At 41.2% G+C, this 72,089-nt stretch overlaps 3 protein-coding genes and 1 non-coding gene across 4 annotated transcripts in view; 2 read left to right on the top strand and 2 right to left on the bottom strand.

The window, feature by feature from the left end:
- The first annotated feature begins 14,548 nt into the window (after positions 1 to 14,548).
- Nanos1 (nanos C2HC-type zinc finger 1) lies at positions 14,549 to 18,496 on the top strand. The gene has a single exon (XM_032892218.1). The coding sequence runs from the start codon at positions 14,835 to 14,837 to the stop codon at positions 15,624 to 15,626; it is 792 nt and encodes a 263-aa protein (XP_032748109.1). The 5' UTR covers positions 14,549 to 14,834; the 3' UTR covers positions 15,627 to 18,496.
- Positions 18,497 to 19,566: 1,070 nt separating this feature from the next.
- Eif3a (eukaryotic translation initiation factor 3 subunit A) lies at positions 19,567 to 43,499 on the bottom strand. Its single transcript, XM_032892217.1, has 21 exons — positions 43,303 to 43,499; positions 43,015 to 43,151; positions 42,508 to 42,671; positions 40,507 to 40,706; positions 38,579 to 38,787; positions 36,190 to 36,361; positions 35,296 to 35,400; positions 34,859 to 34,957; positions 33,416 to 33,532; positions 33,045 to 33,230; positions 32,228 to 32,575; positions 31,403 to 31,507; positions 30,948 to 31,061; positions 30,025 to 30,147; positions 29,008 to 29,161; positions 27,834 to 28,018; positions 26,665 to 26,753; positions 25,354 to 26,045; positions 22,957 to 23,158; positions 21,845 to 22,044; positions 19,567 to 20,766 (listed from the first exon to the last, which is right to left on the bottom strand). The coding sequence occupies exons 1-21, from the start codon at positions 43,459 to 43,461 to the stop codon at positions 20,543 to 20,545; spliced, it is 3,984 nt and encodes a 1,327-aa protein (XP_032748108.1). The 5' UTR covers positions 43,462 to 43,499; the 3' UTR covers positions 19,567 to 20,542.
- On the bottom strand, positions 33,843 to 33,974 carry LOC116894986. Its single transcript, XR_004387177.1, has one exon. It is a non-coding gene; the product is annotated as a small nucleolar RNA SNORA19 (small nucleolar RNA).
- A 25,986-nt stretch (positions 43,500 to 69,485) lies between the features above and the next one.
- The window catches only part of Dennd10 (DENN domain containing 10), a 23,535-nt gene continuing 20,931 nt past the window's right edge, over positions 69,486 to 72,089 (top strand). The window contains 2 exon segments of the mRNA XM_032892216.1: positions 69,486 to 69,528; positions 69,531 to 69,600. Coding sequence (XP_032748107.1) covers positions 69,486 to 69,528; positions 69,531 to 69,600 — 113 coding nt within the window.

Here is a 72,089-nt window from a genome sequence, read left to right as displayed (position 1 = left end):
CTTTCTGTCATTTATAGCCATGAGTCCTGGATAAGCCTCCCAGATTCCCTCAGATTTATCCTTCTTGGCCATAATCCACTCTGGACATGAGGAGAGGGGTGACTTTGCTTGGGGTTATAAAGCAGCTTCAGAAGGGGATGAAACTTAGGTTACTGGGCATTCTCCCCCGTCTGGGGTTCAGCACTAGAACAGACTCGAAGCCACTAGAGTGACATGCTCACTCAGCAACGTCCTCCCATGACAGGATCTGGGCCACAGAGGCACAAAGGGAACCCTTCCAAAACAGTCAGTGCATAGACTGAATCAACTCAAAGGGAGTTTTCTATCCTGACTGATATTCAGAGTCAGTGGGGGAAAGTAGAGGAAAAGCTAAAGGTAAGCAGCTCGAGGTATCATCTCTACCTTGTCCCTCCTCTCTACCCTGTGGCTGCTGCTGTTGGAATCAGCCTCACGTTGTAACACTCCATTTAAGTGCCTCTGAGCTGGTTACCATAGTCCATGCTCCCAGTGCACCCGAGAGCCTAGGATGCTCACCCCAGCCTGGAAGGGGTGATTTGCCTCAGGAATGGTATCTGTCTTAGTTAGGACCAAAAGCAACTTGAGTAGGGCCTGGTTTATTTGGCTTACACTTCCACATCTACGGTCCATCATGGAAGGAAGGCAGGACAGGAACTCAAACGAGTGAGAGAACCTAGAGACAGGAGCTGATGCAGAGGCTATGGAGGGGTGCTGCTTACTGGCTTGCTACCATGGCTTGCTTATCCAGATCTCTTACAGAACCTTGGACTACTAGGGTCTGGGCCCTCCTCACATCAATTATTAAATTAAGAAAATGCCCTATCGGTTTGCCTATAGCCCAATATTATGGAGGCATTTTCTTAAATGGGATTTACTCCCCTCAGAAGACACTAGCCTGTATAAAGTTGACATAAAATTAGCCATCACAGTAACTGGGTACTGTGGGACCTAGGACCTGTATTTAGGGTGCTGACTATTGTTGAGCAACCCTAGGAACAATCTCCTTCAGTTTGGAGCTAACTTTTCCCAAAGTATTAGTTTGTAATTTTACTGTACTGATGCTTGTAAATCTATCTGGTCTGTACATGTCAGTTCTGTATTCCTTAATAAGTATAGTAGGTACTTTTGTGTTGCTGTGACCAAACTATTTGATATAATCAATTTAAGACAGGGAACGCCTCTTAGGACTCACCATCTCCATTCATCACAGCGGGGAGAGCATGATGAAGCAGCATCACAGCAGCAAGGCCATGTGACTGAGGGCCCTCAAAGCATGGTGGACTAGGAAACAGACAGTAGTAACATAAACCAGGTCTGGACCATAACTTTCAAAGGCCCAGCCTCACTGATCTACTTCAGCCAGCCAAGCTTTGCTTCCTATAGATGTCACAGCCCTGACAACAGCCACCATCTGGGGACAACACATTCAAAATACAAACCTAAGGAAGATGTTTACTGGCTTGCTACATCTGAACTGTGGTATTGGGCTAGTAAGTGATCCATTTTTATAAATACCCATGTAACAGTTGAAAAGTATTCAGTTAGCAGCACTGGGAAAACAGGCCCTACACGTCTCCTGGGCAGCACAGTAGTCAAGGGAACATAGGTGAACCAGTCCTAAGGAAGAGAGTGAGGATGACCTCCCCACTCACCACCACCTGCAGCAGTAAGGAGAGCTGGTCCTGTGGTCATAAGAGTAGGTGACTTGGCCCTATCCCTCACTAGCTGCAACACTCAAGTAGGGTGAGCTAGAACCAAAGATGTGACAGCCAGAGTGCTAGCCTAGCCCCTCATAGGCTGTAGCATTTGGGAGAACGAGGTCTGTACCTTGACCGGGCAGCACAATGAAGCTAGAGCTGGAAGTGTGCATGTGGGGTGAGCTGGCCCTGATAGTGTGAGACCAGGAGAGCTGACTCTGCTTCCTTCCTACCGGTGGCAGCATTGGGTGGCCTTGCCAGAGCAGTGCTGGAGAGGGGCTGACCAGCTTTGCTATCAGCCAGGCCCAGATACAGCACTCTGAGATGGCCCACCCCAAGATCTATATTATCTGCTTGTTATGGAAAAGCCAGTCCTGCTATTCCAGAATTGCAGAATCTCCATGACACGGGGCAATAACAGAATAGCTGGGAGGAGTCCAGATGAGGATCCGTGTTGATGGTGTCATAAGCAAGAGATCTTGAACCAGACCGATGACTTATTAGAGTGAACATTTGCAAGTGAAAATGTATGGACAGAAGGATATGCTATGGGAAACACTGTGACATACTACGGTTCCATGAGGAGGAGATGTTTTCTATGCTTGTTGTTGGTGGTGGTGGGTGGTGGGGTGTGTGTGTGTGTGTGTGTGTGTGTGTGTGTGTGTGTGTGTGTGTGTGTGTGTGTTTTATTTTGGGCAGAGGTTGCAAGAGTGAGGGGCAGATGTGAGGGGGATGGGGAGAAGTTCCAGACTGGGGTGTGTGATGTGACACTCACAAGAAATCAATAAAAAGCTTTCAAAAATGCAGTTAAATGACAAGCAGCATAGGGCTTCTCTAGATAACCACTTAATTGAGCTTTTACCCTCTAAGCAATCTTGCTAGCCTTTCTTTTCTATATATTCTATAAAAAGCTGTACATCCCTGGTGCCTTGGAGCAAATTGTTTGTTTGTTTGTTTATTTGCTTGTTTGCTTTTCTCCATGAATTCCAGGTCAGCCTGCTCTACATTGTGGGACACTGTCTTAAATAAATAAGTAAGTAAGTAAAGTTCTTACCCTTGTGCTGCTTGTGTCTCACGGGTCACCACTGGAGAAGGAATGGCCCAAGATGGGCAGGACCAGAAGAAAAATAATAATGCTATCTGCATTTTTAATTTTTTAATAACATGAGGGAACCTAGTATTTGAATAATTTAAAGGGTTTTTTTTTAAGTTTTCATTAAAAAATACCTTTGGGGCTGGAGAGATGATTCAACAGTTAAGAGCATATGCTGCTCTAGCAGAGGACCCCACTCTGGTTCTCAGTTCCCACACCAGGAGGTTTACAACTACCCATGGCTCCAGTTCCTGGGTAGCTGATGCTCCTGGTCTCCATGGGCACCTACATACATATGAACACGCAGACACACACACACTTAAAAATAAATCTTTAAAAAGGAAAAAAGATACCTTTGTCTTTGAGGTATTGATCTCCTACCAAACCATTGTTTATTTTTAATAGTTTTAAATGCAAATGTGCTAAGCCCTAGAAGGAACTTGAATGTTTCCACTGTACAGAAATGATAGATGTTTGGCAGGACAGACAGGTTTTATATAATATCCCTGATTTATATACTGTGTGCATATGAACATAAGCATTATGTCCCATAAATATGCATAATCTTTATGTTTTATGTATCAATACAAAAGATCAAATTAAATTCTTTAAAAAAAAATACAGACACCATGGAGGGAACCTTACTACATTCTATCACCAGATCTTCACAACTGTGCCAAAAGGTAAGAACTTTTAACTGTTAGAGATTGGTACTCGTTCAGGGGTGACTTCCCCTCCAAGGGACAAGAGGCAAAGACTGAGAGAAAGCCACCACCCCTGATAAACAGCCTAGAGATGCTGTCAGAGTTCTACAATGTGGGGAACAGTTGGACTAAAAGACAACCAAGAACTGCCCACCTTCAACATCCAAGTACTGAGGGAGTGAAAAGCTTGTGGCAGATGAAGAAACTACCTGCCAAGGTCCCCTAGACAGTTTGGAAGGCAAAAGAATAGCCATCCAACGTGCAAGTACATGGTCTTCCATGGCAAAGGAAAAGAAGTCTAGTTAGAAATAGAATTAAGGTTCCTAGTCCACTGGCCCTAAAGTAGGGAGCTGAGCCAGGAGTAGCCAGGTAAACCCAGTCTGATCACTAGGTTCCTCATGAATAAGAAGGGTAGGAGGGTCTGTGTCATAACACTACTGGGGATGGTCAAGACCTATTGTTGACTTCCAAGGTGACAGAATGCATTGACTCCAAAATCTAGCTCAGGACCACTGCACTAGAAGAGCGGGGAGTCTAGTCAGTCCAGGGAAAATCACTGGTAATGTGTTAGAATTGTACCTATGGTGTTTGAATAAAAATCTCCCCTCTAGGCCCATAGAGAGTGGCTCTATTCAGAGGTGTGGCCTTGTTGGAGGAAGTGTGTCACTGGGGTGTGGGCTTTGAGGTTTCAGATGCCCAAGCCAGGCCATGTCATTCTCTCTTCCTGCTGCCTGTCAATCCAAATGTAGAATTCTCAGGTACCATTCCAGCACCATGTCTGCCTGCATGCCACCATGCTTCCCTCCATGGCATGAATGACTAAACCTCTGAACGGTATGCTAGCCCCAGTTATAAGAGTTGCTATGGTCACGATCTCTCTCCACACAAATAAAACTCTAAGACACCCAGCGTTTTTTTTTTTTTTTTTTCTTTTTTTTTTCGGGGCTGGGGATCGAACCCAGGACCTTGCGCTTCCTAGGCAAGCGCTCTACCACTGAGCCAAATCCCCAACCCCTGACACCCAGCGTTTTTGTTTTGTTTTTGTTGTTGTTGTGAAGTGTGTGTGTGTGTGTGTGTGTGTGTGTGTGTTTTAATGTGGGTTCTGAGGATACAACTCAGGTCCTGTGCTCTCAAGGCCATCACTCTACTGTTCTACTAACTGAGTTATCTCCTCAAACCACCCCTTGATTCTTCTCTAGAGTTACACCATATGTGTTTGTCATCCTTAAGTGCACTTTGTTTTGTGTTTTACTGTTGAAAGAAAAAATTACCCTGAGCATGGTGGCACACATCCTTAATCCCAGTACTTGGGAGACAGAGACAAACATAAGTTCAAGGCTAGCCTGGTATACATAGTGAGTTCCAGGCCCACCAAGACTACATCATAAGACCCTATAAAAAGAAAGAAAAGAAAAGAAGAACAAGAGAAAGAAAGAAAGAGAAAGAAAGAAAGAAAGAAAGAAAGAAAGAAAGAAAGAAAGGAAGGAAGAAAGAGAGGAAGGAGGGAAGGAAATTTTCTTAGACCAATTATATTGAGTAGTTTGTGTTTAAGCAAAATCAGAAGTAATTCTTAGACTATCAACCAACATCAGACAGCTCTCAGAAAAAGAACAGAACTGAGACATAGAAAACAAATAAATTGGCTATGACCTCCTCAGTCAGTGCGGCAGTTTGTTACAGATTAACTAGTTGTTTACAACTTAGTTAATTGGTTACTAGAGCTCCTGCAATCACCCAAACCAATTCCTACCATTAAACTTCTTTATTGGTTTGGTATGCTCAGTCCAGAGACAATATCAGGGCATATTGTAGCCCACTTACAAAGTATCTTGGCAAAATGGAAATGGCACACAATTCACTCTTTTCCAATTGTATTTCTGTCACTAACCTTATGCTCCTAGTGCCATGTTTTCTCGTGTTGCTATAATTGACTCATTAATACTATTCAACATGATCCACAGAAAAAAACATATCAGATTTTATCCATTCTACTGCTTATGAACATTTGAGCTGTTTACTGTTTGGGGCAATTAAAAACAATGCTGTCAAAAAAAAAAACCAATGCTGTTGTGAACAGTTGTAACAACTTTATTGGGGTGTGATGCATCTCACCATAAAATTCAACCATCATAAAGAGATTATTAATTCATACAGCTGTACAAACCTCACCACTACTGAGTTTAGGAACACTTCCATCACTACCAGGAGGTTCTTCATGCCTATTGGCAACCAATCCCACCTGCCATAAACCACCAGTGGGCTGCTCTCTGGTACACTGTCTTTTCCAGAAATTTCATGTAAGTTGCAGACAATAGCAGTGGTTTGCATCTGACTCCTTTCCTGGTGTATAATGTTTTGAGGCTGAGCCACCTTACCCCATGTTTGATTCTGTGTCTTTGCTTATTATTGCCCAGTAACTATAAACTTGGTTGAATTTCAGGTTCTGGCTGAGAGATGCTCTAAGAATATTTGCATGCAAAGCTTTGTGGAGACCTGTATTTTCATTTCTCCAGTATAATTAACCGGACACAAAGTAATTTTATGTTTGCTTTTTTTTTTTTTTTAATTTGAGACACACTGTTCCCAGGCTGGCCTCAAATTTGTAATTTTCTGCCTCAGCCTCTCCAGTGATGGGGAAGCAGATGTGTACCATCAGGTCTGGCTATATGATTGACTTTTTTCTCATTTTTTTTGAAGTGCTGAACTATACACTCAAGCTATGTTTAACCTTTTAAAAAACCTATGCACCTGGCAGACAGTTCTTCAGATACTACCCTGCGCAGTCTTCATTCCAAGGTGACTGGGCCATTTTGCATTCACCACTTCTGTCAGAGCAGAACTGAAGATGAGTGGGAAGATGAAGATGGTCCCTCAGCAGGGTGCACAAGTGGAGTGGTGAGGCCAGAGCTAGGGAATTCGAAACAAATCATCCACAGCTCATCCATGGCTAGGGATAGTCAGAGATATGAGGGTTTGGAGAAACCCCACCACCACCCAGCTGTAAGGTGCTGGGTATGTTTTCAGCCTACCTAAACCTCTCGTTGATGTCTATGAAACAGGTACAGCAGCAGATAGGTCCAAAGCACGAGGTTACTCAAAGCATCTGGGCTCATGGGCCAGGGCAAGTGAAGTTCCAGGTGATCGTGGTGGTGAAATCATTACTCAGCTGGGAGACTGTACCCAAGGCAGGACTTCATTCTCCCAATTCCCTTCCAGCCCTAGTCCACATACACAGACTTGTGCTACAGTACAAGGCAAGGTGACCCACCCTTGACTCCAGCACTTAAATGGTGGAGGCAGGAGGATCCCGAGTTAGAGACCAGCCTGGGCTACATATACATCAAGTTCCAGGCCAACCAGCTGCATACTTAGACTTTAGCTCAAACATGGAAAAAGGAAGAAGGTAGCGCGGAAAGGTAAAAACAGTCTGACACAGGTATCACTTCTGCCTGTCCAGAACAACGCAGAGTTTTTCTGACAGGTGACAAATACATTTTCAAATGACCACAAAGTTCCAAAAGAGAAATAAAGTCAGCTCCAAGTAAGAGAACCCATCTCCACATGCTCCAATCACAAAGACACCTAATTGTGTGTCTTGTAACAAGTCACCAACAAAAATGTCACCACAGCTTTTTAAAAATAAGTATTCCTGTAACCCACCACTGTGCCAGCTTATCATGAAGCCTTGTTACCTCAGGTCTACTCCAGCTCCATTACCTGAGCTGAGGAAGGGGCCTCTGAGTTATTAACTTTATTATTATTATTATTATTATTATTATTATTATTATTAGTTAGTAGTAGTAGTAGTAGTAGTAGTAGTAATCATTTTATTCACCATCCCCCTTCCCGGTAACCCCTCCACAGACCCCCTCATCCTATCCCCGCTCTCCCCCTCCCTTTGCCTCTTTGACAGTGCTTCTTTTTAAATTTTTCTATTTATTTTTACACTCCAGCTTTTATTTCCCTCTCAGTACACCCCCTGACTATTCCACATCCCATACCTCCTCCCTGCCTCCCCTCCCCCCAGTCTTCACAAGTATGTCCCCACCCCACCAGACCTCCAAACTTCCTGGGGCCTCCAGTCTCTTGAGAACTAGGTGCTTCTTCTCTGACTAAACCCAAATCCTGGAGTCCTCTGCTGCATATGTGTTGGGGACCTCATCCCAGCTGCCTGGTTGGTGATCCAGTGTCTGAGAGACCTCTGGGGTCCAGGTTAATTGAGACTGCTGTGTATCACCTGAGGTTTTGATCTTAGCCACTCTGACTGGTGTAAGGTGGAATCTCGGGGTTCTTTTGATTTGCATTTCTCTGATCACTAAGAACTTTGAACATTCCTTTAGGTACTTCTCAGCCATTCAAGATTCCTCTGTTGTGAATTCATCGTTTAGTTCTATACCCTATTTTTTGACTGGGTTGTTTGGTTTTTTGGTGGTAAATTTCTTGAGTTCTTTATATATTTTGGATAATAGGCCTCTATCAGATGTGGGGTTAGTGACGATTTTTTCCCAATCTGTAGGATGCTAATTTGTCTTAATGACCATGTCCTTTGCCTTACAGGAGTTTTCTAGTTTCATGAGGTCCCATTTATCAATTCTTGATCCTAGAGCATAAGACATTGCAGTTCTGTTTAGGAAATTTCTGCTGTGCCAATGAGTTCAAGGCCCTTTCCCACTTTCTTTTTGTTATATGAACTTTTTTCGAGAATTTCACATGTGAATGCTGTGTTTATATCATTTCCTATCTTCCTCTCCTTCCTACAATTCCTGTATCCTTCCACTAGTAATCCTTTCTTTTTTCCTTCCTCTCCTCCTGCTCCTCCTTCTTTAGATAGGGTCTCATTATGTATATCAGGCTAGCCTCAAAATCAGAGATCTACCTGTCTCTGCCTCCAAAGTGCTAGGATCAAAGGCATGTGCCACCTTCCCAGCTTACTCATTAATTATTATTGTTTTTTTAAGATTTATTTATTATATATAAGTACACTGTAGTTGTCCTCAGACACACCAGAAGGGGGCATCAGATCTCATTACAGATGGTTGTGAACCACCATGTGGTTGCTGGAATTTGAACTCAGGACCTCTGGAAGAGCAATCAGTGCTCTTAACCACCGAGCCATCTCTCCAGCCCCTAGTTATTATTATTACATATATACCTATAAATTTATAAACTTAACCTCCTGACTCCTTTTAATGTTGCTCCTGTTTGTGTTAGAGCTGACACCTGGGATTGGATACACTATTGGGCTCACGCCTGCAGAACACTTCCTCTCTCAACAACCATTAATCACCTGTAGTTCTTCATCTAGGGATGTGACCTTGTGAAATTTTCCCCATTCATATAGGCACGCCAACTGGTGTTGTCGTTTTTCAGGTCTTATTTAAGCAGCCACGCTGTTGAGATTTCATGAATGCAGCTTCCTGTCATATACAAAAGGAGAAAATTCCTAACAGATACCTACTTACATCTCAAGTTCAAGGGCTAGGACTGGATCACTAACCTTCGCCTCACTCAGTGGAAACCACAGAACTAAGATATCTCTGCTTGCCTTAAACCTATTACAAGTTATGAGGTGAAGGCAGAATACAGAATTAGAAAAGCAAGGCAGGGTGTCTGCCATTTTCCCCGAGGAGCTCCTTCAAGGTTCACAGAAAGGGACTGGGGCCCAGAGACCTTAATCCATCTCTAATCTCTCATCCAAAGCCACAGATCTCTTCAACGACCCCACCAGGGCCCAGTAAAGCCACGTCACCCAGGAATGTCTCCACTATGTCCGACTCTAAGATTCCATAGAGTCACAGAGGGCAAGGCCGGAAACTTGGCCAGAGTTATGGCATGGACAAGGTCAAGGCCCTTCAAACAGATTCCTCCAGTATCTCTGACTTGGGCCTGCCTACAAAGCCTACAGCAGGGAAGTTGATAGGGAAAAGCACTTTGAAGTACTCCTCAGAGCCTGGCAGAAAGGCTAGTGAGAACCCACTACCCAACAGACAGTACCTCTAGCTTTCTAGTGCCTGGATAAACTGCATTACCCAGGGCTGACCACACACTTTTAGAGATCCCCAGTTCATCTATAGTCTGTGTGTAGCCTCTCATGGCTCAGTTCTGCTATCAGCAAACGAGACAGTCAGGCTAGGGGTGTGTGGAGAGAGGATCATAGCACAAACAGCCCCACCCCTGTCCACTAGAGCCTTCTGTCTAGTCAGCCAAGCACACTTTAGAAAGGAGCTGAGATCAGGTCCGTGTCCGCCTGTCTTCCTTCCTCCAACGGATGAGTGTATTGTTTTATGAAAAACAAAACAGAAACCTTCACACTCTAGCTATTTCTGTCTACTGCATTCTAGACTCTTGGAAAGTGAAGAACAGGCAGTTCAACTCCGTGAGAGATACTGGAAGATATCTGTTATCTGCTCTGCCTTAGAGCTGGAAAATTCATGGCCACGCTGAGGCCTATGTGACAAAAAGTTAATGTTTATTTAGCCCAGATGTGGAACAGTCACCCACTCTGGGGTTTTCAAAGTCACTAACAGCAAAATCTCCCTTTGTGTAGAAGCCATATGGTGCATCTAAGGCCTTCATTGTAGTGGAATTTTCCCCTAATTGATTAAATAATACAGACAACAAGAAGCTAATCATTTGGTGAGGAGAGGAAGAAGAAAAGCAGGAGGAAGGCACTCCCTTTTGGACAGGGGGGCAAGAGCGAAGCGGACAAGATGTAGGCCAGGACTGATAGTTCTGATGGTGGAATCCACCAGGATCGCTACAGGGAAATTTCTAACATAGAATAGTTGGTGAATTTAGGGTGATAGATTCTGTGCTCAGTGATCGTGTTGTCTGTTGATTCTAAACTAAGATTGTCTGGTATTTTCCTTCTGCTGGGCCTCAGGTGGGCCAAAGGGAATGAACATAGCAGAGGGAGAATTCGGCCAGGCTTTGGGACCGGAAGATTGGGTAAGGACTGAGCTGAAGGGGAAAGGTAGCGAGCGAGCGGAGCGCAGTCCGGCGAGAATTTGCCCCCAGCTAGCCACGGAAATTTGGGATTGTTGAGTGGGTTTGGCAGCAACCAGCTGCGGGGAATAGATGACTGGGAATAATGCGAGCAGGTTCTGCGGCAAGCAAACCGCAAGAAGTTGGGCAGATGCTGCATGGGGTTAGCCTCGGGAGCAGGGAGACCACGGGGCCAGAGAGTAGCCGGCGATAGCATGGATTGATTCTTTTAATAGTTATACAAAATACTTCATGATCTTTTTCTCCATGTTTAGATTTCCTTTCTGGGTCAAACTCCTACATAACGCTTGAGAATGAGTAAGGGTGGCAGTGGAAAGCAGTTGTGTCCCAGGATATTCATACTTCTACATCCTTCCAGGACCTCTCTCTACCGTCACCCGTGCCTTGAGGCTGCAGGTACTAGACAAGGAAAGCATTTGATCTTACTCATATAAACATTTTAAACTTGGGCTGTCAAGCAGGTAAAAGCACTTTCAATGCAAGCTTCACAGTCTAAGCTCAATCCCTGGAGCCCACTCAAAGGTGGAAGCAAACCCTACTCCTGAAAGTTGTCCTCTGACATCCACACTCCTCATGCTGCGATCTCTCTCTCTCTCTCTCTCTCTCTCTCTCTCTCTCTCTCTCTCTCTCTCTCACACACACACACACACACACACACACACACACACACACACACACACACACACACACACACACATGCGGTGAGCACACAAAAACACAATAATAGTCTTTTGTAAGCTTTATTCTCGCCCAACCCAGGGACTAAGAAACATTTGGAGGAGTACAAAAGTCCTGTTTCTTGTTTCCTCTAGCCTGTCTGAGAGGAAGCAGACATAGTAACCATAAGGCTTAAACTTTTTTTGTTGAAGTTTTTCTCAGAATAGAACTCCCCTTCTCCAGAGCTTGAAAACTTTGCACACATTGAAAGTATACAGGCAGCATAGGCAGATGTACAGAGTGGAATTTTCCTTTTATAGAATAATAATCTTCATACTACTCTGGGGGCCACCATGCTTGTGATAAGAGCTCAAGTTCAGTGTCAGCAAACCTGCCAGGCTTCTGTGGGAGACTGTTTTTGGTGTTGGTGATGGGTGGGGATAAAGGGTGATTTTGAACTTGAGTTCAGCACAAACTTTAAAAAGAAACTACATTGCCTGGCTTCAGGTCTCTACCAAACTGTGGAAACTAGGACATAAGAAAGAACATGAAACCCGTATCTTCAAGCCGTAGCTTAACGGTTGATGAAAACAGAAGTCCTTTTCTTGCTTCAGGTTCTCCAGTGGGCTCTTTAGAGTTCCCTGCAGGCAGGAGCTCATGTAGAATCTCTTGCACAATGTATGGAAGCATCATCTGTCGATTTAAAAAACCTATGACCAATCAGTTGAGTTAGGAAATAGAGGTGGGGGGTTGGGGGTTTAGCTCAGTGGTAGAGCGCTTGCCTAGCAAACGCAAGGCCCTGGGTTCAGTCCCCAGCTCCGAAAAAAAGAAAAAGAAAAAAAAAAAAAAAGGAAATAGGAGGTGGGAGTTGGGGGAGGGGGCTGTGGATTATGGGAAAGAATTAGGCACAGGAGATTTCTCCCAAACTCAGAGGAGACAGATACAGGAAACTGAGAAGTAAGCAGCCATGTGGCATTCATAGAATAAAATAAACGAGGAGAACCACCCCAGAACACTGAAGGAGACAGTCACACGAAACTGAGGAGTTAGACTACAATGAACGGGTAATTAAGCTATAAGCTAGTCAGGAAATAAGCCAAAGTTATTGGCGTAGGCATTTATTCTTATAGAGTCATTATTTCAGGGAACAAAGAGGCTGAGTGGAAAAAGCACAAGGCTACAGGCTCAAGCAAAGCCACACCATTCCAACTCACTTTCCAGCTAACAACTGATGCAAATACCAACTTAGCCTAAAAAATCCTTCTGTGCTGTGGTGTTCCAGGAGGTCACCTGGCCCGAGTCCTGATTCTGACTGTCACATAGTCACTGTTTGACCTTCAAGAACTCCATCTCAGGCTGGAGAGATGGCTCAGCAGTGAAGAGCACTGACTGCTCCTCCAGAGGTCTTGAGTTCAAATCCCAGCCACCATGTGGTGGCTCACAACCATCTGTAATGGGATCTGATGCCCTCTTCTGGTGTGTCTGAAGATAGCTACAGTGTACTCATATAAATAAAATAAAAAAAAAAAAAAAAAGAACTCCATCTCTTCTTGGGGTCTCATTTTCTTCACCGATCCCAAAAATTCCTCTTACAAATTACGTGTTTCACCCATACATTCACTCTAACACTAATCCAAACCAGAACCAAGTTCTGAGCATCCTTTGCTGGGTACAGCAAGACATGTGTGAAGTTGGAATTTCTGGTTTTGTTGGAGACTCAGTTGTGTCATGTGATGTTTTTCTGAAAACTGTCTATGAGAGGATGTTTTGCTGAAGCAGACACACGAGAGGATGTTTTGCGAACAGACGTGGTGTTTCTCTGGAAGCTGCCTGGTAAAGGGCATGTGATGTTTGGAAAGTGTATGAAGTATAATCCAACAGACCGTGGATCAGGCTGTGGCGTTGCTTTGCCTTACTGGTCTTCACTGGGCTTTGCTGACTGACACTGGTCTTCACTGACAAGGCTCTGGCATTGGTGCTCCTTGCTTTCCCTTTCTTTGCTGATCTTCACTTTTTGTGACTTCATAGAGACTAACTTGCCACAAAAATCTTCTCATATTTTGGTGGCCACTTCTGTGGACTGGTTTCTTCTGGGTCGATCTGCTGCTACTGATTCATGTTTGGTGACACTACTGAACTGGACTGCTGATATCCCAAAGATTGGAATCACCCCCAAAGAATTACTTCTGAACAGGCCCATGACCCTCTTTGTCCTATTAACCTTTCTTCCTCCCTTACCTTTGGTCGGCTATAAGGGAGCTTGATGTGTTAAAGGACCCTTATTAAAAGTAGGTTTGTAAAAAAAATCTAAGCCAAAACATGTGAATGTGGTTTACCACCTAAAGAAAGCTGATAGCATCAGAGGTCCTATCACCTTGCGCAAAATCAGCTCTCTCCTCTGGGGAGCAAACAAAGAGAAGGCATTTTCTGTTCCTCATTCTAGGTCACATTCCAGAAGAGCCCTCAACGCCTTTTCCTAGTTTCAAATTGCTTTTTGAGGTTGTTGGTGCTTATCATTTAAGTTGCCTCTTTTCTAGAAAGGACAAGACTACCTCTTATTCTCCTAATAAGTCCTTTATTTTCCAGGGTTTTACCAAAAAGAGAAAATTTTACCTGTTTCAAAGCACTGAATATGCTGTTTTTCAAGTTCCACAGACACTGGATTTCCATATAAGCACCCGGAAGAGGAACTTCACACAAACTGACACATAGTAAGAATTTCTGGTCCAAGTTGTCACCTCTACGGCCCCGGTTTCTGAACACCTACCTGTTGGACTTGCTGTGATCCTCCACTACTCGCTACCATATAAACAATAAAAATCATGAGCTTCCTCCCTGAGCCTCAAGGTTTATGGGAGGACTTCACCCTGTGGAAAGAGCGCCAGAGCGCTATGCCAACTGAAGTCACTGGGTCTCTAGCTGGGCTAGCGTTGGGAATTAGCGCCTAGCCTTGCCTCTCACAGCTTTTCTTGCTGATGATGATAAAAAGCAAGGGGAAAGTGGTGGCTTCAGACCATAAACCCAGTCCAGCCAAAGCTGCAAGTGGATGCACGCATCCCAGTGGCCTCATCGCGATCTGTGCCATCCGCATCCTCAATATCCCGCAGGAAAAAAACAAAAACAAAAACAAACAAACAAGCTGGGTCACCGGTTGAGGTCTCCACGCTCGTGCAAAATCAAGCACCAGCCACCGCCTCATCCAGCCCCTTTCTGCACAGCCATCCCCTCCCCGCAAGCACCGCCCGCCCCTTCCCGGGTAGCCACCAATCAGCGTCCCGACCGGCGCCCGCGGAGTCAGGTCGGCAGCCATTGAGCGCCAAGGCCCGAGGCGGCGCCTCACCCGCCCCCTCGCAGGATGCCAGGCGCCCCGCAGCTGGTGAGGTGGGCGCAGCGCGCGGGGCGCAGGAAGCGCGCGGGGCTGGAGAAGAGCGCGCGCCCGCCTCCGCTCCGCCTCCGTCCGGGGGCGCGGGCGCAGTGGCCCGGGCGGAGGATCGCAGGGGGCAGGGCCGAGACAGCGAGGAGGGGCACGGGAGAAAGCGGGAGCGATAAAAGGAAGCAAGGGTGCCCCACCCCGCGGCAGGCCGGCGGGCAGGCTCCTGCGTCCCTTCCGTCCGGCCCTTGCCGGCGGCGGCGGGGAGGCGCGCGGCCCGCTGCCGGCCCATGGAGGCTTTCCCTTGGGCGCCACGCTCGCCCCGCCGCGCCCGCGCCCCCGCGCCTATGGCGCTCGTGCCCAGCGCCCGCTACGTGAGCGCCTCGGGCCCGGTGCACCCGCAGCCCTTCAGCTACTGGAACGACTACCTGGGGCTAGCCACGCTCATCACCAGGGCTAGCGACCGCGGCTCCCCGCACGAGGGGCCCGGGCCCACGCCGGCGGGGCCCACACTGGGGCCGCCCGAGGACGATGAAGATGACGACGGCGATGAGCCAGAGGCCGGGGGCCGCTACCTGGGCGGCGCGTTGGAACTGCGCGCGCTAGAGCTGTGCGCCGGCCCCGCCGAGGCCGGGCTGCTGGAGGAGCGCTTCGCTGAGCTGAACCCATTTGCAGGGCGCGCCGCCGCGGTGCTGCTGGGCTGCGCGCCCTCCGCCTCCGCCGCCTCCACGGCCGAAGTGACGCCGCGCGAAGAGCCGAGCCCTGCGTGGGCAGCCGAGCCTCGTCTGCACGCGACCTCCGGGGCGACCGCCGCGCGTCTGCTGAAACCGGAGCTTCAGGTGTGTGTGTTCTGCCGGAACAACAAGGAGGCGGTGGCGCTCTACACCACACACATCCTGAAGGGCCCGGACGGCCGGGTGCTGTGCCCGGTCCTGCGCCGCTACACGTGCCCCCTGTGCGGCGCCAGTGGCGACAACGCACACACCATCAAGTATTGCCCACTCTCCAAAGTGCCACCGCCCACCGTCCGCCCGCCGCCGCGCAGCACCAGAGACAACCTGCCAAGCAAGAAGCTGCGCTAGAAGCAGGCTGCATCGAGCTGCGTACACCTGAAACCTGGACTCTTCTCCCGTGGCTCAACTTGGGAAGTCCTCTTGGTTTTATGGAAGCCGCAGGGGCATAGCACTTTCTTGTGGAGTGATAGGTCTCTGACGTTGAAATATTGGATTTTGTCCCTAGTTTCTAAAACGCGCATCCAGAGTGGTGAGGGCTGAGCGGTTGTTCCACCGGCTGAAGTGCGGTGAATGAGGCGCTGTTTACTGTATACGTCAGCCTATTTTAGGTGCGCATCCGTATGAATTGTCTCTGATCTTGGATGTTTTCGTTTTATGAATGGAGGCACTTTATTAGGTCTAGAGTATTTTTAATAGCCTCTGAACTGAGTGTAAAACAATTGTATGGAATGTCGGCAAAATGACTATTTTATTGTTTGATGCAATTAATTTATTTTAGTTTCTCATTCTAATTGCAGGTAAAGCAACTTAGTACACTTCCCAATATTGAGAGGATGTTCCTCCTCGTGGCTTGTTTCTGTCCTAGATGGGAGGCTTAAAGGCACAATCTGTAGCAGGTAGAATACAGTTCCTTATCATTTTATGTATCAGATATTCTACTGAATTAGCAAGTAGTCCTTCCAACCCTTAACATTAACTGTGCCAAGGCTTAATCATATCGTGTACATATTTGGAAATGGTGCTGTTTAAGAGACGTGTATTTATACAGTGACAGTATTATGAATCCATTAATTTCCCCTGTAACTCCTACTTAGCATTTTCTCTATGCACCACCCCAAAGGTCCAATTCTGATGCTAAGGCGTGCCCTCCTCAGAAAGGAGGAAACCTTTTAGGGCAGTGTTAACCCACCTTGATTGCTCAAGTTCAGGGTTCCTAAATAGAAAATGGGGAACTATAATGCAATAACTCGAGTTCTAGAAAGTTCTACTCTGGGCTGTTTGCCTTCCAATTTACAGAGGGTGTACCAGAATAAATACTTCGATGCTGTAACAATTGCAGTTGGATACAAGTATCATAATCTCCCCTCTTGGTGGTTCCACTATTACTGAGAGATCCTAGTCTGCTTTCAGAATACTAAAAGATCTTCATGCAAAAGTTCCTAACCCTTTGTTCTCCTGTAAATCTATCATCCCGAGTGCTGGGATGTGGCACAAAGCCACTTACCATCTAGACAAAAAGGTGAGGGTGAGTTAACATAAATTCAGACATGCACCAACACCACTCTGCAAATACCAGTCAAAAGATTAAAGCTTGCAATAGTCAGATTTAGCTAGGAATACGAGTCAGGCTAGACTGCCTTTCATATTAAGCAGCAACTTCACAGCAAACTTACTTTCTGTATAAAATAAGTCATGTGAAAATACTACCTACTGGTAAAAGGGAGGACATTCTTAGCAAGGAAGAAATCTATCCCTGTTATAGCCCCACAGTCAATGGACCTGGGCCTAAATTTAATAAAACCATGTTCCTTGTTTTGCTAGAAAATATACACTTTGTTTTGGGGTGAAGTTTTTCAAGTCAACATAAATTCACATCCTCTAACTGATCTGCCTGTTCAAAAAGGTATTCTCGATGTCAAAAGCAGTAGTTATCAAGCCAGGATTGCTGTAATCCCACCAGATGTTTCCCAAGATGTGTGTGTGTGTGGTGCCAGTATATAAGTACATGAGCTGAGCCACTATCGTGTACCTAATAGCAACTTTGAATTTTTGGCATTTTGCTGGAACTAAAGGATGCTGACACTGGCCCTCCTGCCCTGTGGAATATATTGAGGGATCTGAGAAATATCCTCAGGTAGCTGTTAACAGGGAGACGCTATCAGAAAAGTGCTTCTAAACACAAGGAGCCTAGTTCTACCCCAGCACCTACATGAAAGTAAGGGAATAGTCGTGCGCCTATAACCCCAGTGCTCATGAGGCAGAGGCCAGCCTTGCTACATGGTCTGAGTAAAAACATCATCTCATAAACTATATGGTCATCTGAAGTTGGACCTCCACATTCATCTGCTGATTTGGGATAATTTAAGCCAAAGGTAGCTGTGGCATCACTGGAGAGGAAGGGCGCTCTGCCTGGACTCACTAGCAAGGCAGTCTAGCTCCAGGTATGAAAACTCCAGATTCAAAGAAACACCTTGTTGAAACTCAAGTAGAATATGATTGGGTAGGGTAACCTTTGACCTCTGACCTTTATGTACTTGCACACAGTGTATCCCATATCGTGTTCTCCAACCCATGCCAAGTCTGTTTCCCAGCTAACAGATACTGAAGTGTACAATATAAGCAAAAAAAAAAAAAAAAAAAAAGTCCTTGTTTTTCTAGTGTTCTAGAGAAAACTTACCCCTAAAAATAATCTTTTAATCCTGACACTCAGGAGGCAGAGGAAGGCTAAGCAAGCCTTGCAATGTTATAAAGGTTTTGCAAAAATGTTTACAATAGATATCCAAGTTTAGGGCCAGGGGTTTTGTTCAATGATAGAGCACTTACCTAGAATGCACAGAACCCTAGGATCAATACCCATTATTAAAGGGACAAAAATGAAACGTAAAACCCAAAGTTTCATGCAACACTTTGATAAAGTTGGCTTCTGCCCTTAGTAAGAATGCACTGTGGATCTGGCTACACCACAAAAAGGCACAGCATTGTAACAGCTTCACCATGGGCAGAGGCACAGTTTGTGCTGTGCTTTAGCCTGCATTTGTCTGTCCAAACTTGTTGATTTTAACAGCTTTTTACTTTTTTGTACTTTATTTTTCCTATATAAGTCCTTTTCAGAAGTTAAATGGCTTTGATTAGAACTTGTCAGATATATTAAACCAAAACCATGTATTTCAAAACTAAAACCATGTATTTCAAAACTATAAGAAATGTGTTTATTTCAAGATTGTTGTCTTGAGTTTTCTTAATAATATTCCCTGTAGTGTCTCATAGTTCTATTATTAACTTTGTCAAAGTGTCTTTGGGGAAAACATTAAGACTAAGTTTCACCAGCCAGAACTGACCTGGAAAATTCTGGTATTACAAGCCATGTGACACTGGTGGTTCTTAACTAACATACCCGTTTGATCCCCCTCCTGGATGGCAATCTATAGATAAGCTTAATGTAGATCTAAGGGGTCTCTCTACCTTCAAGCACAGCTGTAGATGCTTTAAAGCTCCATTTGTTTACAACTGCAGAAGCCACAGGGCTCACCTGACACATCCAGATTAGTCAGCTTTCCTTTAACCTGTTTAATGCTGTTGGGTTGGTGGCAGAAGAACTGTGGTAGTAGGAACCCATGAGCTAGACCACAAAGCAAAAGCATCAGATACTTCTGCCTCCACCCTTTTCTCTGGGTTCTGTCCCAAAACAAAAAGCAGAAAACATCTGGAAACCCCAAATGAGCTGCAAGGCTGAGTCTGCAGGAAAACCTGCTCCCCAAACTCTGCATTCATCTAAATGTAGCTGATCAGATATGGCATCAGCATCTGGGGCTCACTAGTGAAAACATACATAGGCAGGTTACGGCCACAAATAAAACCAGTGGTCTTTAAAACAAGCACACCCACAATAACCAAAAACAAACAAAAAAAAAGTAGTCTGTAAGTACTTTTACTTGTTTTGACTGAGTAAGCCCTCTAGCCACAAGAAAACTTCCACGTTTGAAATTTCAGGCCTTGGTACCAAAGTAGAACTATCTACTCTTCTGGCCTGACCGCTTTTAACAGTATAGTATTTTAAACCACTACTTAATAAAAATTATAGGCTTAAAGAGACTGTAAGTTTGTTGCAAAAATCCTCTGTAACTATTTATTGGCTTTTTCCCCCTAATTCCTGATGAAACCCAAGGAAATGTTTCTGAACAAGAACTTGCTAGCTGCTACTATTTGCTTCCGTTGATAACAGCACTGATAAAAATTTACAGAAACTTAATATATGGAACATAGCACCATCGACAAATCAACACTAACACCAATTATGTAAGTATTTTATTTATCACCAAAGAAATAAAACACAGCAGCAAGTTCTGTGTTGGCTTCAATAAGACCAAATGGTTACTTTTTTTTTTTTTTAAAACACAGCTACACACTCAAAATTGAAGTCAACACAGTCATCACTACAAATTACTTGTTGAAATAATCTATCCTGAAGAAAATTAGGAAAAAGAATTTAAACAATTCCTCCAAACCACACATTTATAAATATTGTCATATTTAAAATGCTTGAAAGGCATGAATTAGTGGAAAAGCAGTTTTCTTTTGGCAACAGAAAAAAAGAAACCCACAACAGTTTACCAAATGCTCTAGGGACCCAAAGCTGTACTGTTCTGGACCTGCACTTGAGCAGCATCGTCATGATGATGACTAAAAAATGCTTTTATACTCACCTCTCTCAAGTAAGTCTATAGAAAACCCCATTACAGCCAGTGTTTGTAATGTCTACCACACTGATCAGAAGCTATAAACTGCCTAAATATATTTAACAGTAAATACCTAAGAAGGTATATTCCCACTACTACTGATGGGAAAGCTGACAGATCAGTTGTCTTAAAGGGTTTTCAAATGTTTCAAGAGAACCTTACCTTATTCCAAATTAATATCTGATACTTCAAAATCAAAACAAAACAAAAAAGATCAATTGTATACCAAGATAAGGTGTTTACACCTGAAGGGTTCACATTTTTTATTTTTTAGTTTTTTTTTTTAACAAATGATTGATGAAATAATGCAACACCTTAAGTTCCAGAAAATGGCATGGTTTTACAACCTCCTGTGAATACAGTGCATGATCAATCTATTATATATGATTAATACAAGTTCATGCTTTTTGTGTTATGGTGAGACAACATTAAAGAATTCAATTTAGACTGGTTGAAGCACAAGTATAATAATCCTTGAATGTGAGCAAACCTATGCGAACCACAAGTTTGACTCCATCGTCTTGGGATTTAACGTCGTACTGTGGTCCATCCATCTTCATCAGTTTCATTCTTAGTACGACGAAGGGACTCCCTATCTTTCTCAGCTCTCCAAGATGCTTTCTCTTTCTCACCTTCTCGTTCTCTCTCTCTTTCTCTCTCTCTTGAAAGAGTTGGGGGAGGAACACGACGAGGTGGATCCCTTTCTTCAGTCCGGTCATCTTTCCTGTCATCAGTGCGTCTCCAAGAGCTTGCTAGAAAAGTTCAAACACCTTTAAGTGTAGGCTTGAACTATTTTTATTGGTTCAAAATGAACAGAAATGAAACTTAAGAAATGCCTGCCTGAAACTATTTAGAAAACCAACAATTCAGAATCACACTAATAGCCCCCACACTTTAATTATCTGTGTCATTTCTGACCAAAGTCTTGAACTTGCAGACATAATTGAAAACTGGAAGGGCTCAGTGGTTAAGAGCACAGGCTGTTCTACCAAAGGTCCTGAGCACCCACATGGTGGCTCACAACCATCTGTAGTTGGATCTGATGCCCCCTGGTGTGTCTGAAGACAGCTACAGAGTATTCATATACATAAAATAAAGAAATAATTTTTTTAAAAGGAAACAAAATATTTGAATGGTCATAAACCTGACAGGGTAAGAAAAAAAAAATCTAAATTTGTTAAATCAAAATATTTTTGGCTCTTGAAGAATTTTTCAAGTAAGTTATAAAATGTAAGATTTTGGGGTTGGGGATTTAGCTCAGTGATAGAGCGCTTGCCTATCAAGTGCAAGGCCCTGGGTTCGGTCCTCAGCTCCAGGAAAGAAAAAAAAAATGTGAGATTTTAAATTAGTTTTAATACTCTTCTGATTCTACTGAGCAAACTTAAAAGCGTGTGAAGAAAATAAGTACACTTTAATATCACTACAAGTACTTATGGATATGAATTTGTAGATTTCAGAAGAAAACTTTCAGGGAGTGCAGTCTTTTGCTACCATGTGGATCTCCCAAATTGAAGTCAAGTTGTTAGGAGAGAGAAAACACAAAGCCCCTCTTCACTGAGCCATATCACCAGCCCTAATGTCTCCACATTTATACTCTTGTGCTTATCCACAAGGATCTTTAATGCTGTCTCCATTTTATTAATATCAATTTCTGCTGCCTCTCATTTAAGTCTACTGCTACACTCACCTTAGAGATGAGATTACATCACAACCTGACAAGTACACTGAATTTACTCATCATCAGGGTTCATATTAATTTAAGACAATTATAAAAGCCCCCATCGTGCCATAAGCAGTTTTTTAATATTCCAACAGCCAAAATATCTCTACCTTCTTCTCGCTCTGATCTAAGGGGAGGGCCTCTCCGATCTCTATCATCTCTTAAATCCCTTCTGTCTCTCAGGTCTCTCAGATCACGACGATCATCTCTGTCCCGCCGTCGGTCATCCCTGTCCCTATCATCACGGCGACTTGAATCTCTCCAGCTTGAAGATTCTTCTGCTGGTCCTCTTCTCCAGCCACCTTCATCCCTGTGGCCATTTAAAGTGACAAGCTCAGTTCTTCACAGAACATATGGATAATAATAAACAACACGCCATCTAGGTGGTGTTACTGCTTATCTTTAATCCCAGCACTTCAGACGCTGAGGCAGGCAGATTTCTGAGTTCCAGACTAGCCTGGTATATAGTGAGTTCAAGGATAGACACATTCCCCCAAACCAACCCCCCAAAAGAGAGGGGGATAAAAAGCAACACACTAAATTCAGTTTATTAATCTGAGTTTATCAATCTGAGTTTTAACTAACACGTTAATATGGTTTGGTTATCTGAGGCATAGAAAGCAAACATACGTCACCTGTAGCTATTTACCTAAAGATCCTACAGTGGCACAACCACAACCCATATTCCAAGAGTTAATGCACTAGCCACAAAAAAGTTGCTGGCTGCCATGCTAAATAAATAATACAGAGCTTTTTCTACTAGATTTGTTAGTGGCAAAGCCATTAAGACAGAGAGAACAAACTAGGACTTTCACTACTAGTAAAAATTGAGTGTGTTGTCAACTGACTATAGATCTCAACATAGGTGGATTAGATAAAAACTGGATTTCAGGTCAACCTGAGCTGCACAGAAAGATGCCATCTTCACAAAAAAAAAAAAAAAAAAACAACAACAAAAAAAAAAACTAAACTGAGTCATTGTTCTAAGAAGTAGGAATGGTAGATGTCTGGACTGGTTCCTTTACCAGTTATGTAACCTGCAAGCAGCCAACAGGTTAAACCCAATATTGTCATTTTCTACATGGGGGAAGGGAGTGTTAATCACTCATACTCTATGTGCACCTAAGTGGTAAGTGAAACCAGAGCAGTATTTCTCAGAAGTGATCTGGAATGCACAGCAGAGTTTGAGAGAAACCTGTTACCACAGTAGGTCATTACTAACCTGGGTCTTCTGAAACGATCCTCCCGGTCCCCATCTCTCTCTCTGTCCCTATCACGTTCAAGGTCCTTGTCGTTCTCCTCTCGATCTTGATTATCTCTGTCCTTCTCTTTGTCTCTATCCCATTCACGTTCTTCTGGTGGTCTTGATTCTCGAGGTGGACCCCAACTCTCTTCTCTAGCCTTTTCTTTCTCTCTCCATCCACCTAGTTTATAAAAAGAAGCAATTGTAGGTTTATGTGGTGCTGCTGGGGGGTTTAACAGAAGGCCTTATGTATTCTAAGAAAATGCTCTATCATCTGAGCTCATCCCCACCCTTTACAAAGGTATCCTAGCATTAATTCATCAACCTAAACATAAATTGAAGATACTCTGAATTCCCCCCTTTAACAAAAACCATGTGTATCCACGAATGGTTGGTCATTTACATTGAGTTATGTATCTATAAGGTAACTTAAACAGTCTGGATGTAATGTTTCATAAAATAGATACTATCAAATTTTTCCTGCTGTGTATGTTGACTGCCAGTATCTAATTTTACTAGACTACTCAGTTAAGCAGGTAACTTGCTTGAGTTTACTGGAGTGACCACCCAATTATGAATTTAAACCCTATAACACTATCAAAGACTCTTCCTTAGTCCTGTCCTCTGGGACATTTGACCATCCAGTCATAAAACAAGAATAAATGCTTTGATTCAGCCCAGTGTTATGCATGAAGCAAGTGGTCAAAGCGAGGTATGTTCTCACTGTTAATGCATCAAAGCTACAAAGCTAATCATCACCATTGTACCTGACTTTCATATCAACGAGTGCAAAAATACAGACTAAATCCCACTTATATTAACTTGTTTATTCCTTAAGTCAATCATCATCACTGCCAAATTCTTGGGGGTTTTTTGGTTTTTGTTGTTGTTGTTTTAAAGATGGGGTTTCTGTATGTATACCTGGCTGTCCTGGAACTTGCCATGTAAACTAGGCTAACTTTGAACTTACAAAGATCCTCTCCCTCTAGAGTGCTGAGATCAAAGGCATGTGCCATTATGCACAGACTACATCCAAAATATTTATAATTGCATAATACTTATGGCAATTTTACAATCATTCAGTTCAGGGAAAAAGTTGTCTCCTGACACATGTGATACCAGCTCAAGTTGGTAGCACTCTGCCTCCCAGAATCAGCCTTTTACTATTAAAAAAAAAAAAGTCCTTTTAATGGCCTACTTATTTAGTACTATGATTTTTCCTGGTTACTTCACTGTTCAAATAACCTTCAAAGCAAAGGTTAAAAGTACAATCTCCAACTTTAAAAGCAAAAGGGTATCAGACAGACTGTTCAGGTTACCAGGACGGCTGGCCATAGACTGACTACTATAAATCAGTACTACATCTAATAAAGCGATTCAAACAGAAACACATCAACAAATTATGTATTGATAGATAGCAGAATATATAAAGATACCTAACCTTGTATTTCTTCTAGGATTCCTCAATACTTGGTAACTTTTTATAGGACACAACTACAATTTACTAAGTATCTATCATACTGTCAATCCCATTTTACAAAAGACATGGAAGCCACTTACTCTAAGATCACATAGTTGACAGTGAAATATGACCAAAGGCAAGAAAAGACAAAAAGGTTTGCCCAGATTATCACAACTGGTAAAGGCAAAAAAGTACTAATTACTGCAGAAAGAACTGGCAGTAGGGGGAAAAATGGCAGAAACCAATAGTAGGGCAACAGTTCAAAGGAACAGAATGAGGGCTGGAGAGGTGGGTCAGTATATCTCCTTGCAGCCTATCTTCTTGCAGATCAATTCTCTATACCCATGTCAGATAGCTAATAGCTAAGTAACTGCCTTCATTCCATTTCCAGGAAATTTGATGCTCTGGCCTCCATGGACACCTGCATTCACATGTGCATATCCATACGTAGGTATGTATTCACATGTAATTTAAAAATAATACATCTTTTTTTTAAAAAGAGCTGAGATAAATGACAGACTTAACACAAACGATGAAACAGAAAACAGAGAACTCCTAATTTACACATTTAAGACAGTGGTTCACAAGAGCAGGTGTGTATTTAGAGAATAGAGAAAAGCATAAGTTTAAGTATGGGTGAACATGCCCAGAGTTGACTAGAAAAACAAAAATGAGCTCCTCAGTATGACCCCATGGGTGGACAGTTGTGTGGATAAATATTTAAAAAGGGTAATTTTTATGTAAAAGCTACTGCATGGGCATAGGGAAAAAGACATGTATATGCATGTGTATACACACACACACACAAATGAATATGGTACAACTCCCATTTAGGCCTATAATTTCATTTACATGTTAATAAATATGTATCAAACATTCCACAAAGCATCTTAATTTTAATACTAGACTCTTACCTGGTTTGACAAATGGTCTCCAGGGACCAGGTCTTGCATCATCACCCCGTCTAGGAACCCGATCATCATCCATATTTCTCCAAGGCCCCCGGTCATCATCTGCACCTCTCCTGGAAATCCTATCTTCAGCAGCATTCCTCCAAGGTCCTCGATCATCATCCAACCCTCGCCTGGGACCCCTATCGTCATCCATCCCCCTCCTGGGACCCCTATCGTCATCAGCATTCCGCCAGGATGACCGCTCATCATCAGCACCTCCTCGTCTTGGCCCCCGGTCATCATCCATCCCACGTCTAGGTCCTCTGTCCTCTTCTGCTGTGCGCCAGCTTCCTCTCTCATCATCCAGTCCCCGTCTGGGTGGTCTGTCATCATCCAGTCCCCGTCTGGGTGGTCTGTCATCATCTGTGTGACGCCAGCTTCCCCTGTCATCATCACCAATTCGCCTGGGAGGCCGGTCATCATCTGCATTACGCCAGGAAGGACGGTCATCATCTGTTCCTCTACGAGAAAATCTATCTTCATCGGGACCACGTCTAGGCCCTCTGTCATCATCCAGGCCACGCCTGGGGATGCGATCATCATCTGGTCTAAGAGACGACTCTCTCTCTTCATCGTCCCCTCCCAAGCGCCTCAGCCGATCCTCATCTCTCCTGTGAGGCCTCTCATCATCCCGAGTTTCTCGTCTCCACTCCCTAAGGAGAAACAAGGTACAGCTTTAAAGACAAATTTTTCAAAAAGAATATGGATCCTTGATTTTACTATTTCTTACAAATCACTAAGTCTAAATTCATTAATTCTGGTCCTTTAAAATTCTAAATAAAAACTATGCAAAATTCAGTATCTTAAATCAACACAGACTAACAATCACATAATAACCTTGAAAAATTACCCATATTTTACAATGAGCTTTCCTCTAAACTTTAATTTCTGCATAAAATTAAAGCTGCTGTTCCCATCTACCACTAGCAGTTACCATTAAAAATAGTCAAGAACTGAGCAAGTTGCTTAGTGGTAGAGTGCTTGCTATGCTAACAGTTACCAACCTTGGGTTCTATACCCATTACTACAAAGATTAAAACCAGGCATGGTGGCATAACAAGCTTGTAAATCCAACCCTTGGGAGGTAAAGACAAAATCTGGAGTTCAAGGTCATCCTAAAGCTTCAAAAAACCCTGACCTTGGTTCAAATAACAGATGGGACCTGCATTCGATTCTTACAGAAACTTCATCTCCTTCTTTCTACATGTCTGATTTTAAACCCCAGACACTAAGATCCAAGAAAAAGTGCACTGATCCCCTGATTCTACTTACTTTTCTGGTGGGCCTCTTCTCCACTCAGAGTCAGCTTCTGGTCCTTTTCTCCAGGTGCCTTCTGAATCTCTATCTCCCCAACGAGAGTCCTACAGACGAAGCAAAAAGGTGCATACACAGGTAATAAAAATTATGATTACAACTACTGGAGTTAATAATAAAGCACTTCATTCTTTAAACAAACCTAAAGATCCTAAAATAAGACTGGTTAAAATGAGGCACTGCAGCTATAACTTCACTGCTTGAAGACAGAGAGTCAACAGGATCAGGAGTATAAAGCCAGCTGTGGCTATGTAAGACCCTGTACTCCCACAGAAATAAACTAGGGACTGGAAAGAGCTCAGTGGTTAGGTGTATGCACTGCTCTTTCAGAGGATCACAGTTCAATTCCCAGCGCTAGCATAAGATGGCTCACAATTACCTGTGACTCCTGCTTCAGTGAATCCTGAATCCAACAACTCAGTACTCATGTGCACATACCCCATTTACATAACTAAAAGTAATCTATTAAAATATTAGATTGGAGAGGGGGAAAATCAATAAGCAAAGTGTTTTTGTTTAAAGGGCAAAGCAGTAACGGAGTGGTTGAAGCATAAGCTGACAGCTGAAACTGGTGAAAAGGGTAAGTATGTTTGCCTTTGCTCTAGGAAATGAGTACAAACCAAATGAAGCAGAAAGAACAGAGAAAAACAGATTTAAGGGACACACCATTATGAAAACTGAAGCAAATCTGAAGGAAAGTATAACAGGAGATTATGACTGGGAAACAGTTTAGGAATAAAGAAATGACACATGGGCTAATTAAAACTGAACTATGGGGTAACGCAACCATCAATTAGAAGAATTCAAGAGGTAAGAAAAATAAATCATTTTGTATACAAGTAATATCAAGGAGTCTGATTATATTGTTGTACTATACATCCTGAATGAAGTTGGACTGGACCCAATTATCTCTACCAAGTGATGGAGACATTGTGAATGAATACAAACAGATCTTTGTATCTAAGTAGTCAGAGAAATCAGGCCAGTATCTACATGAAATTAAAACAGAACAAATGCACAAAGTCTGGAAGATAGCTCAGTAATAGGGGATTTGCCAGATAAAGCCTAGATTCATGCTCCAGCACCAAAGGGGGAAAAAAAAACAAGAGAATAACTTCTATACTTACCTTCCTAGAAAGTGGATCCTCACCAAGTCTCCTTTCTTCCTCTCTGCGTCTTTCCCTTTCTTCAATTTCCAGCTCTCTTTGCCGCTTTTTCCTTTCTACTTCTTCCAGTTTCTTGACTCGCTCCTGATATTCTCTAAGTTCTTCCTCACGTTTTGCTCTCTCAGCTCGTTCTCTTTCTTCTCGCTCTATGAAAATTTATCAGGTTACTCAAATGTGCTTCAAACCCATACCTTTTTCCTACCATCAGGGTTACTATTCTAGTTTAAAGCAGATATACACTCTTGTTTTAGAAGGCAATAAGATGGCTAGCATTTACATATAATCTATATGTATTTAATCTCAGAACCTACATAAAAATAAAAGGAAAAAGTGGACTCTTCAAAGTTGGTTCTGACCTTCACCCATACACCCTCCCCTACACATCACACATAACCAATTTAGAAAAACTTACAGAAATTTAAAGTAGACAGCAATTAGCCAATGGTGATTAAGATTAAAAAAACAAAGGAACAACCCCCCACCCCCCAAAAAAACACTATTAGTCCACAATGATTTAGGATGGTCCTATACACTGATCACATTTTTGTTCAGTCACACGAATCTAGGCTTAATTGGGAGGGAAGAATACCGACCAAGGAACTGCCTCTATCAGACTGGCCTATGGGCATGTCTGTGAGGATATGTTGATTGTTGACTGCTGTAGGAGAGGGAATCCACTGTGGGCAATACCATGCCTGGGCAGGAAGCGCCTGGGCTATACAAGAAAGGGAGCCAAGAAACTCACAGGGAGTGATCAAAGAAGCAGCTTTCTTCTGGGGTCTCTGTTTCAGTACCTTGGCAGAAACTCTGGCTTCCCTCAATGATGGACCATGACATGGAATCCAAATAAACCTTCTCTTTATCCCCCAATGTGCTTTTTGCAGCAAGAGAAACCACACTAGAACAAATCTAGTGAATTTATAGGGTTCCAGGTATAGAATCACATATGTAATTATCAATGACACAGGATACTAAAGCACGAACAGGAAAAGTATAAAGTATGTAGCTATAGGTTGATAGAGGACTCAGCACCAACACATTTAATGCACTGCATTATCTGATCCCTTGGTTTTCTAAGTAAGATTATGAAACATGGCACCTATCAGGCAGTTTATCTAATGGTTACCATGGTTACCTTTGAGCATCTGCTCCTCTGCCCTTCTCTGCTCTTCCTCTTCCTTTTCTCTGTAGTAAGTTATTTTGCGTTCTTCTTTCCGTTGCCTCTTCCGTTCTTCCAGGCGATTATGCCTTTCTTCTGCTAAACGCTCTTCAAACTGTTTCAGTTTCTCCTGAAAATTGAACAGTTACCCCCCCCAACAGATCAAATTTTTAAGATATAAACATGAACAACAGTTTTACACTTGTAAGTTCATAAAATCTGAAAGCCATAGAAAGTGATCACCAAGTAAATACAAAAGCAGAATCTCGGGGTTGGGGATTTGGCTCAGTGGTAGAGCGCTTGCTTGAGCAAGCTTTGCAGGCCTTGGTTCGGGTCCCCAGCTCCAAAAAAAAAAAAAAAAAGCAGAATCTCTTAATGGTTAAAGCAATGTAGTGTCATTTGTTAAATTATGAATTAATAATATCTACACAACTGGACTAATATCACAGAGAGCTGAGTGCTTGCCTGGCACATCTGATGCAGTAGATTCAACTCCCAGTCCACCCCTTACCTCCCCCAAAAAGGTCACATTTTACTTATAATAAAGAAATCGACTTAGAGCTTTTAACAAAATATCTTTAATATAATTTTTTTTCTTTTTTGAGACAAGGTCACTCTATATACTCATGGCTGTCCTAGAACTCACTACATAGACCAAGCTGATTCCCAGGTGCTATTATTAACAGAATGTACCTAGATGCCTGACCCTGATCTAATTCACTTCTGAATAGTAAAAATAAAACTTTAAAAAAAAAAAAAACCCAAACCACGAATCTGGAGGTAGCTATAGGTGGGCCTGAAAGTCCACTTTCAACTGCCCACACTTCAAAAAGAACAAAAGAATCAACTTTCAGCTTTGGAACATTTGAGAAGATTAAAATATCTCCCAACTCATCTATACAAATACTTAATAATTACCTATTAAACTTTAATTCAAGACAGACTGTATTAAGGGAAAATCCTCAATTTCCGTAAACAAAACAGTGAGCTCACCTCATAGACAGACTGCCGGGCAGCTTTGAGCCGCATCACAAATAGATCTCTGTCTTCCAACATTCGTGACATCCGATTCTTATGTTCCAGAGCTTTTTCTCGTTCTAGCTGCATTGTAGTAATCTGAAAGTACACAACACTAGGGTAATCTCCAAAGCATATTACTAATTTACCCCAAGAAGATTCTAATACTGAGAAGCTTCTCCTTCCCCATTGTATTTTGCAGTGAAAACAGTACATCCCAACAGACCCCCTAAGAGAAGTCAAGAGATTTTTATGATTCCTATGAGATTTTTAACAGTTTAATTTTATTGGAAATTAAGGCAAAATATGTCAGACTTTCTTTCTCGGTCCTATGAAAATACAAAAGCCTTCATATTGTCTGAAGTGTCTTCAAATTCTACTTAAATACTTACACCGGAGGAGAATTATCACAAAATCACAACTTATTCTTTAAAAAAGAGAAAGAACAACACATCCTTTAACTTTCCAGATGGTAGACCCTGAGACTGCAGATGCCACAGAGCCACAAGTTTGCCCTTTCTCTCATTTGTGTGCAAATAAGGCTGTAATTAATAGTTTCTTAATTAACCTCTATCGTGAACATTTCTTTTTTCAGTAGCCATTAAAACATTACATCTAACAAAAGAATTAAAAACTGGTGCTGGAGAGATGGCTCAGAGGTTAAGAGCACTGACTGCTCTTCCAGAGGTCCTGAGTTCAATTTCCAGCAACTACATGGTGGTTCACAACCATCTATAATGAGATCTGATGCTCTCTGGTGTGTCTGAAGACAGCTATAGTGTACTCATACACGTTAAGTAAATAAATATTTAAAAGAAAAAGAATTTAAAAACTGTTCTTCTAGCTGACTTATAACTTAGCTTACACTCTGTGATACAACAATGAAATGAAAAGCTTACTCTTTCTTCTTCTTGTTGTTCCCACAGGTCCATGTCTTTAACCCTTTGTTCCTCGTAAGCACTCTTTATTAAAGGAATTTCTTCCAAACGCTTAGCTCTCTCAAAATAGTCAATCTGAATGGGATGAAAACAAATGCAGTGTTACAAAATAACCCCTTTTGTTGGCTTTTTCAAGACACAGGACTGCACAGTTGTCTCTGCCTTGGAACTTCCTCTAAAGAGCATATCAGAGATGAGCCTGCCTCTGACTGCCAAGGATATTAAAGGAATGCAAACACCACCTGGCCAAAATAAGACTCTTTTTAACTTATATGAGAAGATTAACAACCCCACTAATCAGAAGGACCAAGAATTCAAGGGCAATCTCACTTGCAAAGCAATTTAAAGTCAGTTTGGAAACTTTGTGTAACAATAAAGGGGAGGGGGGAACATCAACCATCAATCCACCTTCTTACCTTCTTTTCTTGATTCTTAAGGCGTTCCTGAAGTTCCTTCTTTTCTTTTTCTAGTTGTTCAACTTGTTTGGCCATAATAAAATCTGGATCCAATTCTTCAAGGTCCTGATGGCAACACAAAGGCAGAATTGTTACAAACATTTTTATTTACTTATCTGAGTCAGAACTTCTCTAAATACAGCCCTGGCTATCCTAGACCAACCAGGCTGGCCCTGATCTCCAGAGATCTACCTGCCTCTGCTTCCCTGAGGCTGGGATTAAAGACGTGTGCCACAAGTCCTGGCTCTGAATATTTTTTAGAAGACTTAAAGATTTAAATATTTTTGGAAGACTTTTATTATGGGGGAAGAGTTTAAGTGCACTTGAGTACAGATGCCTAAATGTCAGAAGTTGGAGATAGATTAACAGGTGACGGTCATAAGCCATCTGCTATGGGTACTGGAAACTAGACTGGGTCTTCTGTTAAAAGCAGTATATGTTCTGAACCATCAAGTCATCAAATTAAAGATAAATATAATTATCAGCTGAGCTCACTGCTTTCTAGAATTAAGTCCTACTTTACTTTTTTTTAAAGATTTATTGATTTATTATATATAAGTACACTGTAGCTATCTTCAGATACACCAGAAGAGGGCATCGGATCTCTTTACAGATGGTTGTGGCTGCTTGGAATTGAACTCAGGACCTCTGGAAGAGTAGTCGGGTGCTCTTAACCGCTGAGCCATCTCTCCAGCCCCCTACTTTACTTCTTTAAATGGGTACCCAGTCAGAAAAAATATCAAAATTAACCAAATGGGAACTCAAGAGTAAAAAGAAGCTACATACTTCAATGTCAATATCTTTAAATGCTTTGGCACCCAGCTCTGTCTTCTTGATCTGTTCTAACCGCTCCCGAACAGTTTTCTTCTTGATTTGTTCATGTTCTTGAAGGATCCGTTCCTTCTCTCGCTCCTTTGCCTCTTGACGCAGCCTTTCTTCTTCAGCCTTCCGTACTTTCTGGAGTTCAGCTTCCCTCTGCTCTAGTTCTTCCTTCTCACGTTGAATATTCAGACTCTCAAGACGCTCTTTTCTCTCCTCAATTGTCTGTCTCCGAGCCAGGATCCTCTGATGCTCTTTCCGTGAATTTTTAATATACGCAGTAACTGCCAACTGATGCTGTTCTTCTTTCTCTTGCTTCAAAAAACAATGCATTTACAATGATCATAAATATACCCTGGTATTAGACAGCAATAGTAAAAATAATTGTGAAACACTGGCTTTCCACAAATATATGTATTTAGATAATGTTCTAGTACGAACTAGCGGCACTTTCAGTCTCTAACTAGCAATGACACAACCTAGGACACCATTTGCGAATCTATTATTGTTCTTGGCACCAAATGTATTCTGTCAAACCAAGAAAAATATAAACAGAGCTCATCAACAGCCCAATCACCTCAACAACTGGGGCACGGCCGTGGTTATTACTATAACCCATGAGATATTTTTAAAGGCACTTCAATGGCTTGCTTAACGAAAACATCTTAACAACCAGTGAACAGGAAATCATGAAATCCCTTCTTCAGATTCCATCTCTAACCATATTATGAAAGATAATAAGTCCTTCAAACTTTTATAGTTCATATCACCCCAAGACACATACCAGAATATGAGCAGGCTTGATGACTTCAAGCGCTTTTGCAAGCACCGAGGACATGGCTGTCAGTTGATTTCTTATTTGTTCTGAAGGCATGCTCTGCAGATGAGGACCAATTGGGGCATCTTCTCGAGTTGCATAATTTAAGTCTGATCCAAAACTCAGAGTCCGAGAAGTATGGTCAATACGAACCTTTAAAAATTAAATCACAAGTAACAAAGGATATATTACAACTGAATTTGAGAAGAAAATAGAAAATAAAAGTTTGCTCCATGGAGTTTTTAAAAGATGCCATTGTATCAAAAACAATGTGTAGTGTCTTTCTAGATCTCAAAAGGCCTTCTAACTTGCCAGTGCTCCCTCCTTATAACACATACCTGCAGGTCACAGTGCCTAGCTGCATCTACTATGGCCCGTTCCAGTTGGAAAGCATCAACAAAAGGAACCAGAGAGGTCAAACGAGAAAACTCAATGCTCTGATAAATCTGTGCCACCTGCACAAAAAAACACAGGGTTAATAACAACAGCTACTACTTAATCACACTTTTTCTGTGCAATTTTATGGTAGCTAAAGAAAGCAGAAATTATGCCCATTGTTCAGAAGGGAAAAACTGAAGTTCATACAATTCAGCCTAGCAATAGACTACTAGAACTAGGGTTTTAACCCCAGATTCCAAATCATATGCTATGACTACATTATACATTTCTGAATTTCCAATTTCATAAATATAAAGTCTAATGGTCACATAGTCATAGATAAAGGCCTGCCACTTACCTAATACAAGTATGTCCATTTTACTTTTTTTTTGTCTGAAGGGGACTGGCAGAATTACTATATGCAGTTACTCTGCTAATTAACCTTCAACTATTTGTATAGCACATAAGAAATAACACTGCTCACATATTCAAAAGAAAGCAGGTCAATGAAATGTGCAGACACAACTTAGTAACTCCTCACAAAATAAAATACAAAGCATTTACTCCACTAATAAACTGTATCACTTAACCATAGTCATGGCCTAACATGATGAAAACACTAACTAATAACCAGTGTGAACAAAACGACTATCCACTGATAACTGGTAAGTCTACTACATAAACCGTGTGACTAATTCCACATAGTACAGAAGTCTCACTTAAATACAAAGGCATGAAGGTGTTAGATGTTTGATGCTGTACAATTTCTAATGAGAAAACCCCTAAAAGGAGCTCCAGTGGTAATGGAAAGAGGTGTTTTCATTATTATAATCTGAGCAAGTGTACTATGATCTTTCAATCCATGAAAAATCATGTAAATAGATTTTTAAAGGAATAAGGTAGCCCTACATTAACAAAGAAAACTCAGGGCTGGGAATAGTGACGCACACCTTTAATCTCAGGACTCGGGGGAGCAAGTAACCAAAGGAAAACTCAGAACATCTTGAAAGAAAAAGAAAGTTAGGGGAGGAAAGAAGTGGTTTAAGTTAACAATTCTGCTTTAAAATAAAATTGGGCAGGAATGGAATTTGGTGTAGCTTTCACTTACTTCTTATGTTAATTCTAAACTTTTTTCAGTCATGTCATCAAAATAAAGAGGAATGTGGCTATGGATGACAGAGGATGACAGAGTCAGTCAATCTAGCTAATTTGTGAGCTGCGTTCAGTGACAGACGATCTCAAAATAGAAGACAATAATAGAAAAGACAGCCATGTCCACCTCTAGTCTCCATATACTTACGTGCACATATACAAATGAGTATGTATGGACACATACTACATGATAACACAAAGTCAGGAGCACAAATCTCAGTTTCCCCATTAATCATTTGCTTTTATTTTACCTGTTGCAGAAGACGGAGTATGGTATTGTTCTGTAGTTGTGGCACATATTGTTGCAATTCTGGTTCTTTTTCAGGTTGTTCCCTAACCCAATTTAATACCTATAAAATCAATTAAGTTGAGAAAAAAATGCAACAGACACAAGGACAGTTCACATTCTTTCGACTTCTTTTTATATATATAAAACAGCATATATAAACATGCAAAATTCTTTCAACAACTTATCAATTCTTGTCTGAATGTAACTGACAGAAGTGGCTAAAATAGACATGCTGCTAATTTAGCTCTCAAACCTTAACATCAGAATTATCTTTTCTCTTGATATGAAAAAAATGTGTCTTCCTCAATACATAGGAGAACAATGTGTTCTTTAGACAAGTACAATGCCCAATAATGCCAGCCATAGAGTAAAGACCAAAATGCCTATGCCAAAGCCTACCTTTGTAACTCTCTCACAGAGTTTTAGTGGGTTGAATTCCACCTCCAACCAGTTGTAAAGGTCTTTCACTTCTGGGACAACATATTGTAGCACATTAAACCTGACCTACAGTAAGAAAAGCAAAAAGTTTAACTGCTAAAGGAAATTTTCCAACTGGCAATCTGAAGTGACTATAAATTAAAACGAGATTATCTGACCTTAATTCCCTGTAAACTCACCAAATACCCAAATACCCCACCACGTTGTTTCTACTGATAATAGCAAAATTAAAAAAAAAAAAACCCAAAACTTGAAGTATAATAAATCGTAATATGATATACAAGTATCACAAAACTACAAGGACAGCTCTGTTCTTCTAGGCTAAAATTAGAATTGCTCAGTGTCCATTAGAAGGGCAGTGACAGGTTCATTAACAGCTTTGGTCCCTCTTGGTCCCTCTATCATCAGGCTCTACATACACTCAGTCAGTATTTACATCATCTTCAAGAAAATAATTGCAGCTGTTTTAAATGCCCTTTTCTTGCCACTGTCACCTAACCATGGCAAATGATTTACATAAGTATTCTAAGTGATCTGGAGATAATTTCAATTTTATATGATTTTTTACAACAGTCTGCCCTATTTCAGACTAGCATACTAGTTAGTGGGTTTTGATGTCCACTGGCATCTCAGTCAGTATCATGCAAATACTAGGTAAGTGATTAACTGCATACCCTATGAACCATTGCTTTAACCAATTGCCTCAAATGAGCAATAAATATATCCAATTTATCAGTGGTTTCTTGTCCACACATTAGAACCCTGACAATGAATCTGAGTTCCCAGCATTTAATCATGAATTAAAACTTACCACTAAGTCTTCTCTACAAAGAGATACTCAGAACTTATACTAACCATATCATTAATAAGTCCAATTCGTGTGGGTGGTGCTTGAAGACCTAGCAATGTGGCAAGGCGCCGCTGCTTCTCAACTATAATACCATCCATATCCAAAAGTCGTGCAATATCAGTTCGCTCAGGAGTAATAGGAATGGAAAGAGTCGCCAAAAGGACTCTAGTAGACATTCTGTGGTGAACAAAGTTTTATTTGTTGAGATTGTAAATGTGTTTCTCTTTAATTACTTATTGTATACCTGATTATATATAGCACATCATGAAACTGAACTTTGAGGAAATGAATCCTAGCAGACTCAATCTCATCAACACTAAATGTGACCCAATAGCAGTAAAGAAACACTTCTCACCAAAATAACTAAAGGTAGCTTTAGAAATTAAGAAAACAGATTTTAAGTAAACACAATTAGAACAGAGAATGGAAAGGGAGAGAAAAGCTAAATTTTCACTTCCCTGAAACACAAAAGTCAACACTATAGAATGCTAAGGTTTCAGTACCCAGAAGCCTAAATAACACACTCAATGACTCGACAGTAAGTATTACAGCATTTGTGTAAAGAACAGTATTAATTCCATTGACGAGGGAAAAAAAAGCCATTTAGTTGATTTTTTTATCCTTCTATAAAACTAAAACAACATACACATAAAAAAGCCAGTGGGGGCTGCAAAGATGGCTCAGCAGTTAAGAGCACTGACTGCTTTACCAGAGGTCCTGAGTTCAATTCCCAGCAACCACATGGTGGCTCACAGCCATCCATAATGGAGATCTGAGGCTCCCTTGTGGAATGTCTGAAGACAGCAACAGTCTTTCCACATCCAAGAAATAAACAAATCACAAATCTTAAAAAAAAAAGTTGGGGCTGGAGAGATGGCTCGGCGGTTAAGAGCATTGACTGCTTTTCCAGAGGTCCTGAGTTCAAATCCCAGCAACCACATGGTGGCTCACAACCATCTGTAATGGGATCTGATGCCCTCTTCTGGTGTGTCTGAAGACAGCTACAGTGTACTTATATAGAATAAATAAATCTTTAAAAAAAAAAAAAGTGGTGACATGTGAACTGCATAATTTCTACAAGGCAATAGCTTTTATTCCTACCTTGACCAGAAAAAAAAAAAGAAATTAGGGGTGGGGTGGTGCAGAAGGCAACTGAAAAGAAACAGGCTATATATGATAGGGTTTGTTGCGGGTTTTAATTATTGGAAGGGGTCTTGCTATGTAATTTAAGCCAGCCAAGAATTTTTTTAAGTAGTTTTGAACTTTTAATCCTCCTGGGTAAGTCTCCTATGTGCTAATTGTAAGAGTTATGTGCCACCACACCCACTCTATACTATGATTTTTTTAATAGCCTACAGGCTATGTTTCATGCTATCTCCCAAATAGTCTCCATTTTATGATTCATGTTATAAAGAAAATATATTTTTTGGCCAGGTAGTAGTGGTGCACACCTTTCATCCCAGCACTCCGGAGACATAGGCAGGCAGACTTAGATCTGTGAGTTTGAAGACCAGCCTCCTGATCTACAGAGCAGGTTCTAGGACAACCAAAGCTACAGAGAAAAGCCCTGTCTCAAAAAGCAAAAATCAAAATAAAACAAAAACACAAAATATAAACTATTTTACCATGGTCCCCCAAAAAGGAAAATTTATCTTTACCTTTTGCCAGGTTAGTGAGATAAATTGCAGTATTCTTTAAAACTTAGGCACTGTCAATCATCAATGAATGAGCTATAGTAGCCCATTTTCAGTTGCCTTCTGCACCACCCCACCCCTAATTTCTTTTTTTTTTTTTTCTGGTCAAGGTAGGAATAAAAGCTATTGCCTTGTAGAATGAGCCATGCAATCAATCCTAAGAGTAAACAATCTCTCCACTCCCCAGTACACTACACTGTTGACAGTAGGTAGTGTAACATTGCTTAACATATTTTCAACTTACAGTGTGTTCACCACAATATACTCCTACCACATGTCAAGAGCTGTTTTATATTAATGTTTTATAATTAGGAAGAAAAAAATTTAATGGAACTAATTACTTAAATATCCAATAGAATCTACCAATACGTTGATAGAAGGTTCACATGCTAACACTACCTCTATGAATACATAATCTTCTCATTTAGGTTTCTGGTAGCATTTTTTCAGGGGCCAGGAAGGATAGATGATGGCTCAATACTCTCCAAGGAGAACAATGGAGACACTTGGTAGAGATAACTGGAGTGCTCTTGGCTCCTAAGGAGTAGTCTAGGAATAGTGATCAACACCCTACCAAGCATTAACAGTACACCAAACAGGATTTAGTCAATTTAAAATGTCTAGAAGCCAAGAAACTCTGGGATTAGACCATACTACTGCTTAGCTTAACCTCACTACCATCCAACTGTAATGTTCTTACCTTTGCATCTCATCTTGTGTAAGATTCTTTCTCATTTCTCTAGACAGATGATAAAGACGATGAAGTGTAGATGCATGAAACAAAGCATTTCCAGATTTCCAAAACACTGTTGAAACTTTGTTATAGTAATTTGCCATCAACTGAGGCTTAGGTGGTTTTTTAGACAAGGAAAATAGTCCATGAATATCTTCCACAGCTTTGAAGGCTTCCTAAAATGTTGGGAATTAATTTCTAATTAATTAAGCAAATTTTTAATTTTAAACAAATTTTACACAAAATCATTTATTAAAAAGCCAGATGCAAATCTCTTACAAAACTAAAAACAGATTACAAAAAAAAAAAAAAAGCCCTGTACCCCTGCCAGCTCTCCTTCAAGTTCCTGACCTTTTATCACGTTACTTTGCATTGTATTGCACTTTCTGTTGAATAGTGCTCGTGCCTATAATTTAGGTCCCCAGTCATTGCTTCTAATTTTACTACTTAAGTATCAGAAATAAGGAGATCAACTTGATGAAATTCCAAGGAGACTGTGAAATTCCAAGAAGACTGAAGTTGACAAGTGAAAAAGTTGACGAATTATAAAGACTCATCAAAGGAGGCTGGAGAGTTGTCTCAGTGGTTGGGAGCACTGACTGCTCTTCCAGAGGTCATAAGTTCAATTCCGCATTAACCACATGGTGGCTCACAACCATCTGTAAAGGGATCCCATGCCCTCTTCTGGTGTGTGTCTGAAGACTAGCTGCAGTGTACTCATAAAATAAAAATAAATTTAAAAAAAAAAAAAAGCCCAACATTTCTAGAATGTCTGATAAATTGCAATAATTATAAAAATGCTATCTTGAAATCTTTAAACAGTTGAGGTAAAGGTATAATTATAACACAGTAAGAAAATATTTGCTTATTTGCTAATTAGCTTACTACTTGGGACAATATAAAGGAAAAAAATCAGGAAGTAGACACAATAGAATACATTTGATTGGGGTATTAGAGAAAGTGAGGGGAAACTGTGGTCATAAAATAAGTGAGAATAAATTAGTATTAAAAAAAAACAAAGAATCCAGGTGATCTGTGAGTGATGGAGCAATAGCTCAACATTTCCTTAAGCCTAATCATTTTTCCTAATATAATCATGTTTGCTTGTCCTTTTTAAGTAGTAATTTAAGATGGGTGTCCCTATAAAAAAGACTATGTATGGACAAGAGCAAAAAATTAAAACCAATTTTCACTTGGCCCATTTTTTAATTAATCCCTTATCATTTCAATTGATTTTTATGTTAAATATAAAAGACTTTAAGTTATAAATCAACAAAATACTCTGAAACTATCCCAAGGAGGAAGAGGCCAAGAAGCTTTTCAGTGTCACTGCCATCTCTAAAATGAAGATCATATGATGGATGTGCCTCCAAACAGAGAAAAGGACGTGTGTGTGGTTTAAACTTCCAATCACCAACAAATGCTCATCAAGTACAATGAAGTTAGAATGTATTATCAGATTAAACACAAAATTATGAAGAAACTCCTAGCTGTCTCTAGATGTAATCATCCACATTGCACACGCCCCCTGGGTTTGGTACCCAGCATGGAAGGGCATGCATAAGCACAAACAGATACTAACTTTCCCTATACTAAAACCAAACAAAATGGGGTGGGGGGAGACAAAAGCCTCCATCTTTGCAATGTTTTCCCCAGCAGCTCATAGAAAGGTACCAGATTTTACCAGTCATAATGGAGGATTGTTTTTCTTTTTTCATAAAATGAAATTATTACATGATTTGGCACAGATTTTGCAAGCAATTAACTGAAATATTGAAATACTGAAATATGAAGTTCCTGTTTAGAGCTCTTCTTGTTCCATCAAACAATCTTAGATGCTCAGGTTACCTCCTGAAATTAACCAGTAATACCAGTAGCAATGTGATACAACTTGCCTGCCACAATTCCATGCTGATAGCACTGTCCAGCTGAACAAGTCTGGTTTCCAAATGCATGGACTGGCTCTCTGGATTATTAAGATTGATTGCTGTACTTTGGTTATGGTGGCGCTGAATCTGGGATAAGTGCATTCGCAAGTTGTCACACAGCTTGCGGAACTCAGCCTTGCGAGTATACTGGAGGCAGAATTTGAAAGCTGTAAGCATAATTGTCAAACAAGAATTAGATATTTTTGGTCAACTTAAATATCTGTAAGTTTTATATGTCACATATTAAGATCAACTTTAACAAGATTCACTAAGCTCACCATAACTCCCTCCATGTAATACCTATAGCACAACTCTGAATCCTAAGCAAACCAAAAGACATGGTCATCATTTCTGACCCAAAATAAAATTTACAAATAGGAAATGAATAAATTTAAATTTAGGAAAGACTCTAGAGCTGGAGAGATGAACACGTGACTACTCCAGAGGACGCAGGTTAAATTCCCAGCACCCACATGGCAGGTCAAGGCCAACTCTAATTCTAGTTCTATCCAGTGTCCTCTTCTGGCCTCTGCAGGCACCAGGTATGCATATGCATGTGGTACACACATACTTGTAGTCAAAACACCCTCACAAAAAAATAAATAAATTCAAAATAAATTTAGAACTCACCTTTAAAAATCAAGAACAAAAACGTGTAGGCTGAAATACAATGAACTTACATACCTAATGTACAAATAGTATTTCTAATTTAACAAAACTAAATAAAACAAGCAATTTGATTTAACCTCAACTCCGTAACTCCGTATTTTTATCAAATCAGAAAAGGCCCAAGTTTGCTTGGGGACATGAATATGCATATGGTATACACATAAATAGAGGTTACTATTCCTACTAAAACAGTCTTAGTTGAAAGTTACCAACACATAAAGAAATTATGAGCCAGCTGTGGTAGATGTGTACCTGTAATCCTCAGCACCTGGGAGACAGGATTAGAAATCAAGACCAACCAAAACTAAACTAAATAGGATAAAAAGACAGAAAGACAGACACAGGAAGAAATTAAGAGAGTAAAAATCTCTCAAGACTGGCAGTGCAAGCTTATAAGTATTAAAAAAAAAAAAAACCCAAAAAAAAATAGTCAAGTCACTCAGTTACAAAGCTACATTCACTGGAGCAAAGAATGCTATCAGAAGCACTTGACTGCTCTTCCAGAGGTCCTGAATTCAATTTCCAGCAACCACATTGTGGCTCCCAACCATCTGTAAATGAGATTTGCTGCCCTCTTCTGGTGTGCTCAAGACACCTACAGGTATTCACATACATAAAAAAAAAATCTTTAAAAAATGCTGTCAATCTAGTCCTTTATGCTAAATGGCAACAAAGTAGGAAGTGATCTATAATACTAAGTACTACTGCATTAGAACAAAAAGAAAAAATACAATGGGTATATTGGTGTTTGCCTTTAAGCCCAACACACAGAAAGCAGAAGCAAGCAGATTTTTTAGTTCAAGGCCACTCTGATCTAGAATGAATTCCAGGACAGCGAAGATTTACAGAGAAACATGTCTCCCCCTAAAATAAATCCAAGTATGTAAGGCTATCCAAGAGGAAGGAGGGGTAAGAGATTGGGTTGGGGAGAGCACATAACATGTGACATGAAACCAAGAGGGATGAATATCTGGTATTTGGCGAGGAGACAGGGCCAACATAGAGAAAGCAAGGAGTTGACAATATAGGAGGGAGGGTGGTGATGAATAAATTATAACATTAAACTATCATAATGGAGCCTATTACTATATGCTAACTTTAAAAGCTGAAAGGGGTTTCAAAAGTCAGTGGAATTTCATATAGAAATACTAAAAAGACAAATCTTTTTCTGCTACTTATCTATTAAACAAATGTCAATCTCATTTTACTAAGAATAAAACTAGTTCCATTTTTACATAGTATAGAGAACAAAGTCAACTTTTCAAATCAGTTTCTTTACATTTCAAATTGTCATTTTACCTTGTTGGGCGATATCATGGTAAAGACGCTCTACTCTAGAATTGTTTCGAAGAAGGTCCAAACACTGCCTGTATGATTCCCACAGGAACTTGACCCAGGGAGTCAGTAGCAATCTGTCAGTACGATCCTGAGTGTCTTCCCCACTTACTGCACTTAAGAGAACACTACAAAGAAAATGCATTGAAAACTATTTTAGATGTTTTCCTACTTTGTGATCAGAAATCCCAAACCAACACTGACCACATACAGAATTTCTTCCCATATATAACTTCATATACACTGTAGGCACAATTCTCAATCTAAATTTTAATACATGTCCTACCCCAAGGCATAAATTTTAAATATTGCTTACATGGTTCCCGAAGTATATAAACTTTAGACTTTAAAGATAAGCAGGTTTCCCCCTGATAATTATCTACTTCAAAGGGGGCAGGAGACAGTGCCCCATGTGCAGAAAAACATTGTGATAACTATCAAAATATTTACTAAGGGCTTAAAGTCACGTACCTCTCAGGAGTCTGAATATTATCCAGATCTTCTATGTCTAACACCATTTGTTGGGACTCTTCTTTAGCAGCTTCTGTTTTTTCCTCTGCTAATTTCAAATATGCCCTAACAACATCTTCTAAAGATTTAATGTTTACCTACAAGAAGGAAAATGAATTTATTTTTCTCCAATGAACAAAAAAAAAAAAAGTTTAAAAAGCAAATCTTGATATAAACTTTAATTTAAAAGGTAAATTCCTCAGAAAGTTACTACAAGCACTTGAAAAATCACAAAAACAAACTCTGTACCTGCTGACAAATGTTCTTATATTGATATAATCCTTCCTTAGCCAAGTGGCTCTTACGAAGATCCACACATAGTTCCAAGTATTTCAGCATAATTGGCTCGTGTATCTTCTGCCATGTTCTGTGTTTCTTACTTTTCGCAACATCATAAAAAAAGAACATCAGGGCAGGCTGCTTTTTTTGCCAACCTCAAGGAAATTCTGGGGGCGGGGGGTAAAAAGAAAAAAAATCGAATTAAAATTAGCTGTACATATTATATAAACATCTAAATGACTGACCAAAGAAATTGACTCAATCGACAGGTAAAGGTCCTTGCTGCCAAGCCTGATTCTCTGAGTTTTATCTCTGGAACCCACATTAGCAGAACCCACTCTTAAAAATTGTCTCCTGGCTGCCACATGCACACAAAAGATTTTGTGCATGCCCCGTCACTTCCACAAATTAATGTAAAAGAACTTTAAAAATGCTTGCCTCTTTGATGATTGCTTTAATTTGTTGACTAAGTTCCCAACTTTTTTTCTTTACATGTTTGGCTTCTAATAGCAATCCTATAATCACTCAATGTATAACGATGAGATGATTAACATGATCTGAAAATACTATATGTGGAAGAACTCAGTGATTTTAAAATTCCAGAAACTGAAATCATGGATGGGAGAATCTCCCATAGTATCTAAAAGTTCAAGTATGACTACATCTCATTTCCATAGCTGAATAAATTTCTGAATAAATTTTATTATATTATTTTATGAAGATAGATTGTCTACTTTAAGACCAGTTGACTACATTTAAATTTACTTCAGGACCTTGCATTCCATCCGTTCTCAAGGAATTTAGTAAAGTGTTAGAATTGGATAGTAAGTGCTCCTACTTTGCCAGTTGGTATCCATTCTCTAACATAGATATTTCCATACCTATGTTTCCATAAAAATTTTACAACCATCTATAAAATAGCTTGCTAAGATTTCGACTGGGATCACACTGAATACAGGTTTAGAGTTTGAAGTTATAACAGTCTATCCACCCCTAGTCATGTAATGGTCATGACAAACTAAATGAAAAGGGTTCATGGGTCTGGGAAAGATGGCTCAATTATCTGAGTCCTAGCGCCCTCACTCAAGTAGTTCAACTGCCTGTTAATGTTCAGTTCCAGGAGGATACAATGCCTTCTCCTGGCCTCTTTCAACAATTCACACAGCATGCATGCACACACTTTTTCTTTTGAGTAGAAGGGTCAAACCATGGTCTCTCTATAGAAAACAACTCAAAAATAAACCTTTAAGAGCTAAAAAGAGCTGCTGAACTTAGCATCACATACACCTTTAATCCTGGCACTCCAAAGGCAGAAGCAGAAGCAGAGGAAGGTAGATCCCTTAAGTTTGGAACCAACCTGGTCTACAGAGACTCAGGAGTCCTAGGCCTATACACGGAGACATGAGAAAGTTCATGGCGAAGTGTGATAAGTTTTTTTTTCCCCCCTCGGAGCTGGGGACTGAACCCAGGGCCTTGTGCTTGCTAGGCAAGTGCTCTACCACTGAGCTAAATCCCCAACCCCGATAAGTTTTTTAAACACTTATTAATTTTATCTTATGTGTATGTGTATGTTTTGTGCTCCAAAAATGTTGGATCTTTGGAACTAGGGTTACAGGGAGTGTGTCAGCTACCTAATTGTGTACTAGGAACAGAACTACAGTCCTCTCCAAGAGCACCAAGTATTTTTAACTACTGAACCATGTACCTAGCTCCAGAAATGTATTTTTAAAATTAACTTTGCTGGTCGGTGGGTGGCACATGTCTTCAACCCATCATTCAGGAGCCATAGGCAAATGTATCTCTTAGTTCAATGCCAACCAAGATTAAAAGAATTTCAGGATAACTAGGGCTACAAAGAAAAATATTGACTTGAGAGAAAAATAAAACTAGTACTTTAAAAACAATTATCAAGAGAAATACTCATTAAGATTCAATGGTATAAATGTTTGTTTAAGTGTTCTCCTAAACTTTGGATTGACACATACTCTCTAACCAAATACTATTAGGAGTTGGCCTTTAAAGAGACAGCAGGATCAAAGAGTTCCACCTCTAAATGCAACAGGTAGCTTTTATACTAGATAATCTGATAGCTTCCTTTTTGTTCTCTCTTATCAGACAAGGGAACACTATTAATCTCCTCTGGAGAACAGTAACAAGCCAGTCAGTTCTCACCACATACGGAACCTGCTACCATATCATGGATTTTTTTTTTTTAAGCCATCAGAAATAAGAGAGATATATTCTTGGTTTTGGTAAAGTACCCAGGATGTGCTACAGTAACACAAATAGATTAAAATAAAGGACATTCTACAAAATGCAGGAGTACTTCTCAAATATGTGATGATGAAAGGAAAAAAATAGAAAAGTCTGAGACACTGTGACAATGAAGACATGACAACTAAATGTGATGTGGTGGATGGATAGGATCCTAATGCCCAATAGGGAAACTGGAACACAGTCAACACAGGCAAATCTGTGAGTTGGAGGCTGGCTGGATCTACTGAGTTCTAGGGCTATAAAGTTAAGATCCTACCTCTACAAAAAAAAAACAAAATAAATGAATAAATAACTTCAGTTGATGACTCCTTAGTTATAAAAGACGTAACAGATTGTAGATGTTCATTAATGGGAACTGGATATGATGAAAACTGTGCTATCTTTGAGAATGATTCTATGCAACTGAAAACTTGCTCTATAAAATTTAAATTAAGGTTTTAAAAAATAAAAACTACAGGACAAAAAACGGTTGACTTTATGAGCTTGAAAGCATTGTGTGTAAATAACTAGATTTCCAAATCTAGCTGCCATATGTAGCAACTTTTCAAAGTAGTCAACAGAAAAGACTCTAAATTAAAATGTTATCTTAAACTTAGTAATTAAGTCAGGAGTAGTGGTTTATGCCTCTAATCTTAGCACCTGGAAAGCTGGGGGAAAAAAAGCAAAAAATGCTAAATTTCACACAAACACAAAAAGCTTTCACTTGGATATTTAAAACTTTTAAAGGAGTTAAGACACTAGTTTTGTTATCTCTCTCATTTTTAATGTTTATTTTTCTCCTAAAGAATAATATTGGGGGCTGGAGAGATGGTTCAGAGCACCGACAGCTGAATTCAATTCCCAGCAACCACATGGCAGCTTACAACTATCTATAATGGGATCCAATGTCCTCTTCTGGTACGCCTCAAGACAACTAAAGTGTACTCGTATGCATAAAATTAATCTTTAAAAAGGGGCCAGAGATAGTGGCCCACACCTTTATCTAGTAGGTAGGCTCAGGCAAATGACCTGAGTGTGGCCAGCCTAGACTACGAAATAAAATCATCTCCACCACCCTCTAAAAAGATAATCTTGAACAATTTTTTTTTCTTTTCCTGGATAAAGTTGAATTGAGTGGAGAAGCTCTACCTTTAAACAAGCATGTTAGAACCCTTGGGTTGAATCCCAGTACCATTTTTTTTAAAATGAACAGAATTGAGGCTAGAGAGGTGGCTAAGAGCACTTAATCCTCTTTTAGAGAACCCCAAGCTCTATCCCCAGCACCCACATTGTGTCTCATCACCATCCCAGGACTGATACCCTCTCTCTTCTGATCTCTGTGGACACCAGACACACATGATGCATTAACACACACACAGACAAAACACTCATACACATAAAGGCCTATAAAAGTTTATTATTTAGAAGCTTACTAGACTTACAGGCTTAATGACTGGTTTCAGGAATGGTGCGTCCCAGTTCTTCCAGTGAAACAATATTGCTCTAATTCTCCCACATACTATGTTTATACTTGATCAAATCACATACCAAACTAATAACCAAAAACCATAGCATACTAAACATACCATATTAAACATCTTTACAAAACATCCCGACTTCATCCTATGGTTTTTCCTCCAGTGCTGGAGACCAAACCTAGGGGCTTGTCTCCAGTGTACCAGATCAAGACACAACCCTAGCCCTATTCCTTATATCAAATATGCAAACCAATACAAACACCTCCATGTTATATGTGGGGCCACCCGGCCACCCCTGAAAACTAACACCAATCCTAAATGACACAAGGAAGTACAACTATATTGAAATAAAAATATCTTCCTGTTTTAAGTACTACCCTCTTCCTGGAAATGTGCCAAGGGTTGTTTTCCATGTTATTTAGACGTTTTTCAAAACAATTTAACCCAAAAGTCCCTACAACAACAGCAACAAAAAAGAAAATCAGTAAATACTGTAACAGCTAGATAGCTTAGCAATTTAGAACACTGGCTACTCTTCAAGGACCTGGGTTCTATTCCCAGCACCTACATGGAAGTTCACATCAATAACTCCTGAATCCCAATTCGGTATTTCCTGACACCCTCTTCTGACCTCCAAGAGAGCACTACTTGCACATAGTAATAGACATACATGCAAGCGAAGCACTCATACCATAGAAATTAAAAGAAAACTTGTAACAGCAACATTAAAATGACATTATACCTAATCCCTAACTTTACAATAAGGATTTAAACTTTAAGCTATTAGTGTTTACAATATGAAATACAAATCAAGTTTAAGTTCAGTACTAACCCCATGATAAAATTAAAATGCAAAACACTGGAAATATAAGAATAATCCACTTTCCCAATGTGTAATTTTTTAAATAGATATAAGGTGTCTTTACTTTTAAAAAAATACATTTTTTGTTTTTTACTTTATGTGTATCAGAGCTTTGCTTCCATGTATAACTCTGACAGCCTTTGGTTGTCAGAAGAGGATGGATCCCCTTTCAACTGGAGTTACAACTGGTTTTAAGCAACTGTGTGTACTGGCAACCAAACCCAGGTTCTGCCCACAAGTGTGATTTCTTCCTGTCACTTTTAAATTCTTGCTTAGAAATTTGATGTTGTAGAAACAAATTTCTATCATTTGCACTAAAGGAGGTTGAAGAAAAAAGATCAAATTTGAGAAAAATCTGGGCTACCAAATAAGGCTCTGCCTCAAAAAAAAAAAAAAAAAATACAAAAACAAACGTTTTATGACAGAATTAAAGAGTCATTTTCTTAATGATAGGTTCAAGTCCAAGCCCAGAAATCTAGCTTTTAAAGTTTCAAATAAGGGAAAAGATGCTCACTTGAATATAAAACATCTGCTTGGTGTGATGGAGCGATGAAGCATGCCTTTCACCTCAGCATGAGTTTTAGGGCACAGAGCAGCTGAGACCACACACACACACACACACACACACACACACACACACACACACACACACTACTTAAAATCCCCCACCCCCTAAGAAAAGTAAGGGGAGGGAAAATATAAACAACGAACTGAAATTGGAACAAACTCTTCATGATGATCCATGGCTGTGACTCGTCCTTACTCTTACAACTGAGACTGAGGTCCTTGAAATTACCTAATTAATATTGTGGGAAGGCTTTTGCAGCTAGAAGGAATTATTTCAACACTTAGATGATTTCAAGATTAAGTGTCTATAAACCAAAATCCAGAATTATATGTATTATTAGAATAGGCACTCTGCATTTATCTTTAGGATTTGACTGTATCTACCAATAAAGAAAAGATTCACATCAATCCTTCATTTTTCACCAATTCCTGCAACAGATTAAGTATCTAAGCTATAATGTTACTACTTAGTTGTGGGGTTTCATAATATCAGTTTTACTTTTTTTTTTTTTTCTTTTTTTTCCGGAGCTGGGGACCGAACCCAGGGCCTTGTGCTTGCTAGGCAAGTGCTCTACCACTGAGCTAAATCCCCAACCCTTCAGTTTTACTTTTTAAGGCTGAAGTTGTAGAGTGTGAGGGTAAAAGGCTTTGACATTTTCCCACCCCCTAATTACAGCTTAGAGTGACTTGAAGGGCTATTTATTAAAATAATGCAATAGATTAGGTCTAAATATCCCTGGGGCTACAAATGCTACAGATAAAACGTTTAGGTCAACAGATTTCTGAGGAGTGAAAACCCATTTTATCATCTACTTGTTTTATAAACAGCGCCATGTGAGATAAGACAATCTGCTCCTGTCAAGTTCCTTGGAAGCTAAGGTATTACTCCTTAATACTCTGGCAACTGTAATGGGGCTGCACCAAGAAGTCACTACAGGTCTTAGGTAAAATGCACCAACAAGACCTAAGTTAGCCACACTGTACCACAAAGTACTACCCTACTTTGCTGATACTTTCCCCAGATTACTCATCATTAAGCAAGTCAACTTAGAAACTGTGAAAAGGAATTTAGAACACATTATGTAACCTTTCTGCTTTAAAAAGTTATTGAAATATTAACCAAGTTCACATGAAGATTCCAAACAGGAGAGAAAAATAGGGTCAGCATGTTACTATGTATGTATGTAGGCCAAAGACTGTAGTGCTTTAGCTAGACTACTATGGGAAAATGACTGCTGCTGAATGTTACAGCTTAAACATATATAATAGCTATACTTAATATGTCCAATTCCATTTTCAACAGCACAACGTGATTCTAAGTTTCAAAACATCAAAAAGTCCTAAATTAGCTACAGTTCTAATTTCTTTTTTTTTTTTTTTTTTTTTTTTTCTGGGGCTGGGGACCGAACCCAGGACCTTGCGCTTCCTAGGTAAGCGCTCTACCACTGAGCCAAATCCCCAACCCCTTACAGTTCTAATTTCAATAATAAATTAGTGCTAGCAGTATTAGGTTATCCACGGTGCATTATTATTCTATTCCAGATTGCCTCCACAAAATAAAAAATATAAGTATGCAGCCAACACATCTTTATTCCTGACAAATTATCAGCAGTATTCTTTTGTAAGTTTTGACTCAAATGGCCTTTTCATAAAATGTGGCTTCCACTTCTAGTAATCTTGCCAAACACAAAACCGGCAACATAAATGGTTTATCTGTTTGGACTGGAGGAGTTATAAGGGGCACAGATACATAATTATCAGGTTTTATTTTAAAAAACAAAAAGCAGTTTTTAAAGGTCAGATCAGATATATGCACACGACTTTTCCACTACAATGTCAGAGATCCGGGCAAGTCTTTCCTGCAAGTGCCAGGCTTAATTAAGCACACGTATGGAAATAGAAATAGCACTCAGTGGCACTGCGGTGGAAGGAAAAAAAGACAGAAGAGAAAAAGGAAAAAAAAAAACAAAAAACCCGAACTGGATATCAAGAGACCTTGATCTTAGTTTCCTGACACTTCCAAGTGACCTTGGGGGAAACCACTCTTTCTGGAGCTTGTCTGGGGGAGGATCATTTTTAAATCCCTAAAGAATATTAACTTTTAATGATTCGAAATACTTTCGAAATGACCCTTATCGAATCGTGGGGAGGGAAACACGACACAGGAAACAAGTTAATGGAGTAGAGGCCTGAAGTGCAAACTAGTAGTGAGGCAAGTAGACCCTGACCCAGAAGGCCTCCGCGTGGGATCTGGAGCCAGACGTGCGGGAGAGGTGGGGTGGAAGTAGTCTAGCCGGGCTCCCGACCCCGGCGGGAGGTGGAGCCGAGGTTCTCGCGTGCATTGTCCCCGGGAGGGAGCCATGTTTCCTCCTCCCGGCACTCCCAGATGGCGGCAGGGAGCGCGGGGCTTCCCAAGCAGTCCACGGTCTGAAAGGCCAGCAGGAGGCCGATCGTGGCTAAGAATCGCAAGATCAGAGAGATCTGACCCGCGGGCCGTGGCCCTCCGACGCAAGCCTTGGGCGGCAGCCAGTGGACACACACGGGAGCGACGGTTCCTGATCCGCGCTTTCCGCCGCGGCCCGCTTGAGTAGGGAGGCCGTGTGAGACATGGCCGGGTGGCGGCGGCCGTGACCACTGGCCTCCACAGCCCGGGTGCGGGCAGCAGGAGGGGGCCCTCGAACTCCCAGGCCTCGGGCCGGCCCTGCGCGGCGCGACCCGCTGCCTTACTCACCGTTGGCGCGCTTGAGGGCATTTTCCGGCCTCTGGAAATAGGCCGGCATCTTGGCGGTACGCTCAGTTCACCCGGCGTCAGCGAACTCCCTAGTGGCCTGGACCGGGAGAGGAGGCGGAGGGGAACTAGCGCGAGCTTCCACGCGCCTCGCCAGCAGTCGCCCGCGCCCAGCCGGCCAGAGACGGAAAGGAAGGGGCCACGTGATTCCCTCGCGGCGGCAGCGCCGCCGCCCGAGCCCCGGATGTAAGAGGCAGGCCTTTGCGCATGCTCCGCCTTTCTCTGCGCGCAGGCGTGCTGGCGTCGCGAGCGTGAGCTGACGTGGCGATGGGTGCCGGGCAGCGAGAACAGTTGTGTTCTTTGGGTCGCGGGAGGGAACCCCAAGAAGTTTTCTCCGGCCACCACTGCTCCAGCGGACATAGGGTGGGAAAGGAAAATCTGCGGTCAGATCTGCGACTAAAAAAGGCAGTGTCTACACAGTCATTCCCAAAAGGACGTGCGCAGAATCTGGCCGCGTTAAGGTCGCAACGGCTGTGCGGAGACGTCGCCTGGAAAGGTTCAAAATACTTAACGGAAGTGCTGAGCCGGTATCGCTGTCCAGTGGTGTTCGTTGCTAAGAAATAGGGCACCAGTCGCTTAATTGACAAGGAAGGGGAGGGAACAAGCAAATAATAAACAGAGTTATTTGGTATCCTTGTAGGGTTAGCGTCTCAAGGATTCCTGAAAGAAGACGAGCAGGGGCAGAGCCACCTCCTTTGAGTAGAAGACCCAGGAACACAGATAGAACCGTCTTGTATAGTGTTTGAAAATACGCGAGTGTCATCGATTTTTACATACAACTCACGTCACAAATACAAGAAATGCGTGTTGGTGAGGAAATGGCTTACTGCAAGCCATGTCTTTTATTGCTACCTAACAATTTAGTGTTCATAGATTAATTACTATGCTTAGAGCTTGAAAGCCATTTAAAACCGCGTCGAATTCTGAGGCTCTTGGTAGGAAATTAACTTGAGTTCAGGGCTGCAGATGTAAAGTGGCTGAGCGCTCCTCTATCACGCACAGGCCCATAATCCCTGGCACCACACAAAGGTTCAGAGAAAATTCAGAAGGAAATGAATAAATTATTGCAAGTTCATTATATATTTTACAATAATATGGGATATGTAAATTAGTGAGATATTGTATCAATGAATGAGAAACCTTAAAAAAAAAAGTAAAACCTTAAGCTCAGGGTTGGGATTTAGCTCAGTGGTAGGCGCTTGCTTAGCAATCCTAAGGCCCTGAGTTCAGTCCTCAGCTCTAAAAAAAAAAAACCCCAATAGGAACCCACACCTTTCATCCCAGCACTCAGGAGGCAGAGAAAGGCAGATCCCTGTGAGTTCGAGGTCAGCCTGGTCTATAGAGCGAGTTCTACACAGAGAAACCCTTTCTCGGAAAAACAAATTAAAACTATTTTTAAGCTATTTAAAGATCTGAAGAGATACTAATCTTGCAGAACACTTTAGTTCAGCTCTCAGCACCCACGTTAGGTTGCTCATAACCACCTCTAATTCTAGTTCCGTGGGTATCTATCATCTCTGGCTTCCCTAACACTTGCATTCACGTGAACATACCCAAAGACACAGACACATTAAAAACAAAGAATACTTTAAAGTTGATTTCAAGAGTTCTTCCTCCAGAATACTTAGACCATGCTAAATACATGAACTTTCACCTCCAAAAGCAAGTACCAGACAGGACTGATGTAAAAGAACATCTAGCAGTTACAAGCTTTAGCAACTGTTTTATGGGCATGATCAAGGGACTTCTTTGTGTATATTATAATTAAGTCAAATTTTAAAAGTCAAACATAAAGAGCAAATGGTTCCTTCTTGAAGTTTTTAATTACATAATAGGCTAAAGAAAGATGCAAACAGTAAAATCAAAAGAAACTTGGCCTAAATATCAGAAAAGGCTTTCTACACATTCTCGATTCCTTTATTACATCAGAAAATAGTAAAAATAGGAGCTGAAAAAAATGGCTTAGCAGTTAAGAGTACTTTCTGCTCCTGAAGAGGATCCAGGTTTGATTCTAAGCTTCCATAAGGTGGTTTATAATCATCCATCCATAACTTCAGTTCTAGGGTATCTGACACTTTCTGACCTCTACAAGCAACAAGTGCACAAACATTCATAAAGGCAAAATAGTCATAAAAGTAAAATGGGTTCAGCATTACCTATGTAGTAGGCCCACAGTCAGATAAGCACTAGAAAATTTAAAAAAATGAAGTGAAATGAAATATCTCTCGTACTGATAATTTTCCCTTCATGTTATTTAAAGCATAAGAATCATTGGTGATGTAATAGCCAATGATCATGTAAGTGCATTAAAAAGAATGAGTCAGGGGTTGGGGATTTAGCTCAGCAGTAGAGCACTTGCCTAGCAAGCGCAAGGCCCTGGGTTCGGTCCCCAGCTCCGAAAAAAAAGAAAAAAGAAAAAAAAAATGAGTCAAATTAATTGTATACAGTGGCTGGTATCTGGTCCAAGCCACTCAAAGCCTAAGACAGAAAGATCACTAGAACCTCGGAGTTCAAGCCAGCTGAGCAATAAACAAGACACCATCTCCAACAATTACTTAGAGTCTGGTACTCTTTGTTAATGAAAGTAATAATGTTGATTACCAGGGGTAAATACATTCCACCAACAGGTTTTTGGTACCAGTTAGCAGCCATAATGTTGAGTGTTAGAGATGTTAAGATTCTCAATGCTTCCTTTCAAAGAATTAATGATTCCCTGATAAAAATAGATGTTTATACAATGAAAATCAAGATAGGATCTAGTTGGACCAAGAGAAAAGCATAATTATCTGCTGATTAATGCTCATTTATCAGAAAACAACCATTCAGGCATGGTAAAGGTTGAAGGATTTTTTTTTCCTTCTCAAGTTACTTCTTGTACTTCCTGAGATAGTTTCTCAAATACAATGCAGGGAGTTTTTTGAGAGGGGGTTGGTTTTTCTCTTGTTTTGCTTTTGAGATAGATCTCACTGGGCAATGAAAACATTCCAAACTGGCCTAGAATTTTCAATTCCCCCACCTTAGCCTGAAGTGTGCTCAAACAACAGGCATGAACCAACATGCCTAACATCACATTTATCATTTTATTTTCAAAAATATAACAATATTCTTATAAGCTTATAAACTATGATTCAGAGTAATGCACTCATTCAACAAATCTTTATCAAGTGTGTACCATGTGCCAAGCATAACAAATATACATTTCTGATAGGTGTGAGGGTTACAACAGTAAATAAAATAGTCTAACTTCCTAATTTGGTAGAGTCCTAGGAAGAAGCCGTACTTTATTCACCATAATCTCCATGAAGACAGACACCACTGCAGAGCAGATTCTCCTGTCTGCTCCAGGCCCACATACTGTACTTTCAGTGCCCTAGAAGCCCTGCCCATCTCCTGCATCACATCACTTCACTAGGAACCAGTCATTCCATTTTATCTTATCTTATCTTATCTTATTTTATTTTTGAAACAATCTCACTATGTAGTCTGGCTGGCCAGAAACAAGAGGTCCACCTGTCCCTGCCTCCTAAATCCTGAAATTAATGACTCCTACCCACCTAACCCTACCCTTGCCTCATTCCTTGTTTTTTTTTTTAAGATTTATTTATCTATTATACATAAGTACACTGTAGCTGTCTTCAGACACACCAGAAAAGGGCTTCAGATCCCATTACAGATGGTTGTGAGCCACCATGTGGTTGCTGGGATTTGAACTCAGCACCTCTGGAAGAGCAGTCAGTGCTCTTAACCCCTGAGCCATCTCTTCAGCCCCCATTCCTTGCTTTTAAAACCAACCTTCTCATTCAGGTTTTGCTTAAATGTCACTTCCTTCAGAAATCTTCTTTGGCACCAGATAAGGTTAGATGCCAAAACTACTTTAAACATTAGCTGAGTATGATGGCATATGCCTTTAGTCCCAGCACTCAGGAGGCAGACTTGGGCCATCTATGAGTTTCAGGACAGCCAGGAGTACAAAAAAAAAAAAAAAAATATATATATATATATATATATATATATATATATATAACATGTCTTATCCTTTATCATACTTAAGAATGGATAAGGATGAAAATTTTCTATAGTTCACTGGTGTATATGAATGCTTGGCAAAGCAACAGTCAGATAGGCTGTTTACAAACTAATCATGGAAAATTAACAAATGAAAATCCACATCAATATTTAAATAAGACTTTCCAGTTCTATCTGTAGGGAAGAACAAGGTTAGAAGCCCAATATATGTCATCTTTAGTTCTTAGCACATATGTCCATCTACTTCCAGTTTCCCATATGCTTAAACACAAGAACACAAAAATAGATGAAAATACAGTTTTCTCTACAGAAAGCTCCTGGATACACCAGTTCTAAGCTAAGTTCAATTGTGATTTTTCTGAGTGTCCAAACATAGTGTACTTTCCTATACCCGATTATCAACCACTTAACACAATACTTCAGGCTCCAACTCAAAGCACTACCAAATCATTCTGCCTGACTCCCCGTGTTCTTGGCCCATAGCCCCATTAAATTCCATCACAGGACCCATCGCTCTGTTCACCCTGCCCATCCTACAGCCCAGTGAAAGGGCCAGCTGCGTTCCTCCTTCAGTCTACTGGCCCCCAGAGGGGAGATCAGACACCAACCACTGCTTCTCAGTAATTACTCTCAGAGCATTCTCTTTCCCTCCTCCCTGAACTCTGAACTTTGAAGCTCACTACTTTCAGATTAGTCCAAAGCTTCTTATGGGATTATTTAACCGAATGTGGTAGTTGCAAAATGTTAGGCAGCAGTGAAAGGTTCCTGAACACACACAGTCAAAAATTAATTCAAAATCGAATGCATAGTAAACCTGGGGTTGCTGGCAGAGCCAGCCCATGTTGCATCATACACCCTTGGTTCTGAACATGTGCACTTTGCACATTCTTTTATACCCAACCATGAAGAAAGCCTGGAAAACGCTAAAATTAGCTAAAATTAGGGCAGAGAGTTGGCCCATCAGTTAAAAGCACTGGCTGCTCTCCATCAGACCTGGGTTTGATCCCCAGCACCCACATGGAAGTTCACAACCATCTATTCCTCAGAGCCCAGGGAATCTGACACTAGCTTTTGACTTCTTGATGGAACTAGTCACACAAGTGGTACAACACATGAATTTCATGTGGGTGAAACACATGAAATTTTTAAATGAAAAAACATTTTTAAAAGATCCGAAGTTGGGCTGGAGAGATGGCTCAGTAGTTAAGAGCACTTACTGCTCTTCCAGAGGTCCTGAGTTCAATTCCCAGAAACCACATGGTGGCTCACAACCATCTGTAATGGGATCTGATGCCCTCTTCTGGTGTGTCTGAAGACAGTGGCACTGTACTACATACATAAAATAAATACATCTTTAAAAAAACCTGGGTTGGGAATTTAGCTCAGTGGTAGAGCGCTTGCCAAGGAAGCGCAAGGCCCTGGGTTCGGTCCCCAGCACCAAAAAAAAGAACCAAAAAAAAAAAAAAAAACAAACCTGAAATTAATATTTATATAAGAAGTTTTACTTATTCATATAGGAAGTTTGCTACTCTTAAAAAACTAATAGTTTAATTACAAAAATGAAGGCTTTTAGTATTTCCTACCATCATTCCTTAGCATATATCAAATTAGTCTATCTTTAGATTGTATTGTGTTAGACAAACAAGCATATCAACCTCAGTATGCAAATTTGCTTTAATCTTTAATAAAGTGTTGAATCTATATACATACCAAATATTGTTTTAAAGATCTTTATGATTTATCAGTTTAATTTTTATACTTATTTTATGTACTTTGAACCATGTAAAAGTTTCTCAAATGAAAGGGATCAAAAGTGGTAAAAGTTTAAGAAATCCCTCACTAGACTACCTGATAATCCTCCAAGTTACAACCTGAAACATGTATGAATCCCAGACAATGCCTTTCACCCCCAGTCTGGGGACATGTGAAGAAGACATTTAACAGAATTTGAGCCCAATCTTTGAACATGTTAGGCAAGTCCTCCAGAACTGAATTATATCCTCATCCCTCTTGATTTTTTGAGACAGAGTTTCTCTGTGTAACCCTAAACTGTCCTGGAACTCACTTTGTAGACCAGGCTGGCCTCAAACTCATGGAGGTCCACCTCCCTCTCCTCCAGAATGCTGGGAGTAAAGGCATGCACCACCATGCCCAGGATCCCAACCCTCTTTTTACCTTTTGTTTTACGATAGGGTCTTCCTAAATTGCTTAGACAGAGTCTTGAACTTGCAGTCTTCTTATATCAGCTTCCTAGGTAGCTAGGATTACAGGCTGGGTTGAACTTGCTAGGGGCTAGCAAGATGGATCAGCAGGTAAAGGCTCTGTGTACAAGCCTAATCTGAGTTCAATAGACAGAACCCAAGTAACAGTGGAAGGAGAGAAACAACTCCTGTATACTGATGTCTGCACCCACACAGTAGCTTATGATAATTTAGAATTTTCATTCCTTCAAGTCTGTATCTCTAAACTAGCGAGATATGTGTGGTATATCTACAATCACAGCTACTTGAAAAGCTGAGTCAGGATTATGAGTTCAAGTCCATCTGGGCAATATAATCAAATTCTGTCTCCAAAGAACTCTGCTTCCATTTTGCTATCCCTCATCCTCTATTTCCTCCTCCTTCCCCAACTTAGATTCTCTCATTGTTGGTGATATATATATATATATATTTTTTTTTTTTCTTTTTCAACTCCTCTCACTTTATTATCACCTAAAAAACTGCAGGTCAAATCTGACCCCATACTTCTTCCTGCAGCCAGAATTGGCTAGAAAAAAAATATGCAGCCATGGAAACACCTCAAATCCCAAACCAGAACCCTTACAATCCCTTAGCTATTCTTTTGAGCTTCTCTAAGTCACTGCCCATTTTTCCAGCCCAGTATCTCCCACCCTGTTCCCTGCTGTGCCATTTAGCAGGTTGGCCTCTTCTGTCTGGAACCCAGCTGCCTTAGTGTTGCACAACCTTCACCCTTCCTTGCTATCTGGCTAAAGCCACCCTGCATTCAAACACTTGCTCCCTCACACAGACTTGACCACTTATCCTGAGAGTGTTAGTTTCCAGAACTTGGGAGCATTTTCTCCATATTGGCTTCCAGGACCTGATTTGCACCCTACCTTGGGGCTACCACTCACCTCTCTTTGACCTCTGAAATTGAACTACCCCAGGGCTTAGACCTTGAACCTCATTCTCTGATTAGGTCTCATTTTCCTTGTTTCTAATTCACAGTTTTAGACATTATTTCTACCCTGTATGAAAAATTGCATTAACATCCTTGGATTTCTCTCCTAGGAGTTAGATTTGCCACACCACACCTGTTTTACATACCAAATAAATGTTTACCATATTATGTACATCTAGTGTGTTACAAACTGGACTCCTTGGTCTCCTCTGCCTTGACTCTTCCTTATCATCTTTCCCAAATTAATGTCAGCAATTCTGTTCTGCCACCTATGCAGATAAAAGATGCCGAAGACATCCTTGACCCCAATTCTCTGTCTCATCTCTACATCTAATCAGACAATACATCCAATTCCATATCCTGCAGTCATCACTATTACCTCAAGATGCCCGGTTCATGTCACTGACATTTCTCTTGTAGAGGAAACAGGAACCTGCTAAATTGGGTTTCTGGTTTTACGATGATCCTTTCCTTTTACCCCCCACATATCAGGAAGGAAATTCTTGTGAAGTAACGGTGAGTTGGTGCCTGTCCCCTGATGAAGACCTGTTTTGTCATTCCAGTCTATAGTGTCTCAAAAGGCCATGCACAGTCCCTGTCCTCTACCTTATCATGTCCCCACCACCACCATTGTCACCCTTACTGTGAAATCTTCCCTCACAGAGTAATAACAATTCCCTTTCTCCTACATTTCTTAGCATCATTCTTTTATTTCCTCCATAGCATTGATCACCATCTGATTCCCAATATTTTATCCATTTATTATTGCCTGCCCCTGTAAAATACAATCATCTTGACAAGGGCCAGGTCTGTTTTATTTGCCATGTATGTGGCACCTAGAAACACTCAATAAGTGTTTGGTGACTTCTTAGTTGTTTAAAACAGACCTTTAATGCCAGAGTGTCACACACCAGTAGTCAAATCCATTGGAAGCTACGATGGGAGTGTAGCGTGTAGCCTGGCCAATGAAACAGACTTTCCAGGGAGAAAGAGAGAAATCCTCAGTAATGACTGGCCATTTGCTTGTTGATCTCCTGTGTGATCCTGGCAGTCTCAAGGAAGCCAGTGACTGGAACAGTTCATCATTGTATGCAGGTAGTGCCTGGTCCATGGTCAAAACTCAGGAGAAAACATTATTCTCCTGTTTTCAGAGCACCTTGATTATTCCACCTGCAGAAAAAGAAAAAAGAAAAAATATTCAAAGCCTCAGCAAGTCCAATTAAGGTTGAACTCTTCGACAAGAGTGGTGTTGTGCCTGTACCAAACAGCTAAGTGGCTATGGAACTCAGCTTCTGCTTGGGGTTTTAGGAAGTTAGTCCCAAAGCTACCTAAATGAACTGGGCCAAAACAAAATGAGTAAGACACTGAAGAGTGGTTTTCGGGTGTGGCTTCAAAACAAATATCTCTGTTAAATATGTCAAACATGATTACAAGGCGACGTGAAGCCACAGGGTGTGGGCTTTCATTCTGGAGAGGTAGAGATAATCTTTATGAAGATTTCAAATTGTGCTACAGAGCAGCTTAAAGGGCACCTGTTCAGAGAGCCCTATTCTCATACCCAAATGTAAATCTGAAGGTCATTCTGTTTCTCCTATAATTTAGACATTTTTCTGTATATTTTACTGTGGTCTTAGATTTGAATTATGCTTCTTTTCTTTTTTTTTTTAATTTTTCAAAACAAGAGTGGGCTGGTGAGATGGCTCAGTGGTTAAGAGCACTGACTGCTCTTCCAGAGGTCCTGAGTTCAAATCCCAGCAGCCACATGGTGGCTCACAACCATCTGTAATGAAATCTGATGCCCTCTTCTGGTGCGCCTGAAGACAGCTACAGTGTACTTATGTATAATAAATAAATAAATCTTTAAAAAAAACTAACTTCTGTATGTAGCCTTTGCTGTCCTGGAAGTCACTCTGTAGACCAGGCTGGCCTCAAAACTGACAGGAATCTGCCTGTATCTGTCTCCTGAGTGCAGGTGCGAAAGGCATGCACCACCATAGCACAGCTGTAATTTAGACTTTTTAATGGTGTTCATCTGTTGTACAAAGTAAGGTGTTTCATTATGACATTTTCTTTTTCTTTTTTTCTTCTCTCGTTTCTTTTTGTTTGTTTGGTTGGCTGGTTAGCAGTTTTTGTTTGTTTGTTTGTTTGTTTCTGTGTAGACGGGGCTGGCCCGGAACTCAAGAGATCTGCCTGCTTCAGCCTCCTGAGTACTTGAGAACTGGGATTAAAGGCATGTACCTCCATCACCCAGCTATGTTATGGCATTTGCATAAGAGCATATCTCGTGCTTTGAAATAATATTACTCCCCTTCCCCTTTTTCTTTTTATATCACTAGTTTGAATTTCCTGCATAATGCTCACCATTTGATTACCGTGTCACCAATTCTGCCCAAACTCTGTAAAGCCTTGTGTACACTGACTCGGACTCCTTTAACAGGAGGTTGTAATGGTGAGAACCCCAGAGATTGCGTTGTTGGTGCCATGGTCAGGTGAAGCTCAATGGCAGACTCAGGGGCAGAAGTCCAGTTATCAACTAAGGCTTCTCATGCCAGGTTGCAGACTTTTAATCCCAGCATTTACCAGTCAGAGGAAGGTGGCAGATCTGAGTTTGAGGCCAGCCTGGGCTACAGAGCGAGTTTCAGGACATCCAGGACTACACAGAGAAACCCCGTCTTGAAAAACAAAATTAAAAAAAAAAAAAAAAGATTCTCAAACAGAGTGCTCAATAGAAAGTAGCACTAATAAATACCAAAACTAATATATCACATCTAACAAGTCATGACAAGTCAGGTTTACCGGAAATTTGGTGCAGCAAAACCTGCCAGAGGGGTTGGGGATTTAGCTCAGTGCTAACAAGCTCAAGGCCCTGAGTTCGGTCCCCAGCCCGGGGACATGGGACACCTGCCAGAAATGAAGCTGGCCCTGAACACCAGGATCTTCCCCTTACATAAGATGAAGGTGAAAGCCATGAAAGTAAACAGAAGAAGGATCTCAAAGAGCTTTGTGGATTCTGCCTTTTTTTAAAATTATTTAGATTATTTTATTTTATGTCTATGAGTGCTTTGCCCAAATATATGTTGTGCACCTCATACATACCTGCTTCCATAGAGGGTGTCAGATCTCCTAGAACCAGAGTTACAGATGTGAAACACCATGTAGTTGCTGGAAAAACCAGGTTCTCTGAGAGAGTAATGAGTGTTCTTAACCACTGAGCCAACCCTCCCACCAGAACTTGTTTTTTGAATGAGCAATTTGAATATGATCTGCACATCATAAAACCAAGAGAATTCTTTTTTTGAGCTGTTCTGTAGCCCAGGTTGGCAGTCGACCTGTCTCAGCCTCCTGAGTATTTGGGATTTCAGGGAGGGTATCACCACAAGTGGCTCACCAAGGGCATTTAGCAGCAGTCTTGGTTCATGACTTGTAACAAATGTCTTGATTGATACAAGATTGACAGAGGAAACTGGGTGCAAGTTACATGGTAATTCTCAGTACTACCCTTGTGGCTTTCCTTTAAAACAGGAAGAGAAAGTTTTTTAGACACATCACTGTAAATGATAATGTTTTTTAGCATTCTCTGAGAGAAGTAAATAAGGATCTATGGCGACTTAAATGAGAATGACCCTCATAGGCACATATGATATGTGAACATTTGGTTCTCCAGCTTGCGTGAACCATTTGGGAAAGATTAGGGGATGTGGCCTCGTTGGAGGAAGTGTGTCACTGGATGAATATTAAATTTTCAAAAGACTCAAACTGATGCTATTCTGTTTGGTGAATCTGTCTCTTCTCTTCTTTTCTTCTCTTCTTCTCTCTCTCTCTCTCTCTCTCTCTCTCTCTCTCTCTCTCTCTCTCAAGTGTGTGTGTGTGTGTGTGTGTGTCTGTCTGTCTGTCTGTCTTCTACTTCACTATTATAGACTCTAATCTTCTGAAACTGTAAGCCCAATTATAAATTGCTTTGGTTGTGGTGTTTTACCACTGGAATAGGACAGTAACTAAAACAAGATTGCAACTGGCTTTAGTTACATTTGCCTTAATAAACTTTTCTTTTTTTTAGATTTATTTATTTATGTATATATGAGTACACTTTCCTGTCACTCACTGTCTTCAGACACATCAGACAGAAGAGGGCACCAGATTCCATTACAGATAAGACACCATGTAGTCGCTGGGAATTGAACTCAGGACCTTTGGAAGAGCTGTCCGTGTTCTTAACCACCGAGCCATCTCTCTAGCCCAACCTTTTTTCTTTAACACAACAGAGCTCTAAAGCTGGGTTTCTGGAGAGTGTAGCAGAGCATTCCTCATGGAAAACCTCACTGTGATAGTTATCCTCAACTGTCAACTTGGCTGAACTGAGAAATGCCTAGGAGATTATAAGGCACACCTCTAGGAGGTGGAGGTGTCACAGTATTTCCAGGGATATTAGTTCCTGTGAATTCTGACCTGACCAAGCCAGCTCAGTCAGTTAACAGGTTCTCCAGCTCAGGAACAAGGATTAAAAAGAAAAAAGACAATTAGATAACATTGTAGCATGACCCCAGTCAGTTCTGAGGGTGAGGCAGGTTTATTTTTTCCTAGTCTACTTTTATACCATTTTAATTACATGCAAGTACTAAGGTCAGTTCTAGGTTAAGGAACAAGCAAGAAAATAAACACAAATAGTCAAGGAACAAGTAAGGCAATACAGTCCTGTGATCACTGTTTCTATGGTCTTATCAGGATGACAAAATAACTGAGCCTACTTCCCTGTCCTAGCCCAAAGTCATACTCTTGCCTGAAGCATACTTCTTTGTTCTGGCCTAAGATCAGACTCCTGCCTGAGCTGACTTCCCTGTCCTGGTCCAATGTCAAATTCCTGCCAAGTGGCCCAAGAAGCTCTCCACACTGACCAATACCTGAATTTCCCCCTTAAGGATCAATAATATAGTGGCATTATTGTGAGGTGGAGGGAGGCAGGAAGCAATGCATAGTTTGAGGAGGAAGCCTCTCATTAGGGGCATGTCCTTGGGAACTGCTCATCACCATGGCTCCTTCCTGTGTTTCCCTTTCCCTGTTTTCTAGCCCCCTTGACATGAGATGTTCTGCTCAACCATGCCTCCATGCTACGCTGATACCTCTGAAACTATGACATGAAATAAATGATCAAATGACCCCTCCCTGTAATATTTTAGATGTTTCGGTCACACCCATGCAAAACTAAATAATATACTTAGATATGATAGAATCCAGTTATCTTTCAGGATAGATTGTCAAAGTTGACGGAACCACCTTCTCAGTACCCTTTTATGAACTCAACAGCCTTTTCAGTACCCTTCAAGGAGTTGCAATTCTGATGGCTCTGCTGACTGAAAGACCCAGTGTCTCATTAATACCAATGATAGAAACAACAATAAAAGAAGAGAACTGGGCTGGTGAGATGGCTCAGTGGTTAAGAGCACTGACTGCTCTTCCAGGGGCCTTGAGTTCAAATTCCAGCAGCCACATGGCGGCTCACAACCATCGGTAATGAGATCTGATGCCCCCTTCTGGTATGTCTGAAGACAGCTACAGTGTACTTATATATAAAAAATAAATAAATCTTAAAAAAGAAGGAGGAGGAGGAGGAGGGGGAGGAGGAGGAGAGGGCTGGAGAGATGGCTCAGCGGTTAAGAGCACTGACTGCTCTTCCAGAGGTCCTGAGTTCAAATCCCAGCAACCACATGGTGGCTCAGAACCATCTGTAATGGGATCTGATGCCCTCTTCTGGTGTGTCTGAAGACAGCTACAGTGTAGTCATATACATAAATAAATAAATCTTTATTTTAAAAAAAAGAAGGAGAAGAGAACCATTCTTTCCTCAGGTGGTTCCCAAATTCCATCTGTGAGAGATGAGAGTCCCTTGTACACATAACCAGACAGGTTTGGGCCATTTTCCTTTGTTTGTTTTTGTTTGTTTTGAGACAGGGTTTCTCTGTGTAGCCCTGGGTGTCCTGGAATTCAATCTATAAACCAGGCCAGTCTTGGACTATTTCAGAGATCCACTAGCCTCTGCCTCCTGAGTGTTGGGATTAAAGACATGCACCACAACTAACACCACCTGGTGATTTGGGGCATTTTCTAAATCTATACTAAAGTCAATGGCTTCTGACTCTTTTTTGGGAATAGAGAGTGAGCAAGATGTGCAAAAAAAAAAAAAGTTGCTATACAGTGCTGGAGAGGGGGGCAGTGGTGAGAGTGCTTGCCTAGTATACATCAGGCCCTAAGTTAAAACCCCTAGCACCAATACATAAGTAAATACTTAGCTGAGTGTGGCAGCATATACCTGTAATCCCAGTAATTGGAGGCAAGAGTCGAAAGTAATAAAAGTCATCCCCAAATTTAGTGTGGTGGTCTTGAAAACCCCTGATTCTTTTTCTTTTTCTTTTCTTTTTTTTTTTAAGATTTATTATTTTATGGATATGTGTACACTGCCACTGTCTTCAGACACACCAGAAGAGGGCATCATATCTTACTACAGATGATTGTGAACCACCATGTGGTTGCTGGGAATTGAACTCAGGACCTCTGGAAGAACAATCAGTGCTCTTAACCACTGAGCCATCTCTCCAGCTCCAAAAACCTGTGATTCAAAGCTACACTTTTCTAAAGTGATTTAAACTTTACTGGGAGAGGTGCACAGTTAAGTGTGTTTAGCTTCCTCTGATTTCCAAGGAGACAAGAGGAGAACTGTGATGTAAGTCAGGCTGTAAGCCTAAGATGCAGAGCAGAACTGGGCTTGGAACCTAGAAAGTCTATTTCTGCACCCAGCTTTATCTATGATGGAAGAGGTCAGCCTTGAAGCTAAAGGTTGGCTGGTGAACTTGTCTGGCAGGTCTGACAGCATTAAGTAATGAGATAGGAAGGAGGAAGGGAGGAAGGCCAAGTTTTCTTGAAGGTTTTCTACTCTCTTAGTCACTGTTCTATTGCTGTGAAGAGATACCATGAGCAAAATATTTTTTTAATTTTTTTAAAAGATTTATTTATGGGGTTGGGGATTTAGCTCAGTGGTAGAGCAAGCGCAAGGCCCTGGGTTCGGTCCCCAGCTCCGAAAAAAAGAAAAAGAAAAAGAAGATTTATTATTTATTTCATGTATGTGGGTACACTTGCTGTCTTCAGACACTCCAGAAGAAGGCATCGGATCCCCATTACTGATGGTTGTGAACCACCATGTGGTTGCTGGGAATTGAACCTTTGGAAGAACAGCCCATGCTCTTAACCACTGAGCCACCTCTCCAGCCCCCAAAACAGTTTTTATAAAAGAAAAAATATAATAATTTTAGAGGCTTAGTCCATTATTATCCTGGCAGAGAACATGGCAGCAGGTAGGCATGGTGCTAGAGAAGTAGCTGAGAGCTGCATTCTGATCTGAGGACAGAGAAGGGGAAACCTCAAAGCTCACCCACAGTGACACACTTCTTCCAACAAGGTCACACCCCCCCAATCCTAATTCTTTCAAATAATGCCATTCCTTGGTGATTAAACATTCAAATATATGAGCCTACCAGTGACATTCTTATTCAAATCACCAAACCTATCTTCCCATAAATCATGCCCCCACCTCTAGCCTAGAGTCTCACAGCATAGACTAGTCACAGCCTTCAATATTCACCCCTCTGCACCCAACACCATCTTCCTTAAATCCAGCACTTAGGAGCTACAGACAGGAAGAGCAGACGTTCAAAGTCATCCCCAGTTATGTAGAAAGTTGGAGACCAATCTGGGATTCAGAAGATCCTGAGTCAAAAAAAAAAAAAAAAAAAAAAAAATTTTACTTATTATGTCACCAATTCTCCCAGTCCTCTAAAACCTGTGTATCCCTGCTGCAAGTAGTCTATTAAAAATGGTTCTAACATAAGCTCCAAAACAAATATCTGGTAAGTTAATGGATAGAATATTTATTCGAGGATCTGTGGGGGCCTTTTCAGCCACCATGGCCAGCATAAGGCTGATTCCACTTGAAGCAAGAGGACAGTCCAGGTCGGTTCAACATGACTCAATAGATGGTGTTGGGTCAAGTATAGTCTGACCTTGAGTAGTTTGTTTTAAGCATATTTAAGCACAATTTAGAGAATGTGACTCTTTTAAAGTCCATGTGGCATCTTCCAAAAGATAGCTTCTATAGATTGACTACATGTGACATCTCGAGGGTCTGGGGAGAAACGGTGTGGGCTCAATCATACAGATAGCCCAAACTTCCACAGGCTGTTAACCACCTCTGTACCCAGGCTTCTGAATGGAAAACAGGTTATGTGTCTTTTCTGTTGGAGAGACAACTCTTTGTGTTAAACATTCCCGATTTCCCTGGTACTTACATGTGTATACAAGGCCCCCCTGTGCCTCCTACAAGGGACAATATCAAGAAGTTGGAAGGTCTGTCACTCTCAGAGCTCCATCTCAGGGAACCTGTTCTTTTAATAGAGGAGGTAATGGGGAGTTGGGTGGAAAGGTGACGAGGTGGTCTTCATCATTCAGGATGCATCCTTTCTCCTCTGGCCAGGACATCACAATGGACTTTAACATTTTGGGATCGGTTCCTTTAGTTCTTTTTAGACAGACATAACATTTTTGCAAATCCCTCACAGCAAATTACATGCTTTGTCTTAGTCAAGGTACAAAATTCAAGCTCAATGCTAGCCTGGGCTACATTGCCAGACTGTCTGGGAAAAAAATGTTTTATCAGTAAAGAGCTAAGTTGAGGTGTGTCTTTACAACTTAGAATGCTGTACGTTACCTTTCTGTCATTGTGGCCGATATATCTGAAATAAAAGGAGGAAAGGTTTATTTTGGCTCATGGCTTCTTCAGTTTCAGTCCCTGGTGAGCTGGGGTCCTTTGCTCTGGGCCTGGGGCGAGGCCGGACCTTGTGATGGGGAGCATGTGGTTGAGGAGAAGAGAGAAAAGGCTGGATATGATGCGATCCTAGCATTAAGGAAGCTTGAGGTAAGAGGAGCTTCATGAGTTTGAGACAATCCTGGGCAACGAAACAACTTGTAGGTCAGCCTGGGCTAGAGTAAGGACTTGCCCCCCAAAACCCATATAAATAGTGGGCTCTTAATTCTAGTACTCAAGTAGTACAGAGGTATACAGTTCTCTATAAATTCACCTCATTCACATAGCAAGTTCCAGGCCAGCCATGGCTACATAGTTAAACCCTATTTTTAAAAAGCCAATATTAATAAGTAAATAAATGTGGTTAAAAAAAATGTTTAAGGGGGTTGGGGATTTAGCTCAGTGGTAGAGCGCTTGCCTAGGAAGCGCAAGGCTCTGGGTTCGGTCCCCAGCTCCGAAAAAAAGAATCAAAAAAAAAAAATGTTTAAAAGAGTACTCCCCACCCCCACCCGGGGCTGGAGAAATGGCTCAGCAGTTAAGAGCACTGACTGACTGTTCTTTCAGAGGTTCTGAGTTCAATTCCCAGCAATCACATGGTGGCTCACAAGACATTTGTAATGAGGATCCCATGCCCTCTTCTGGTGTGTCTGACAGCTACGTGTACTTATAAATAGAATACATCTTTAAAAAAAAAAAAAACCACACACCCCCAATAAAGTCTTTCTTTCTCTAGCCCCACCCTCAGTTTCTGCCACCTCTTAGAAACACCATCAACTGGGGATCAAGTCTTCAACATATGAGCTTTGGGGGCTGTTTTAGGGTTTTCTATTCCTGTGAAGAGACACCATGACTATGGCAACTCTTTAAAGATTTATTTATTTATTATATTTATATTACAGAAAAAGTGAAATGATACACTTCCAAACATAGGTGCTTCCTTCTACAAACTAACTTTACCTTCATTGTTTAGGATTAAAGATGTGTACTGGGGCTGGAGAGATGGCTCAGCGGTTAAGAGCACTGACTGCTCTTCCAGAGGTCCTGAGTTCAAATCCCAGCAACCACATGGTGGCTCACAGCCATCCATAATGGGATCCAATGTCCCCTTCAGGTGTGTCTGAAGACAGCAACAGTGTACTTACATACATGGAATAAATGAAATAAGTCTTTAAAAAAAATAAATAAAGATGTGTACTAAGGGTGTGCCTGAATTCCAGCCTGAGAGATTAAAGGTGTATGTTAAGGGTTGAGCCATACCACAATTAGAAACAGGTTTTTGGTTTTTTTTTTCCAGTAAATAACACAATCTTGGGGCTCATAGTGTGATCAAATATCCTGTAACATCCTAGAGCATTCTTATTATCAATGAATTCAATATTTTAACTATAACATTCTTGGCCTCCACACCCTCCAAATTAATGTATTGAGTGAAATCCTGGCTTTCAAGATCATGACTTTAGGAAGTTGAGCATTCCCAACACATATTATGTAGGGTAAAAGGGGCCTTGAAAAGAACACTCTGACCCTGACTTGACCCCTAGCCTAAGACGGGGGCCAAGAAACAGATTCCCACTAATCCCCGAGCTGGCCCTAAATTTGAAATCCTACCAATCTCCACCCTGGAAAGCTCAGCCTCCCAAGACACCCTATATGAACCCTGCCTTTTACTCAGTTTCCTACTGAATAGAGGCAGACATCCTCCTGGATTCAGCCCCTCCCCCCACATAAATCTCTCATATGAGGTTTGTTGTGTGATGTGACTTTTTACTCCTTGACTCCCGGGATTGGAGGCTCCAAAGGATTGCCAGGATACCTCTCGGAGCAGATAAAGCTGGGAACATCATACCCTGCCAGAGCAGAGCTGCTGCACTTAGATTGGGGAAATAACACTTCTGTAGGGGAAGCCTTTCCCTTCAGAGCAGCAACACTTACATATTAGATCTCCAATTATTTGTTTTTGTAATGAACCAGTGATCGGACACTCCATCTTTAAGATACTAGACAAACCGAGGGTTTAGATATGTCCCTGTGAAGGAACAAGGACCTAAGTATTGAAGGGCTGCAAGAAGTAAGTTTGGCCAGGAGAGGGAAGCCTGGGACGGCACCTGTAGGGCCTGCTGCGCCTGCCGGAAGGGACGCGACTTGGGTATGGGCGTGGTCAAGAGCAGGGGCGGGACCTGCAGTGCGGAGCCGGGGAAGCGGCGGAAGATGGCTGCAGTTGTAGCAATGGACACCCAGCTGATGCTCGGAGTCGGGCTGATCGGTGAGGACGCAGGCTCTCTGTCCGCCAGGCCATGCCGCAGCTCCGCTTGGGTTCTGGGATCTCCCGGGCTGCCCCTCCAGGGAGGATCTAGATTTGGGCTGAGGACTTTGGCCTCTTCAGCTCCGGGGCTGACGTGGGGCCTGCGGGCGGGCGGGCGGGCGGGGCCCGATACTCCCGCTGACGGCCCGCTTTGGGGCTATGGGGTTGGAGAGCCAGGGCCGGGCTGCGCTTGTTTGCGGCTCCCGGGAGTATGACACCCCGGGAGTCCCGGGTGCCATTGAGAGGACGTGCCAGGAAGTGGCGGAACCGATGTTGGAACCCGTGCAGGGTAACCCCCGAGCCTCCACTCCTACCGTGGAGAACTTTGTTTCTGTTGATCCAGATGTTCCTTGAGTTCTTTCATGGTCACATGTGGGACCCTGGCTAGTTAATAGGAATTCGTAGGGAGGAAATTCATAGGCATCTTTGTACATTCCAAACTATGTGCGAGCCTTGTGAAGCCCAAGCAGGTGGCAGGTGACAGCACCGCACTGCACGAATGAATGAACCTTTATGAATTCCTTTGAATAGTCTCTTCTGAGGTTCTAATATACACAGGACACCATTCTTCCTTGCAGAGTGCAATCGCGTTGCTTAGGCTTACCAAATAACTGCTGTAATTATTTTTCAGGAGCTCAAATGGGTGTCTTTATCCTGTATTCACTTTTTCTTTAAAATTAAAAAAAAAAATTGGTGTGAATGTGTGCCTGACTGTATGTTTGTGCACCTTGTGCATGCCTGGTTTCCCAGGGGAGGTCAGAAGAGATCATCAGATCCTCTGGACCTAGAGCCATTTGTAAACTGCCATGTAGGTGCTGGACAACGGACCCAGTACCCTTGAAGAACAGCCGGTGCTCTTAACTGCAGAGCTATCTTTAGTTCCCTTGCATTCATTTCTAATGTGATTTTTAAGCTGCTTGAAAACAAAACCTAAGTACCTCAGGCATCTTGGACCTGTCAGCACTTCAGAATTAAGGTTGAATTAAACTGTGAAGATAAAGATGACTTACAAATGGCCAGGGGGTGGTGCATGCCTTTAATCTTAGCACTCAGTAGGCAGAGGCAGGTAGATATCTGAGTTCAAAGCCAGCCTGGCCTATAGAGTTCTAGGACAACCAGGGCTACACAGAAAAACTGTCCCAACAAAACAAACAAAAACAAAAACAAAAACAAAAAAAAACCCAACATATTTATCTGCTCAACAGCTCTTTAGTTTTTAATTTTCTTTTTTTTCCTAGATTTTATTCTTCTGTGCACTTAAAGAATATTTATTTCTAAGCTAAGTGTTGATGGCCTGCTTTTAGCCTCAGCACTTGGGAGGCAGGCAGCAGGTGGATATCTGAGTTTAAGGGCAGCCTGGTCTATGCATGAAAGTTTCAGGAAAGCCAGGGTTACACAGGGAAATCCTGTCTTAAAAAAAAAAAGGTGTTTTGTTTTTTTTTTTTAAGTAAAGGGTTATTAGAAGCATAGTGACACAAATCTATAGATATCAACCACTTTGGGGACTGAGCCAGGCCCTCAAATTCTTTCTTTATTTTTAAATTGAGGTATTTATTTTGATGAGAAAAGTACATGATTGGATAGCTTTTATTTATTTTTTTAAAGATTTATTTATTTATTTTGTATATGATGAGTACACTGTAGCTGTCTTCAGACACTCCAGAAGAGGACATCAGATCTCATTACAGATGGTTGTCAGCCACCATGTGGTTGCTGGGATTTGAACTCAGGACCTCTGGAAGAGCAGTGGGTGCTCTTAACCACTGAGCCATCTCTCCAGCCCTTGGATAGCTTTTATTATTGTTATTCTAAAAGTTTGGTGGAGTGGTAGAGCTCTTGCTTAGCACTTAAGTTGCATTGGGTTTAGTCTCCAGCAATGAGAAAAATGTGAAATTTAAATATCTATACCGTATGTATAAAATGAATTAAAGAAAGTTTCACCATCTCCTTCATTGCTGGGGAAAGGGATTAAGGATCAAACTTAAAGCTTCCAATGGTTCTGCCTATATACCTAGACCTCTCCATTTTTCCCCTCTAACAACTCTTTGCTATGTATTTTTTTTAAAGATTCTTCCAGTTGCATATAAACATAAGTCACTAAACATTTTGTGAGAGATGATAGAGAATCTTACCCAATATCTAAGGCTGGTTTTTCATTACACATTTAATTATCTATTTGTGCATGTGAACATGTGGCAGGCTTGCCCACATGGAGGTCTGAGGACAGTTTTTGGGAGCCAGTTCTCTCCTTTGACTTTGGCAAACACAGCACATCATGGTTAGCAAGCACTTTTACTTGCTTTGGTTAGGTACCCCAAAAACAAAATGATGGGGTGCCATGTTTACATTATCATGAGATTACATGATACCTTGGAATGTCAAGTCTTAGGAACTAGAATTAGGAGGTCAAGGTCCTCTTTGACCATATCATGTGACCAGCTTGGGCGCTA

The sequence above is a fragment of the Rattus rattus genome, chromosome 2, assembly GCF_011064425.1.
Source record: "Rattus rattus isolate New Zealand chromosome 2, Rrattus_CSIRO_v1, whole genome shotgun sequence".
Lineage (NCBI taxonomy): Eukaryota > Metazoa > Chordata > Mammalia > Rodentia > Muridae > Rattus > Rattus rattus.
This window is presented reverse-complemented; position numbering and strand designations above follow the sequence as displayed.

Excerpts from the sequence above, each read along its gene's own strand:
- Eif3a (XM_032892217.1), bottom strand. The coding sequence starts at position 43,461 with ATGTTCTTTTTTTATGATGTTGCGAAAAGTAAGAAACACAGAACATGG. Across the intron at positions 42,672-43,014 it reads AATATTCAGACTCCTGAGAG|TGTTCTCTTAAGTGCAGTAA; the intron begins GTACGTGACTTT and ends TTTTCTTTGTAG. Across the intron at positions 26,046-26,664 it reads AGAAGAGGCCCACCAGAAAA|GGAGTGGAGACGAGAAACTC; the intron begins GTAAGTAGAATC and ends GTTTCTCCTTAG.
- Nanos1 (XM_032892218.1), top strand. The coding sequence starts at position 14,835 with ATGGAGGCTTTCCCTTGGGCGCCACGCTCGCCCCGCCGCGCCCGCGCC.